Here is a 72,089-nt window from a genome sequence, read left to right on the forward strand (position 1 = left end):
CTCCGGCGGAGGATGGATGATCGGAGGATGTATCCCGACTCTCCTCAGCTCAAGCTTCGCGATGGCACTGGTTTCGTGGCGATCGGGCTTCGTTTGCGAATCGACGGTCGAGATCGTCCGCAAATCTCTCCGGATGATCGGGTGTCAGATCGGAAAATTGGAAGCAGGGATCGCCATCGGCCGTCGTTGTAGTCCGATGGTGTGTTCGGATCGTCGATCGGACTCCGGCGGCTGGAGGCGAGTCGACCGAGCGATCGAACGTCTCGGTAAATTTCTTTGGCCCGTTAATTTTAGAAATCCTTGGTTTAATTTGTGTCTATGGTTTATATTGTGTACTTGATGATATTTGTGAGTCATAAATATTTGTCTGTCAGTTGGCCTGCCATAGTCGTGTTTTTGTGCTGTGTGGCGGAGTCGGGAAATAGTGAAGTTTGGGGACCCGACTCCCGTTGTTTTAATTGTTGGTTATTTGGAGTGTTTTTCTGGCAGGTCCTGGACCCGTTTTTACGGGGGGTAATGTTCGTGTTGTAGAGGAGGTTCTGTGAATTTCGGTAGTTCCCAAGTCGAGATTCTTAGGCAGTTAGTTCTAGAGTCTAGACCTGGGTCTATTGTAATTGTTTCATCGTTTTGATAAATTATTTTCCGTGATTAGATGATCATCATTGGCTCGCTCCTACCGAGGCACCTAAGGCCGAGCTAGGAGGTCGCCAAATCATGAGTTAAAGTCATATATCGTTTACGCACGTGTCATGCATAAAATTTGATTTGCTCTGTGAACATTTATTTGCAATTTTAATTTTTATTTAATTATTATTATTATCATTTGCATGATGCTCTTAATTACTATTTAAATATATTTTTCCCTTATTACCAATTTTAATATTGCATGATGACTCGGGATGGGATGGCGGTGAGAACATAGGAGTTGGATGAGTGTCCAATATAATATGAGAGAGATAGGAAAAGGGTAAAGAGGTAAAAATTTTGAGAAAGAAAGATTAGGACTACCGGTCGAGCATCGCTCTCTGGGCTTAGTGATTTGTGGTTGCCGGAGTAAGGTCCCCGGTCGAGCATTGCTCTCGGGGCGGCCAAGCTTATTTGGATATTTAAGTGACCGGAGGTAAGGTCCACGGTGAGCATTGCTCTCGGGGCGCCCGATCTTATTGGATTAAGAGAGCCGAATGGCTACTAGATTTCTTATTTGGATATTTAAGTGACCGGTGGAGGTAAGGTCCCCGGTCGAGCTTTGCTCTCGGGGCGCCAGTCTTATTGGATAAGAGAGCCAAAAGGCTAAGGCCGAGAGTTAAGTGGCCGATTTGGAGGTAAGGTCCCTGGTCGAGCTTTGCTCTCCGGGCCCCGATCTGTTGGAATGAGAGGTTTGAGATGTTAGAGTTGAGGTTAGTTGAGACATAAGTGTTGAAATAATCGAGATTTTAGAGTTGGGATTAGAGTTCTCTGAAGTACTCGTCCCGTTGCATGTGGAATAAATTTTGTTTAAGCATGGCATGACACGTATGGTTCGCGTGATTTACTAATTATTTTAAAATTAAATGAATGTGACATTGAGATATTTGAAACTGTTTTAGATATATGATTTTAACTCACTCGACCGGTCTCCATTTATGTTGTTTTCGGATTCGACTAGTTCTCTCGCGACTCTTATTCAAGAACTCCTTCATCATCGGGTGAAGTATTTGATTTGGTATGTAAAATGGTAAATCTTAGATTCTCCCATGAGTAGTAAATAGTAGATGTATCAGTTGTAAATTTTCCGAGCTTGGGTCTCGCCCTAGTTTTTCCGGTAGACCAAGTAATTTTGTAAAGTGTAACTATTAAGATAAATTGTGACTTTAATAATATTAATTTGAGATGAGATTTGTTTAAATCAGTGAGTGTCGGGGCTTACTACGGGTTTCGGTGGCCTTAAGCCTACCCATTCCTAGTCGGTCACGGGCCCAGGTGGGGTCGTGACAAAGTTGGTATCGAGCTTAGGTTTAGATTTCCTTCGACCTAAGTTAAGATTTTTCTTGGCATCGCGGAGTTAGGATCATGTCATCTTGTTGTTTTCATTGACTCAGGTGTTTCGGCCTTCACCGTTGAGAGTCGGTCTTTCCTTTCTTGTAAGCTTGTCTTTGGTGCTGTGCTGAGAATGAGCTTGTAGCGATGGGAAGATCCAGAGCGTGGTAGACTCGTGCTGTTTCTTCAAGTGATTAGTGCAGTCCGCCTTTAGAAGCTTTGATTGTTGTTTCGATGGTGGGCACCACAGTCAGTTTTAGTGTAGAGCGTGGTTGCAATCGTGTCATGGATTGTCTCGTCATCGCATCAGGCATCGTCTTATTGAGTAGCGCCGAAAGTAGTGCCTGGGAAGTCGAGTAGATGTCAGAGCTCTATGGTTGAATGTAATACATCAGCACACCAAAGAGTTGTAATTTGAGAACTAAAATGATGCAATCTAGCATGCTCAATTAAATCAATGGTACGATGAAAGGAGGGAAAATGCCTGCCAAACATAGAAAAAGTAGCTATCCAAACTACATTAGCAAACCTGCACCTCATAAATAATGATCAACAGACTCGCATTTCACCGTGCACAAACAACAATGAGAAACCAAAACATAACTCTTTTTACATAAAACATCATCAGTTGGCAGATGGCCTAGAAGAGCACGCCAGCACACAAAAGATCGCGATGGCGGAAGAAAACTCTTCCAAATGAAAGAATGCCAAGGAACCCGATTCTGAGAATCTCTGATATAATTATAATACCTCTTCACCGAGATACATCCATCAGTAGCAGCAGTCCATAGTCAAATGTCATCCTTATCATAACCACGCTCAACATTCTGAATCACCCTTCGAATCTCATTCGGCAAAGAAGGAGGGAAACACCAGCCATTGCAAGAGAGAAAGATCGAGTCATTAAGCTTACCCCTGCCTTTCATAGGCATATGAAGCTGAGATGCCACCGAAGGAACAACCCACTCATCTGTCCAAAGATTAACTTGGCTTTTGCTCCTAATCTCAGTTTTTCTGGCCAATAATGTTGACTAGTCCTGAGGCCTTGACAGCTGGTCCATAACTGTTGGTTATGTACTGTTGGACTTTGCTTTTGTTCTTCAACACTCCTCCTCAAGTTGGGTTCGAATAGGTTGATCGATCCCATCTTGCTAAAAAGATGCTGATGATGAGTTTTATTTAGGGCCTTTGTAAGAATGTCTGCTAGCTGTTCATGGCTTCTGATGAATAGAATTTCGATTTTGCCAAATTGGACTTTTTCCCTTATGAAGTGGCAGTTTACTTCAATGTGCTTGGTACGTTCGTGGAAAACTGGGTTTGAAGCAATGTGTCTTGCTGCTTGATTATTACAGTGCATTTTCATTAGTCCTTTACATTCAATTCCTATATCTGCGAGTACTTGTTTGATCCATATTAGCTCACTCGCCTCTGTATTCTACTTCTGCGCTGGATCTTGCAGTTACTGTTTGTTTCTTGCTCTTCCACGTTACTAGGTTGCCTCCTACAAAGGTACAAAATCCAGAAGTTGATTTTCTGTCATGGCTTCCAGCCCAATCTGCATCAGAAAAACCAACTATATCATTCGCATTATTATTTTTCATTAAAATACCTTGACTAGGGGTACCTTTGAGATACCTAAGAATCCTATCGATAGCATCCAAATGACTAGTGCGGGGGGCATTGCATAAACTGACTTATCATGCTTATTGCATAGGTGATATCTGGTCTGGTGACAGTGAGGTAAATTAGTTTTCCTACTAAGCACTGATAGTGCCCTATATTATCTAAAGGATCGCCATCTTCTAGGTTAAGTTTGTTTTTAGTCTCTATTAGTGTATCTATAGGTTTAGCCCCTATTTTTCTCGTTTCCTTTAAAAGGTCAAAAACATACTTTCTTTGGGATAGAAATAGACCTTTATGAGATTTGACTATTTCTATTCCAAAGAAGTAAGATAGCGAACCGAGATCTTTAATATCAAATTCTTTTTTTAGTTTTTGTTTGACTTCTGCAATTTCTTTATTATTATTACCTGTTATGATGATGTCATCAACATATACAAGGATAATGATAGTGCATGTGTGATTGCTTTTGACAAACATAGAGGAATCAGAAGCACATTTAACAAAATTAATTTTTAAGAGAAAGTAGCTTGGCATACCATGCTCTTGGGGACTGTTTTAATCCATAGATGACCCTTTTTAGCTTACATACCAGGGATTGATCAGTTGTAGGTTTGTAACCTGGAGGCAGGGTCATGTAGACTTCTTCTTCGAGGGTCCCCTGAAGAAATGCATTCTTAACATCCATTTGAAATAAGCTCCATCCTGAGTTAACAGCAATAGATAATAAAATGTGAATGGTGCTCATTTTTGCTATTGGAGCAAAGGTTTCCTAATAATTCATCCCATATGTTTGAGTGAACCCTTTTGCTACCAGTCTAGCCTTATATCGCTCAATCGTTCCATCATGCTTATATTTAATTTTGTACACCCATTTACACCCAACATGTTTTTTATTTTGCGGAAGAGATACTAATTCCCTGGTGGCATTTGTCTCAAGAGCCTAAAGCTCTTCCTTCATAGCCTTGCACCAGTTAGTGTTAGTGTTAGCTTCATAGAAGGAATAGGGCTCAGTGTGAGTGGCGAGATTGCTTAGATAGGTCTTATATGAATTAGATACAGTGTGATAACTAATAAAATGTTGGATGGGATACGACACCTGGTGGGACACATAGTCCCTCAGTTTAATAGGAGGTCGAGTAAGCCAGGATGATCTTCGCGTGGCAATTGCTTCAACCTGTGACTCATCGTCTCCCCCTGAAGAAGTTGCCTCGAAAATGATATTAGCTCCCCCTGAAGGGGTAGTTTTTGGAAGCGCCTCAGGAAGTGGCTCCATGTTCGATGCTGAACTGTCAAAAAAGGAAAGGTTATCTGGAAATAACAAAGTAGAGGACCCATGAGTGGGTTGAGAGTCATTCGTGAAATAAGGGGTACATTCATCAAATGACACATTCCTAGAAAGATAGGTCTTGTGTGTGGAAAGGTCATATAACATTTATACCCCTTTTTTTCAGAGGAGTACCCTAGGAATACTGTTTTCACAGAACTCTGGTAAAGTTTATAAGAACGTCTAACATGGACATAGGCCGTGCATCCAAAGATTCGAATGTGTCCTAATTCTATTTTCCTACCCTTGAGAATTTCTAGAGGACTAAGATTTTTCAACCTGGGGCTAGGTAGGCGATTGATGAGGTAAGCAGCAGTCAGGAGGGCATCCGACCAAAACATATGAGAGACATTATTTTGAAAAAGAATTGATCTGGTGATTTCAAGAAGATGCCGGTTTTTCCGTTCAGAAACCCCATTTTGTTCGGGAGTTTAAATGAGTGTAGTTTGATGTAAAATTCTCGTGGAGGAGAAAAATTTGGAAAAATTTTTATTTATGTATTCAATGGCATTATCTGAGCGAAAAATTTTAATTTTGGCATTATACTGATTTTGAATAAAATAGAAAAAAATTTGGAAGCAAGAAAGAACTTCATTTTTGCTTTTTAACAAGTAGACCCAAGTGGTGCGAGAGTAGTCACCAATAAACATGAGAAAATAGCAAAAGTCATTGTAAGAAAGAATGGGGCAGGTCCCCAAATGTCGGAATGAATTAAATCAAACATATTTTCTGATGTGGTAGAAGAAACAGGAAAAGGCAATCTAGTATGTTGAGCAAGTTTGGAAATTTCACAATAATGAGTGTTCATATTGAGACAAAAAAGCTGGTTTAGGACTCTATCGGACGGATGCCAAACCACCGTTGGAGCAAAATGTCTTGCCGGATAGGATTGGTTGATACTAGACACTGGGTTGTAGAGTTAATGAGGTAATAGAGGCCATTCTCAAGGCGGCCTTCACCAATAGTCTTCCCTGTGACTCGATCCAGAAACAAGACTGCAGATGGTGAGAAAATAACATTGCAATTTAAAATGCTAGTAATCTTACCAACAGATAAAAGATTGGATTGAAAATCTGGTAAGTGAAGAACATTGTGAATATCAGTGTGTAATAATTTTAATGAGCCAAAACCAGAGATTTTAGCTTGATGCCCATTGGCAACGGTCACATGACTGGAAGGAGCGGTCACAAAATTATGTAATTTGGTGACGTCCCACGTCCCCGGAATCAATTATCCAATTGGATGAGTTATTGAAAGGATTTACAAGAGGTTATGATTCCAAACCTGACCTACGAGTTGGCTGAGGCTGAATAATGGACTGAAGTTGAGATATAAGTTGGGAGATTTGTGATTTCTCTGTTGGATTCGGGTCAGTTCAATTAATAAAGTCAAACTGGGTCGGGTTGCTTGAGCCGGGTCACTCCACATGGGCCGGGTCGGGTCGGTGATGTCCGGTCGGGTCAGTTTGGTGATGTCGGGTCGGGTCGAATTAGACACATCCGACCCGTTACTCATATTCCTACCCAATTCACACCTCGTATTATAACCACTAGGGTTATATGCGTTAGACACGCCCAAGCCACCGAATCTCTTTCTTTCGTCCCTCTCTCACCTCCCATTGATTCTCCCTCATTCGGCTCTGTTGAGAGTCGGCCGAAGGTGAGGGTGGAGATGCCAGCATCGCTCGGGAGAGTGCCCTTGCTTCTTGCAGTGGTCGCACCTCTCGACGCTGGCAGGTGCTCCCCTTACTCGGGCCGACTCTCGCGAGTGCAAGAGATGCGAGGCGAAGGCTCTATTATCGGTGGTATTGTGGTTGCTCATTGTTCCCATGGTCACACGTCTGATCTCCTCTTGTTGGACGAGAGCTATGACCGCGTCGAGCCTAGGGAGGTCACTGGACAATAAAATCTGTGACCTAAGCGCCTCGTAGCTCGAATCGATCCCTCCCAAGTAAGTAAAGACTAAATCCTGCTCCGCTCTCTGCCTCGCTTCTTCTGGGTCCATTGTGGGTGGGAGGTAGCTCTGAAGCTCCTCCCACCGAGTCAACACTTTGGTCTTGTGACTCGCGCTGGACCGAATTCCCTGTTTTATCTGTGCTAGCTCTTGTTTTAGATTGAAAATATGAGCATAGTTCTGCTCCTGTCCATATAACTGTTTCATTTTTTCCCATATCGCCTGTGATGATGCCAGTAACATGCATAATCTGGCAATCTGAGGTTCAATCGTGTTGGTAAGGAGAGACATGACCATATGGTCAATTGTCTGCCATTCTTCGATTATCTCAAGTTCCTCCTTTGATGGTTGATTAGGGTGGTTTATTTGTAGTTTGCTTCGGGTTACTGTGATGAACCCTATTTTTTCCTTCCACTGAGGCCGATATAGACTGCCCTCGACCATTCAAAGTAGTTCTGGTTGCCTTTTAACATAATGTTGGTGAGTTTGGTAAGATCATTGTAAGACATGATGAAAAAGAAATTGATTGTTTGGTTATGTAGATGATGACAGGATTAATCCTACTCTGATACCATGGGAAATATATGAAATTGTTGTTGATTTAATCTGTGATGAATTACAGAATAAGAATTCTAAGATTACAAGTGTGTGTATGACCATAATATATATATATATATGAGTTTTAACGGTCTTATTGCTATGCTATTAGTCCTTGAGCTCTATGTCAACGTTCTTCTTCCTATTCTGAGGTTAGTAGAAGTGACTTTTCTTCCTTAAGAAAGAAAGGTTGCTCATAATTTCAGTTTTTCTAGCCAATGATGTTGACTAGTCCTGAGGCCTTGACTGCTGGTCCATAACTGTTGGTTATGTACTATTGGACTTTGCTTTTGTTCTTCAACACAAACAAATGAACTAAATGGGATAGTGCCAGGAATGCTCAAACTACATAAAAAGCGGATACTCATCAAATAAATAGGAAAAGCATGCTTCTTAATAGATTTCTAAGAGAGCTTACTTAGCATAGCTAAATTAAGATCCCTAAGGTTCTTCAAACCCCCCCCCCCCCCCTCCGAAAGGAAAACAACAAATTTTCCAAGGAACAAAAATTAGCCTTTTATAAAAAATAGAACCAATCCAAAGGAAATTTTGCATGCCCCTGTGCAACAACGAAATTAAACTCCTCGATCATCTATACACAATAAAAGAATGGAGAAAAGAGCTTAATATCACTGATTTAGTTAATGTAAGATGACCCGCCATAGAGAGCGAAGTCCTCTTCCATTTAGCAAACTTGCTAATGATCTTATTAGCAATTGGTTGAAGCTACTCCTTCTTCGAAGCACCTATGAACAACGGGACCCCAAGATAAATAAATGGTACTGAGCCTCTCCTCATATTAGCTATCTCCCTCATGCGTAAGGTTCCTGTTAGAAACCAATTTCAATGAAATTTTTTTATTTAGACCAGCTGACACATTGCCCAGATAAAGAACCATAAAGGTCAAAAATCTCATTAACAACCTTCAGATTTTCCATTGATGTTGTCCCGAAGAGCAGCACATCATCGGCATAAAGTAAATGAGAAGCAAAAGATACACCCCTAGAGTAAGACATGGGCATAAAAGAACCCATATCAACTTTTAAAGAAATCAATCTGCTCAGAAAGTCTTCAGCTATGCAAAATATAAGAGGCAATATAGGATCACCTTGCTTGACTTCCCTAGAACAGGAAAAATACTTGTTAGGCTCACCATTAAACATAATGGAGATCCTAGAAGAAGAAAAAATATTAAGAACCCAATCCCGGAAGCATGAAGAAAATCCAAAAGCCATCCAAAATAAAATTCCAATCTAATGTATCAAAAGCTTTCTGGATATCCACTTTCACGACCATGTTAACTCCAAAACATTTCTTGTCCAAGACGTTCACTCCTTCAAAGGCAGTTGCAATGCAATCTGCAATGCTATGACCCTTCAAAAAACCAAATTGGTTGCGAGAAAGAATACGAGATGCAATAACAGAGAGTCTATCCGCAGAGTTATAATTTGTTCTATATAAATAGACTTTAGATAATGTACATACTATTTTTTTATTAATAGAAAATAAATTAATAAGAAACTATAACAATGTTAGAAAAAGTAATTATAATAAGAGAAATTTAAAATTTTGATAATTTATTAATAAATTCTAAATATTTATTGATGAGATTATTATGAAATTTGTTGTGAATTTATCCAGGTCAATGTGAATCAACTATTGTTATATATACTGTGATTTTTAGGTGAATTTGAATTGACTATTTTAGAGAAAGACGAGGCTCGTTTCTTTAACTTCAACATATAAAAATAAAAATTATTAATTTTAGTATAATTCAACTATATGTTGGAGTTAAGGATATAAAAATTAGTTGACTTAGTTTTTTAGACATTTATGGAAAAAGCTCTTTTTTTTAATCTGTATGGAGTAGTTTTTCCATTTAATCAATCTTGTAGTGAAAATGGGTTACTTGAATGAAACCTATTAAGCTATATCAATGGGCCCTGCCGTATTTCATTTATTCTTCATTGACAATCTAATTTTATTTGCTAAAGCTTCCAATGATTTCCATTATAAGTTGTCTTGTTGAGTTTTCCCATCTTTTGCGCTAAAAAGATCAATGTTTCTACATCTCCTCTATTTGTTTCGAATAATAATAGCTCTGCCCTTGCTAATGACTTGTTAAATATTCAAATATCCTTTTATTAAAGAATCTTGGTCTCTACTTTGGAACTTTTGCAATTCATGAAGAATGTCTAAAGATTCTTATAAGCACTTTGTCTCTACTTTATTAATGTTTTTTATTAAAGTACATTTTCAGTTTGCAAGGAAAAACCAAAGAAAAGAAAAAAGCTCAGTTTAGTGTCTCGCTCCCCATAAGAAAAAGCTCCAACCTTATAAGGTGTTCCAGCTAACATATCAATAATCTGTAGCATCTCCCGAACTTGGAGGAATGCCTCACACCTTATGGGATGGAATTTGGAAGCTAAAAGTAGAGACTGCCAGTCCTCATGGAATTGGAGGATTTGCTCACCCAATTAGATACATGTGAACTCAAACTTTGCATTTAGCAGGTTTTATTATTTTTTAGCTATATAAACACTTCTTAGGATCTTCAAACCCTTGTCTCTTTTACGTAAACACATTCTTGACACTATCAATAGAGAAAAAGAGCTTAAAAGAGATTAAAACCTCAAGGTTGAAAATTATAACAAGAATTAAAGTTTGTGCATAGAGAAAGCTTTTAAGAGGAGATGCTTTTTAAATTTCCTTCCTTTTATTAAGACTATATTGATACATATATTTATATTTGTATTTATAATTATTATTCTTGTGTTTGTATTTATTATGAATGTATGTTAGTTTCTCTCTCTAAGATTGGACCAATCTTTAAATTTCTTATTTTGTGATTGGAATTTATTGTATGATTGTTTTATCTTTTGATTTAGCACTTGAGTTCTTTATGACTAGTGAATGTCAGGGTTTTATATTTGCATGTATAAGATATTAAGTGAAAGAATGAAAGTTGAAGTTTAATATTAGTTTATTCAATTACTAAACTTATAAAAAGTAAGAGTCGGAGATGATTTCTGTTGTTTGAGATTTTGATAAAATTAACCATAAAACTCAATGAGTTTTAGTTATTATTCATATCAAGAGAGTAGATTTGAAATTAACTTAAGAACGTCTAGTATATAACTCGAAAGAGTATATTAAATATTTAAAGATAATCAATTTTCAATTAGCTAAGCATTTGAATTATCAATTTCATTACTTAACAAAAGGATGTTTACTAGGTAAAATACAACATTGTGCTTTCTAGAATGTCTTTGTTTATATTTTTTTAGTTCAATATTGTCATTAATACTTTACTAAACATCAATCCTTATGATAATAGTAAGCATAAAATTTCTTTTGGCACTTAATATCCTTTCTCAAGGAGGAATCAATACTTTACTCATTCTATATGATTTATTAGCGATTGATACACTTTGTAAGTTGTTCACAACACTACTCTAGCGCAATCAGTGCTTTCCACAATTCCTTATTACTCAACTAAGACTACCAGTTCCAATAACTTCAAATATTGGGATTGATTAACCAGTTTATTTGGGAAGGCAATATGGTGCAAGAAAGATGACTCTTATGAACTAGGATATTGCGACTACTCTTAAAAACAAAGGAAGGTTAGTGTTGGGCCTACAATCATTTTCAGGCCCAATAAGAATAAAGTAAAAGCCCAAGCCCGTAAGCCATAATACATTAAATAATTTAATTAATTGATTAATCTAATTAATTAGTTAATTAAGTATTAAAAGTAAAATGGTTAAAGAAATTAGCACATGTAGAAAGTTATTACAGTGGTTATCTCCAAGTCACCACTATTTTGTACTTCAACTCCTTAAATAAAAGAGATAATGGAGCTCTACTGGCACAAAACCAGGAAGCATATCTCTAAGTAAAATGAAACATGGAAATCTTTATAAAAGCAAAGATAAATTGAAGGAGGAGAGGGGATCACAATATCAACAATCAAAGCCCAACATCAACAATCAACTACAATATTGCAATATTCAAGACTACTTAAATACAAATTTTCTATAAATATTTTTTAGTTTTAACAAACTATTGTTAAGTTCCAATTCCCTGTATTTATTTGTTCATATTAAATTCAAACACTATTTGTTTATGCAATTCTCCAACAAACTTAATACAAGTTTTTTTCTACAGCTTATTCATTTAATTTATTCATTGTTATTCTTATTTAATTCTCATGGTGTAGCTTGAGGATCTAAGCAAATGTCAAGGGAGCTTAGCAACCCATAAAAGTTTTATTAGAAAGTCAATTAAGGCACAAATTAATTATATCTAGTCCGTGTACCTACACACGTGGCACACTCGGTATTCATTTTTCTTCAAATATATTTTTGGCACGCCTAATGGGACTAGTTTTTATGGCACCCAAAACTAGAAGTATTACTAGAAAAGACATTATAGGGTGTCAAGACGCCAGAGCCCTGCTGATAAAGTAGGATAAAAAGGTTTTGTTCTCCAGATTGTGGAACAAAATGAAAAAAGCAGGTGCATCAAGATATGCAGCCACATAAGGTGCTAATACATCCAACAGGAAATATTAACAAATTGAAAAAAGCATGGTGCCTCAAGATATTCAGCCACATAAGATTCTAGTACATCTAATAGGAAATATTGTTGTTGGATGCAAAATGATTTTTTATCTTTAGTTCAAGTTTTCGATACTAATAACCCTATGATTGATACTTTCAGAATGCAAGTGGAAGCTGCTCGCAAGTATATATATGAGCATGGCTTTTTAAGGCCGACCCCAAGTGGTATGCAATGGAGTCACCATGTCGGAGGTTGTCTCGTCCGTACTAGTCTTATTTCAAAATTGACTGTTCGGGAGGAGGTCTTAAGGGATCACGACAACCGCGGTGACCATAAATTATCGTAGAAGACTGGAAAGTGCTACCCGAAAAAGATAACTAGGACAATTTGAGAGGGGCGAAGGATGGCTGCTCGGACTCCTCACGAAGAGCCTAACATTCCCCTTCCCCGAATTAAAGATTTAGATTCAGAAAGTTAGGTACGTGTTGGGAAGGGGTTAGACACCTCAACACGCCCAAACACAAAGTCCGGCCTCCACTAGACTCTAAGATTTTTTATTTTCTAAATAGAAGGCACATTAGTGCCACTAGTCCTAAGGGTGACCGAGTCAGAAGTAGTTTTTTATTAGACATATGGGTGCCCGATTCGTTTTATCTTAAGTTATTAAGTGAATGACAAGTGGATGACGGGAATCACATTGGTGAGTTGGTTCATTTTAATTATCATGTGAGGTGATCAATCAACCTAAGTCTAGTTTACCTTTAACATGTGATATGAGATCAAGCATACAAAAATGAAATTAAATCAATCCAGAGAAAGAGAAAGAAGGAATTAAGGGGGCTACAAAATGGAATAACAAATAAAGGGGATTAACTAACACCCTGCATAGTTTAAACACATAAGCATGCAAACACATAAACAATTATTATACCTAAATTTAACCTAAACTAAGGATGATCCTCATTAGAGATTTAATCAAGCATAATTGTACCAACCTGTACTATGAAAGAATAAATTTAGTTTATCAATCATAAAAATCAATTAAGGTAATGAAAAATGCAATTAAGCATATTAATATGTAAGTTATTCAAAACATACCAAATTTAGAAACTTGGCATGAAAGACCTAAAGCTAACCTAATATAAAAGCAAAAATAGAAAGAAACTCATTTAATCAACCCTAATCATATTGCTAATAACCTCCTAAACCTACTTAGCATGCAAATCACATATTTAAAGGCTTAAGTTACCAACATATCTACTTTAACTTCCAAAAATGCCATCTTTAAACATGTTAACTTAAAGCTTAACATATATCAACCAAACAGAAAACTAACAAGCCTAATAAACCCTAATCATTTCATTGATCATGTATTTAAAGCCTAACTAAGCATACTTAACCATGAAAGCATGTATTAACCCTAAAAAAATATAAAGCATGTCAAATAATATCAATCAAATCCTAAAACCTATTAGACAGAAGCTAATCATGCTCATTAATCAATAAATATAACATAAAAGCATATTAAAAGCTTTAAATCTACCAGATTATGTCAAAAATAACAATGCCAATGAGATGGGTCTCCAAGCTGTGGAATCCCCTGCAAAAATAGAGAAGTAGCCTCAAAGGACCTAGACTTCGTGTTTATGAGAGCCTCTAATGCCTAAGTCAAAAATGACAGAGCAATTTAAACATGGAGAGAAGACTAATTGTAGCTAAAAGTGTCTAAAAACATACCTTGCCTAATGATGAGCATGTTGTATATATAATAAGGAAATAATTCTTTTTTTGTGCTTGAGATTTTTCATTATTGCCATAACACTAAATTATAATTACCAAGTGTAACTCTTGTACTTTAATATTTCTTTAAACTTCTTTTGAGTAACTGCTAGTTACTTGAAGAGCCTAACTTAATATCTGAATCTTGAAGGATTCTACTCAATCCTATCCCTATCCCTTATTTTAAAAGATATAGGATCCATTAAAATGAGGCATCATCATTCGCCCCTCGAAAGCTTTGGAACAAGCTATTTTATATGTGTCAAGCAAAGAGCTTTTCTATACGAGCCGTCAGTTATTCCTTATCTTTGAGATTCCAAACACATGCCACTTCTTCTTGACTGTTACTTTTATTTTCGAATCGTGGCATTAACTTCCCTCTTTGGAGGAATCGTGCCCCACACCTCTTTCTGGTACTCTACATCAGCACCCTTCTTAATTAGGGTAATCCCATTTCCCTTTTATATCCTTTTTAGTCTTTTATCCTTGATTATATATACCCGAGTATCCCTATTAGGCATTATTATTTTATCTCTACCTTCTTCTTCTTTTTTACTAAGCTCCACTTTTCTTTGCTACTTTTATATGCCCTTCTTTAAAGATTTATCACCTCAGGTAACTTTCTTCTTCCTTTTCCCTTTTTATATTTCATGGCTAGTAATAGAAGAATCACAAAGAGTGGTGCTAGGCTCCCTTCTACTCCTTCAAGGAAATCTTCAGAAGACTTTGCCCCTAGGGTTACTTAAGGGGATATTAACAATTTTATAGTGGATTATGATATTCCCTCTGATTACAGACTGTCCCTATGAAATTCCACTTTTAGGGCCAAGCATCCCCCTTATTAACACTATAGTGGTTTTTAAGGAACAATTTGATGTTGGCCTGTGTTTTCCCCTTTCTGCCCTTATACTCGGCTTCCTAAAATTTTATCAAATTCCTCTCGGCCAATTACACCCTAATGCAATTTGCAACTTATGATGTCTAATTGAACTCTTCAAAATAAAAGGTCGTATCCCTTCTCTGAATGACTTCTATAGTCTTTTTTTTTATCTTAAGGCATGATATTGGCTTGTTTATTTATACCAGTAGTCTAGCAAATTGTACTCTGGTGTACCATTTCCATTGTAAAAATTAGAGTTCTTTTTCTTTGTTCATCATGATTATACCTTTTTAGACCTTTCTTCATCTTAGGCCACTATTATAAGAAAAGCCCATAGAGGTCATATAGATAGAGATTGCGCCCTTTTGCTCGAAGAACTTTTGACAGAATGCTAATCCAAATGCCTTTTGATTAAGGATTATATTAGAAAGTTATTAAAGAACTTCTTTTATCCCCCTTCCTATACTCTTCAAGTAATATTTAGTCCTGCTTCTTATGTTTCTATGGAGGATATATAGATTCAAATAATAAAGATGAGGGTCCGAGTTTAGCCACTGGCCATCCTAGGATGCCTCAAGGTATTCATTCTTTTGATTGCCTAATCTGCTTCTTAGATGTATATATTTTCTAATTTCTTTTTATTTCTTTCATTGTTTTATAGATATGGACCCCAGCTTGTTCTTGAAGGGTTTATGTGTGAAAAAAGAGCTTCCCCTTCTTATCGCAATCCTTAATAATTCCCCCTTCCATTGCTAGTGACAAATCTCATGCCTTTAAGGCTCCTACCCCAAAAGGTAAAAGGCAGGAAATTGTACCTTCTTCCCACCATGTGGACATTCGCTTTAGAAAGGATAAGGTCCGAGAGGATTCTTCTATTTCTAAAAAGTCTAAATCTAACTTCTCAAATCCCACAGGATGGCTCCCAGAGAATTTTGTAGTTACTGCTATTATAAATTCAGATGTGTGCGATTTGGTGGCAAAATGTGCTAAGCTTCTATATGACCTTAATGAATGGGAAAAGTATAAAATGAATGAGATCATTTCTCAGATCTCTTACCATAATCTGGCTGCCATGCAGGGATCTTTTAAGTTGGAAGAGATTAGAAAAAGATTTAAAGTACCCTATGCCGAGGCTCATTCCAACACATCCAGCTTCTAGATTGCTTTCAAGGAAGCCCAAAGATTACTTGATAGGACGAAGGAAGCCTTTACCAAAGAAAGGCAACATTTGTCCTTAGAGATGGAAAGATTAAACTCAGATTCTACAAAATGGAAAAAAATATAGTGAAGAGGTTGTATCTTCCAAGATAGCCATGGAGGAAAAGTTCTATTAGGAGGCTAAAGAGCTTCAGGAATTATGCTTTGCCATAATCTCTCGTTATCGACAAGCAGTAATTGAGGTTGTGCAATCTTAAAACCCAGATGCTAATCTCTCAACTATTAGCAATATTAGTCTTGAAGATTTATTTGCTCTTGTACTTGCAAAGCATAACGCCAAAGATCATAACCGGGGTTAGTAAGAGGCAGTCGAGTCCGACGAAGAGCAAACCTCTAAGGTTTCAAAAGATACATGTCCCTCTTGCTGATAATGGCAAGGATTTGCCATAGTTTCTTTATAACTTTTGAACAATTTTTATTTTTGCACAACTAGTTTTACTTATTTTGGGGCATGGTCTCCTCACTGTTTGATGCATGGTATCCCCTAGGATGTTTTTAACTTGTTTTTCCTTTTGTTGTCTTATATGGATATTTCCTTATCTTTACATATGCGCCTCATCATATCGAATGCTTTATCCTTTAGGATATCCTAAAATTATTCAATCCGCTCAGGATTAAGTCTTTATATACTTTTATATCTTTCAAATACGTATAATATCATCAGTCGTTAATATTTCCTTACTATGGGGAGTTTGCTAACTCCAAATCTTTTTAGGACTTTAATCAAGGATTTTAATACCTTAAAGAACTCACCTCATCCATATGAGATTCTTTTACCAAATTTTTATGGATTCGTTTAAAGTTTTTAATTTGCCTCTTCATGGTGATGTCTCTAAGGACTCATTTTAAAGTTTTAATATTTCAAAGTTTTTTTAGTGTGTGCCTAAATATGATGAGGTCTTTAGTTCCAAATCTCTAAGGATTTATTTTCTAAACTTCAATATCTTAAAGTTTTTTTTTTTTTTTTTGAATGTTTGTCTCATCATATTGAGGTCTTTAATTCTGAATCTCGAATCTTTAACTTCGAATCTCCAAGGATTTATTTTTCGAACTTCAATATCTTGAAGTCTTTTTGAATGTTTGCCTCATTATATTGAGGTCTTTAAGTCTGAATCTTCAAGGATTCATTTCTTGAACTTCAATATCTTGAAGTTTTTTTGAATGTTTGCCTCATCATATTGAGGTCTTTAACTTCGAATCTCCAAGGATTCATTTGTTTTAAACTTTAATATCTTGAAGTTGCTTGAATGTTCACCTCATCATAATAAGGCTTTTAACTCTGAATCTCCAAGGGTTCATTTTCTGAACTTCAATATCTTGAAGTTTTTTTTTTTGAATACTTGCCTCATCATTTAACTCTGAATCTACAAGAATTCATTTTTTAAACTTCAATATTTTGAAGTTTTTTAAATGTTTGCCTCATTAAAATGAGGTCTTTAACTCTAAATCTCCAAGGACTCATTTCCTGAACTTTAATATCTTGAAAATTTTTTGAATGTTTGCCTCATCATATTGAGGTCTTTAACTTTGAGTCTCTAAGGACCCATTTTTTGAACTTTAATATCTCAAAATTGCTTGAATGTTTACCTCATCATATTGAGGTTTTTAACTCTGAATCTCTAAGAATTTATTTTTTGAAACTCTTGAAGTTTTTAATGTTTGCCTCATCAAAATAAGGTCTTTAACTCCATAATTTTATAAATTATTTTATTGCCTCTCACTTTCTGAGGTATTTACTCTAAATCTATGAATTATTTGATGCCTCTCGCTTTTGGAGCTCTTTTGCCACTTCAAGTTTATGAAGTGTTTGATGCCTCTCCCTTCCAGAGGTCTTTTGCCAAGTGTTTCATGCCTCTCGCTTTCGAAGGGTTTTTTTTCCTCTAAATATTTAACCACATAAAAATAATATGTTAAAAGAAGGATAATATTTTATTGCTTTGTCCGAATACAACAATGTTTCTATTCTAAATACCTCATTAAGAAATCTAAGTATGTAAAATCTCAAGGGATAAAACCATACCTAGGAAAAATAGTATATTCAGGAACTAGGATCTGACCTTTACTGATAACCTTAAATGATTGATGTTCCAGTATCATGGGACATAGATTCCTTTTTAGGTTTCAAGTTGAAAGGCTCCACATCCTGTTGCTTTTAGGATTCTAGGGGCCTTCCCAATTTGCCCCTAGTTTTCTTACCCTTGAGTCTCCTTTCCCTATGTTGCTTTTCTAAGAACCAAATCTCCAACCTGAAAAGAGCGAGGTCTTATTTTTTAATCATGATACTTGGCTATTCTTTGCTTATAGGCAGCCTCCCGTATAGATACTTGATCTCTAATTTCTTTAGCTAAATTAACATTTGTCCTGATTCAATTGTCATTATCAGCATAATCCACATATTTGATCCTTATTATAGGTATCCTAATTTCGACGAGGAATTCTGCCTCCATCCCATAGGCTAGCTTAAACGGAGTTGCTCCGATAGCTCTTCTTGGGGATGTTCTATATGCCTAAATAACATTTGGGAGTTCCTTTGCCTATCGTTCCTTTAATTATTCCAGCCTCTTCTTCAATCCCTCCAAGATAGTTTTGTTAGTGACTTCTACGAACCTGTTAGTTTGTGGATGTGCCACAGGAGTGAATTTGAGTTAAATCCCCATATTCTTACATAGACTTTTGAATCTTTCATAATCAAATTGTTTTCCATTATCCATAACAAGGATATGAAGGATCCCAAAGCGATAGATCATCGCTTTTTTAAAGAAATCATCAATTTTTTTCTTAGTAATTATTGCCATCGACTCCACTTCCACCCATTTAATGAAACGATATATCGCAACAATTGTAAATTTTCTTTGCCTAAATGCTAAAGGGAAGGATCCTCGGATATCCATCTCCCAAACTGCGAATGGCCAAGGACTCCTTATGGGAAATTGGCTAAAAGCTGGCTTATAAATGGAATCACCATGTTTTTAGCATTTTAAACATTTTTTACAAAATCTATGCATCAACTTTTATGGTTGGCTAATAAAATCCTTGTAACAAAGCTTTCCTTATGATCGTCCTTGCTCCCTCGTGGGCACCGCAAATTCCTTCATGTATTTCTCGTAAAACATACCTCCCTTCTTCTAAAGAAATACACCTAGACCAAAAGTGAGTCAAGGATCTTTGATAAAATATTCCTTCATACTAAGAATAGTTAGCACTTTTCTTGGATCCTAACGGCTTGAATCTTATCCTCAGGGAGCTCTCCTTTTTTTAACTGTTGAATGATTGGTTTCATTTAGTTGTCACCTTCTTTTATAGGATTGACTTGCATTTGCTCTATAACTGGTTCATTTCGAATCTCTTTTAACATCAAGGAATGAAATAATTCTCCATTTTTCATTGCTGATTTGCTACTTAATCAACTTTAATCTATCCTCTCACGGAATATGACTTATCTATTAGGACCCATCTCTTTCTAAAATACTTTAGAATAAATAGAGTGCCTTCTTCTAATAATTTTGCATGTTTTCATCCTTTGTATGGAAATTTCCTCATATCTAATTAACGATTAAGGCCAAATTACTGAAGATTCAGATATTCGAGGACGAACCTCATGGGCTAATTCCAAGCTAATTATTATGGCTTTATACTCTACAACATTATCAGTAGCTCTAAAGATAAGTTTAGCAGCATAAACAATGTTTACCTTTTGATAGTTCCTTCAGGATGATTCTTATGCTTGCTCCTTTCTCATTCGAAGCACCATCCAAAAACATATCCCAGCTTTTTGGCTCTATTCTTTCCTCGCCCATGTTGGTTACTTGTACGATAAAGTCAGCCAATATTTGAGCTTTAAGTGCCTTCTTTGATTAATATTGAATATCATGCTCTACAACAATTTAAACAGCCTCAATGGTCACAAACTCACAAGTAGCAAGGGCAGAATAATCAATATACAGTATCACCTGGTAAAGTCCAAACTGTCCACTCTATAAGCAAGGCAAATCCTTAAACCTCGGAGGAGTTATGGATAGGGCATTGGTGAAGCAGAGTGAACCTCCAATGACCAATAAATGGCTATTAGTGAAAGCATATAAAATCTTGGTCCAAAGATCAAGCAAAGAGTCCAAATCTGCAATGATGTAGTAAAAACGCCAAAGATTGACAATAGGGGCTTTAGACTCTAGATGTCTAGTTTTTGAATGGATAACTTTATCAAAGAATAAAAATAAGTGAAGATCTCAACAGCTCCTAAAGAATTAGTGATAATCATCAGCTCTAAGCTTGGAAAACCAATAGGAGACCATCATGGCTCAGATCAAAGTGAAGGAAAGTAGGCAAACCACCGAAGTTGAATAACCCATAAGTGACAGCCAGCTTTAAACAAGGCAAGTCAGTGACAGCCTGCCGGAATGAGTGATAAGTATAAGCTAGAAGCATGGTACCCAATGCAAATATCCTCCTATACACCATAACCCGAGCCAAGGGAAGGATCTCCGTCGAGGGTTTACCCGATACAAGACAAATAATGTACTACTAATGAGAACCCATAGGAAATTAATGATGTAATGATAAGATGAATGTGAAGTAGAGGAGACCTCGTGAACTGGTAAGAGGAGACCTATAGCATCTAGTAGGATGGTCATCTCTTCACCCAAAATAGGCAAGCCAATGAGAAGAAAAGTGTCTTTGAGGGTTGGAGAAGCTGGTCCAAATGGGAATATTAAAGAATGAATAGAAGGAGCCCAAAACCTCAAGACAACACAAAACATGTCCTGCTGCATAAAGAGTCGGTGTCTACTAGACCTGTTCATGGGCCTGGATACCCGCCCGGCCCGCCCAGGCCCGCACTCCTCGGGCCGGGCTTGGACAACAATTGTTGTGTACAAGCCCGGCCCAGCCCGAACCCGAAAAAAGCCCGTAGTACTCAGGCCGAGCTTGGGATTTATATTTAAAAAAAAAGCCCAGCCCGAGGTCTAATTTAATTAAGAAAAAGAAATGTCATACCTATGACTCGAACCTGTGACCTTCAGCATATAATTGAGTGTTATAAACCACTTAACTACCTATTATTCCCGTTTATAATTTTCATGTTATTAATAATATCAAACTCTAAACAACCTTGTTGTACATTGCGAGCAAGGTCGGGCCCGAACCCGCCCAGGACCTCTTTATCTGGTTTAACAATGGTGGTCGGTGCATTTCAAAAGATTTCGGGCTCGGGCTTGGGTTTAGAGATATTAAAAAATCCTCGGGCCTGGGCAGGCTCGGGCTTGTCCAAAATCAAGTTAGGCTCGGTCAAGCACCGCCCGAGCCTGCCCAGGCCCGGCCCATGAATAGGTCTAGTGTCTATTCATCTGAATAAGATAAAAAATCTCAGTCTGCTTCCACATCCGCTCAAAATGAAGCTAGAGTCTGTCTACACATGTTCACTTGTTTGGAGAAGGCTTGGGCCAAGCCTTGATCTTTTCGCAGACTCAGTTGGTTGAACTACAGAGCCCCAACAAAAGCTCGCTAATGTCATCAAGAGGATATGGAGTGACTAAGAGCCAGGGCTGATCATAACAAGCTCTAACATTAAAATAAGGTCTACCCTGGATAGCCTCAGGGGTAAATACATAAGAAACTCTCTAAAAATGAGCTGTATTTTATTAACAAAATAAAATGAAGGCACAAAATGAGAAATAAAGAATAAGAAGTGCAAGAAAATACCTGAAAGACAAAAAGGATGGCAGAGAATGAGCCAAATAAGGACATAATGTGGACCTAGTAGGGACAATATCCTAAAGAAGCACTTAAGGAAGCTAAAGAAGATGGTAAATAAAAAGGCACATAACGTGTAGAAAGAAATGAGTAAAAAGAAAATCACCTCTCGAAAAGGTGAAATGCTCTCTAGATAATGAACATAAAGAAGAGGTGGTCTAGAGAAAGATGGAAAAAAGCCAAGTGTAAGAAGTCACTGGAATGAAAAGAATGTAAGCAGATAGACAATAAAAATCAAAACTTAATTCATAAACAAAAAAGAAATACCTCTGTAGTAGTAGTATTAGAAGAAACTCTAGCTTCAGAAGAGAAATGATGAGAAAAGGTCAAGATCAATAACTCAAAACAAATATACAGGTGCACATGCTTTAATTACTTGAATTGTTACAAATTTTAAAGATAAAAGCCGAATTATATGTGGTTATATGGTAACTAAATATATTAGGATTTAAATATTTTATTAGCCCTAGAAATATATAGTTCCTCAAGGAACAATTCTATGAAAAAACCAATTAACTATTTAAGGAGGAGCCTCAAGACAAAGTATCATTATGAGGTCTATTTATGCTTATCGTGTTTCTAAAATGTGAGAAAAATGAAATTTAATACGTATGTTAAAATAGAGCCTTAAGTTAAGAATTTTCTTGAATAACCTGTAATATTTTAGTATAAGATCCCAAAGTAAAATTATTTCTTGACGCTTTATCTTGTACTATTGGATTCTTAAATTTTGAAAGATTAAGGCTTATTATATATTTTTAAGTGAGAGCTCCAAGTTAGAAATGTTATTGGAGATCTAGTGAATATTTTAAAATATTTTATTTCAGGAGCCCTAAGTAAAATGGGTACTCGAGGATCGAGTTTCCAAAATTGGAAATATTTTTAGGGATCCAGTAAATATTTTAAAATATTTTATTTTAAAAACCCCAAGTAAAATGGGTACTTAAAATTTTAATTTTTCAAATTGGAAATATTTTTGAGAATTCAGTGAATATTTTAAAATACTTTATTTCAGGAGCCCTAAGTAAAATAAGTACTTGGGGATCCAGTTCCTCAAATTGGAAATGTTCTTAGAGATCCAGTAAGTATTTTAAAATATTTTTATTTTAAGAGCTTCATGTAAAATGGATATTTTGAAATCTAATACCCTAAGTTGAAAATATTCTTAGGGATCCAGTGAATAATTTAGAATATTTTATTTCAAAAGCTCTAAGTAAAATGAGTACTTAGAAATCTAGTTTTCCAAGTTGAAAATGTTCTTGAGAATCTAATAAATTTTTTTTCAGATCCTAACATTAGCTCTTCCTTGGGCTCTTAAATTTTAAATTATCAATTCCTAAAGATGGGTTATTACTTTGGGCTCCAAATAAATTTATAGCTCCTAAAATAAAAAATCATTCTTTTGCACATAGTTTCTTGATGCCTCAAAAGTAAATAATTTTTATACAAATCATATTACATTTTAGAATTTTTCTAGCAATTTAAACTTAGTTATTCACACATACCTAGCAAAAATACATAGAATATATAATTTTTTTTCTATAGTTTATTCATATACACTTATTCATTGCTATTTTCTTTTAATTCTTGTGGTGTCATTTGAGGATTTAAGCAAATAGTTAAAGGAGCTTAGAAATTCATAAAAGTATAATTAAAAAATTATTTTAAGGCACAATTAATCATATCTTGTTCATGTACCTACACACATGGCCCGCCAGACAATCATTTTTCTTCAAATACTTAGGCATTCATAATTTACAATATGTTGATTTGGATTCTTTTATATAAGTTAGCCTAGAATGTGCTTACTAAAATGGAAAGTTTTTGGGCAAAAATAATTCGGGGAAGTATTTTAGATCAAAAAATTATTTTAAAGCTTACTTCAAAAGGCTTAAACAGTTAATGATTTGGTAGGATTTGGCAAAAATCTACAACAATTATTGAGCTAGGCTACTAATCGTGTGTGTATAATGGGCATGGTATGTTACTTTAGCTTTGATTTATAGGTTTTGCAATTTTTTCTCAAGAATGTGGCTTTGAGGAAGCTTCATTTGGTTAAGTAATTCAAGAAAGGTGGCTTACTATTAGACGTAAATGGTTGCTGGAATTGGCAATTGCTTGCCGATTTATTACCTGTTGACTTGTAATTTATTTTATCTTCTTTTATCTTAAGTGATAAGCTTGAGAAAATGGATCGAATTTTTTGGTCCTTTATCGCTCATGGGAATATTTATGTGAAGACAGCATATGAGGCTCAAGTGCCTAATAATGACTTGGATTCTAAGGAGTTATGGCAAGCTATTTAGAGAGTGTCAATTTTTCAACTTGTGTAATTTTATTGTTAATTAGTCGCCCAATATAGAGTCATTTGTAATGTAGAAAGAGTTAAACAAGAGGTCCATTTTGATGCTCTTTACCCTTGATGTAATGAGAATGTTTTGCATATTTGTTGGACTTTGACGGTTTTAAACCTATGTCTCATCTCTTTCTCTCTAAAACCTTCATAATTATTTATGCGTTTTTCTCTCTGAACTTAAACTCTTTAAACACTCATTTTAATTTTTTGGCAGAATTCTTAAATCTATGTTTTCCTCCTAAAAACACCAATTCATCCCCTTCTTGTGTGCTTTTAGTATTTCAATATCCTTAAAGATTGCACCTTTGGCAGATAAGTGTGCAATAAGCTCTTAACTTCATCTTTCTTCATTCAGTAATTACAGATTAATGGTACGGAGTGGCCATAGTATAATTTCTTTTCTCCCTTGATCCTTATGTTTCATTATAAATGTTTATTCTTCATTATGATCAAGTGCACTTTGGAAATTACAATATTTGAGGATTTTCTAATCTGAGAAGCTAAATGGGGATCAAAAAGTTGATTGGTTGAGATCTTACCACTCTCAAGCTTCGTTGGTTGTTAAGCAGCAAAACCATATGCTTTCTTCTACTTATGCGAAGACCATGAGATTGATTAGTTGGAAGCCTCAAGATGTTGATTGGGTTAAATTAAATACGAATGAGTCTACTTGGGGTAATGACTTTATAGATTAATAATTAATATTGGGATTTGTCTAACTATTTAAGTTGAGCTATGAGAGTGTTTTTCATGGAATATTGATGGCTTTGGGGACTGGTTTTTCATCAAATTAGGCTTGAGGCAGACTTTGGCTTGTGGTAGAGTAGTTACATATCCAAGGATATTCATCTTAACACCAATCGAAATTTGATATTTGCTAATAAGGAGTTATTGGCTAAATATTGAAGATTGCACCTCTTCCATATATATCTGGAAGGGAACAAGGTTGTTGATTGGCTTGCAAATCATGGCTTATTTTATGAGACAAGTGTTCATCGTATTAAAGCAGTTTCATTTAAGTTTTGTGACTTAGTTCTGAATGATTCTATATACATAACTTGGCCTAAAGCTATCAGTGCTTGAAACTTGTTCTTATGGTTTTGTTATATTTGTTTTTGAGGTCAACCTCCTCCTTTGAATTAAAAAAAAAAATTGTTATAGTATAATTTTATTATTTTATTAAAACTTCTAACTAAAGTATTTTCACAATATATACTTATTTTTTGAATGAAAAACATTCTCTTTATACCTTGTTTGAAAAAGACAGAAATGTAGGACAAGAAATGAAGGAAAGAAAATCAAGGGTAAGGATTTTCTATTATTTGGAAAAGTGATAGAAAGAAAAGGAAAAGAGAACTGAATAGTGAAATTTTCCTCCAGACCCACATTTTTGTAATCATCTCATTTTAAAGAGGAAATGAGAGGAGAGTTAATATTTTTATTTTGCAAATCACCAAATTACCTATTAATAACCTTTGTTACTTATTGTTTTCCTTTTCCTTCTCAACTTTCTTTATCACTTTCATTTTACACTTTTAGGAAAAATTTTAGATTCCAAAGTTTTTTTTTTTTTTCTTTTGCTTATCATCAACTCTAGTTTTTTAAGAAGTTTTTTTTTTTTTCTATTGTTCATGAACTAGCTTTATGCCTTGTTTGTCATTGTTGGTGATTATCTATCTAATTGGAAAAAAAAAATTGAAATGAAAAGTTATGTACTGATTCTAGACTTAATTATTTTGTAATTGTCATGTAGTAAATAACTAATATTATTATGACATGAATTAGCATAGCTTAAAGCACAACTTTTATTTAGAAAGCGATCTCCAACAATAAATTTAATGGCCCCATTAAAAGAAAATTTATTATATATTAAAATGGTTAATAATCTTACTGTGTGTTTAATATATCTTTATTTATAAGTCTAAAATTACTTTCATTACTTATTCTTATATGTGTGAAATAGATTATATATTATTCTTTTTAGATTCTTACTAGCTTAATATAAAGAGTAAAATAGTAATTTGAGTTTAAAATATTTTTATTTTCTTTATTTTTACAATTTTCTAATTAAGAGAAAGATGTTCTTCCTAACTTTTCTCTTTTCCCACTTTCATATCTTCAAACAAGAGTGGAAAAAATAATTCATTCTTTCTTTTTAGTTTTTTCCTTAATTTCTTTTCTTATCCTATTGGTTTCAAAGAAGTATTAATTCAAATAATTTAATTTTTATATTCACAAATTTACTCTAACAGTATATATATATATAAACTTGAGTAAGGTCTCTGAGTATTTTTCATTTTTATTTATAATAAAGGCCAAATGCATAATTATACTCCATGAATTGGTATCAATTAGTCAATTTAATACTTTAATTTCGATTTGACCTAACAAACATCTAAATTTTATTTATTTTAATATTTAAACACCTCTAACTTTCAATTTAAACTAACATATTTGGTAATATTTAACCACTTTCGTGCAATACATGTGGACACATTGAATGAAGACATATATCAAAAAATATTAAAATATTACAAATAAACAAATTTAAGTGTCCATTAAATTTTATCAAATATTAAAATATTAAACTAACAAAACCACCAAAATATTTGGTGGGAAGTACAAATATATAGTTGACCTATAACAAAAGGATAAGTATGTGATTACAATTTATTAGTAAAAATAGATATTTTACCAAAATCTCCAATTTGCAAGGGTCTATTACCTTTACTTGGAAAAAGTGAATCTTTGCTCCTCATGTCTTAAACTATATTTAGGCTCAATTAAGCATAAAATTAGTAAAAATTTGAAATCTAAGTCTCTTGTTTCGTTAACAATTTGCCACTTTTGTAAACTAGTGATGTGGCGGAAAAAATGGGATCACAAGCTAAAAGAAATTAATTTATGTTTTCTTATCTAAAATGTCTTAATTTTAAAGTATTTAAAATAGATGTTTTTCATTCTTTGATGCTCTTAAAATTTACTTGCAATTTCATCCAAATAATTCAAGTAATACTGTTTTTGACAAGATTTGGTTACCTTTTAAGTGATTGTTTATTATATAAAAACTAATGATAGATTTTAATATCTCTTTGTCTACAAAGACTTTATCAACTTCAACTTATGGATATCTTAGATTTTTTTATGATTGTTGATTCTTCAAATGCACATTCTTCTTGTACTTTTTTTTCTCCTACAATAGCTCTAATTATCAAATTTGCATAATTTATGTAATACAAAACATCTTGATTTGTTGAGAGATATTCTGAAATTGATTCTTCAGTCAATGAACATTGTACATTTTTTTCCATTGAACTTGATGTAAAATAGTTGATTTGTGGTTGAATCTCTGCAGTAGTTATACACAAAAGGTATTTGTGAAGTCATTCTCTATTTTCTTCAGCTGTAGGTAGAATAGAAGGCTTGTATTGTCTTCTATTTATAGTGATGGATAACCTTGTTTCACTTGATATTTAATTTCTAGTTTAATTTGCTCCATATTGATTTTGATCTATTCTGATATTATTTGCATAAAGTTTTCACAACGTTGTTGTCCTTTGGTAATAGAATTTCCTTAACATCAAAGTTTATGTATTTGATATTTTTTCTCAATATCCATTGTGATGAAGAAAAATAGGTATTGTTGTCATGTCTGTACATGAGAAAAAAATATAAAATATTATTTCATATTCAATAACAATCGCAGTATAATATACTTTAAATATACTAGTTATATACTCATTATATACCTTTTACTGTTTACTTTTAAATCTGTTTTATATACTTATTATAAATATATACATATTTTATATATGTATATACTCATTATATACTCTTTATTGTAACTTTTAGAACTTGTTTTATATTTAGTTTTAAACTTCTTTTTATAATCTATTATTGATTTATTCTCTATTCTTATTATTTTTATCAAAATAATAGATATAAGTGTTTTATAAGATATATATCAATAACATATGAGTTTGAATCTATTTTTTAAAAATTTTAAAAAATATACTGATAATATACCTTTGTATACTCGCTATACACATTTTTCTAGATTTTATATAGAAAAGTTTGGATTACTTACTTATCTTTAGGTTTGAGAACTTAAATTCTTTAATCATCTTATTCTACGTGTAAATAGTTTAAAAAATTATACAATTTATTTGTTTTCGAGGATTTTAGTTTTTTTCTTTTTCAAAATAATAAGAAATAAAAAAGATAGATAAATAAGATCGGATTACTTGTTTTCATATTCGATTTTGATGAATGTATGTAAAAAAAGCTTTTATTCTCTCATTTATATTGTTATTGCAAATTGTTATTGAAATTTCTGGTTGATTTCTTGAGATTTGATATGGCGATTTTATTTGAATTAATTGCTGCGATTTTTTGGTATTTTTTGTATGTTGTTTTTGAGAAAAACATGATAGCTTTTTCATGGCTTGTATATAAGTAAGTTTCTTTACTTTTGAGCGTATATTTGTAAGATTTTAGGCATTGCTGGTATAAAAGTTAGATAGCTCTTATATTTAGACATTTATGTAAAATTCCCATAATTTATTATATTCTTTTATAAATTATGAATTATTATTCTAAAAGGTTTGATTATGAATAAATTCATGATTATTTTTTTATCATTAAAATATTTATTTTACTATTTTATCAAAAATATTTGTCATTATTATTATTATTATTATTATTATTATTATTATTATTATTATTAAAAAGACTTTTTATATGTGTTTTTTGTTTGATGTTTGAGTTAATACCATAAAATAATTTAATTTATATTATCCATTTAAAAATTATAAATTCTATATAAAAAAGAATAGATAAATACAACATAATAGGAGGCTACTACTTATATATATGAGTTGGCCTTAATATCATCCCATATTGATATATATAATCTGTGTTTCTCTTTTCTTTGAATTTTATGCATTGTTTTTCTATTGTATGCTTTCTATTCTTTCATCTTTTATACTCTTTTAGTTTCATGATTTTGGGTGAACAGCTTATGTAAATTAAATTTAGTCATTTACTAATTGAGTATAATTTGATTTTTTAAAGTATATTATAAATTAGAAAAAGAGAAAAAAAAACCGAGCAAAAATAATTATGGTATACATTAACTTTGATATAGCAAAAATTGATTGAAATAAAATAACAATTAAAAATAATAATTGAGAAAAGAGTGTAATCATTTGATCATTAAAATATGAAAAGAAGTCTAAGTTCCAACTGCATTTAACTAGAGTATAATAAAGTTAGTCTTTTATAATATAAAAGTATTAATTTGTTTATTTATGTCTTTGATTTTTATTTATTCATGTTAGATGTTTTTATATTTTTAAAATGTAGGAAATGTAACAATTTAATTTAAATTTGATGAGTTACATATATTTCTTTTATATTGGTATTAAAATATTTTGCCTCAATAACAAATCTTCTTTTTTAAATAGGAATTTTTAATTTATATTTTCATTTATACAAATTTGAGTTAAATTTATCTTCAAAAAAAATTCCTCTTTGGCATTATTTTTATGCAATTTGATAAAAAATGAATTACTCACAACATATGCCATAAATATCAATTAATGAATTAAATTAAAACACTATTTTAATAATGAACAATATACATAATTTCTAATATGTGGACAACTCATGCAAGTTCTACTAATACTAAGAATTTACTTCATAAATAGAGATACAAGTAAAAAGATTATAAAAATCAAGTAGAAGCATTAATATTGTCGATTGCTATTTTTTAAAATGGATGAAAGAAAATTATTCAAGAAGAGTTAAGGAATTATTAATATAGGTATTGACAAAAAAAAATTGGTTAGAGGAAGTATTAAAGGTGAAAGAGGAAAGATGAAATTTATGGAGTAGAAAATAGAGTTTTATGTTGTTGACAATTGAGCTCTAGTTTTTGAAATTGATATTGTCAATAAAAGGAAGGCTTTGCTAGAGCTTGAAAGGAACAATATATGTATAGACAACCATAAATTAAAAAAAGAGGTTGTGAAATTAAGAAAATAATGTGTATGGTTAAGGTGTATGAGTGTCGGTTTAATGTTTGTTATGATCAGTTGGTTAGTTTTAAAGCTATTAAACATTAGGCTGGATAGTTGTATCTGACATAAAGAGAATGTATCTAGCATAGAGAAAATATGAACTAGAGTCGTTTTGCTTATTTAATAGAAAATAATTTACTTCTTTAATATAAAGCTAACTCATTTTGCTTGTTTCATTCCAATGCTTGCTAACAAAAACCATAAATTAAAAGTTCATACATAGTATTCATAACATCAATATGTTGAACTGTAAAAAAGAAACAACCGTCAATGAGACAAATCCAACTAAAATAACAATGCCAACTAAAATAACAATGCCAACTAAAATAATCCTGCCAAAAAACTAATGGATATTGTTGCGAAATAACCCTAGTACTAAAGTTCATACAAAAGCAAAAGTGTTCAATAATGACATTCAACTACTGCAAACTTGGATCGCCTGTAATATTGGATCTTTGGCTGCTGATGAAGTTATCTCTTGCTATTTGATCATCAATGTTGAACAACTACCTTGCCACCCTTTGAGCTGATAGTGGTCTTGAACCATGTATTGGTTTTGATTATGCATTGTCTACTTCAGGTATATTGATTGATGCAGGTGCTTGAGTGGCACTAGTGGAACTAACAGCTGCTACTGCAACAACACCTCCACTTATATAATTTACTTTATTGTTGCTTGGCATTTGAATACATTACAAATCAACAACCATCAACATAATGTCAAAACATTTAAGACAGACCGAAACACCAAAGATTACAAACTTATCATAAACCATACATTTTCGGATTCTGAAAAGATCTTAACTCCATAACCTAGTTGTGTCTATATGAACATAATAAAGTAGCTTGCTTGCTTGTAAAGCTCAAAGAGATAAATCCAGTAACTCAATAAATGGGAAGCTAAATTTACCATATGTCTCTCCTTAAATTTATTTGCAACCTCAGGATCCACTTCTTTGTTAGGCTTTCTTAACCTTGGCTAAGCAGTCTTATAAGCTGGCCTATTCTTGTTCTTTTATGGTTGGTCAGAACCTTTTTTTCTCGGCCTACCTCACTTATCCTATGAATAAGAATATGTTAAGAGTCCTCTTAGCAAAAAATTGAATTATTATGAAAGACATATCAAAGTAAAGAATTGTACACTAACCTTCAGTTTTAGAACAATACTATTGGAGGATGGTTGCTTATCTTTATCTAGATAAGTTCTTTTATTGTATCCAAATTATAAATAAATTTGACACTTTATTTTACACCGGCTTTTGAAAGCTTATTTGGAACCTTTTATCATGTTAAGAGCCTTCCATTTTGCTCTATAACAAGTCATCAAAGTTGATTATAGTCATATGTGAGCTTCACTTCTTCTTCCATAGGTTTTACTGCGTAAAAAAGATTCCTCCTAATGGTTAGTAAGTATTCTTTTACTAGCCACTTAGAAGTCAATTATCTATTATAACCTTCCCTCACACATGTATGCTCAGGATATAATGTCTTTATTATAAAAGTTTCCTCATCTTGTAACTTGGACTCATAAATTCTCCAATTACACCTATCCACATATCTAGCATCTAATTTCCCAGACCCACTCTTATGACAACGAATGTTGTGCCCATTTAAAATAACTATCTTGGGAAATCCCCTTTACACTCAATATCATCTTTAAATCTCAGTCCAAGTTCCGACATTAGATTCCTTGATCACAGTTGGGGTGGTATACCTTTAGCCTCTCCCTCCTCTACACAATTGGATATGAAGTCATATTTATCACTTGATATAGGAGTAAGAATTGAGTCATCTGAGGATTGATACTCAGAATTATATCCACTTTCTTCTCTAGTAGTATTAGATACAACTGTTGTTGTTGGTGGATCATGTTTTGCAGTCCTCTTAGCTCTCTTTTATGATTCCTCCTTCTTTTAAGACTTCACAGTTGCTGACATTTTCCAGTTTAGGAGTCTGCTAATTGCCTCACAACAATTAGTCCTTATCTTTTCATGTAGTCTAGCTCATCTTAAGTTTCTTCTGACTTCCAAATGCTCCTCGTCATCTGAGTTAAAGTCTTAATTTTCTAACCTATCATTAGTGTCACTTTTATCCACTGGAATATATTCATCAAGTTGGATAGTGGCATTGTATTTGGCACCCTCCATAACACCTCCAACCACTGAAGCTTCAACCATATTATCATCCCGAATTATTTCCTCATTCCTAACATGAGCATCTCCAGCTTCATTACCTGTTGACAAATTTTCTCCTTCATGCTCAACAATCAACTCAGCCTCCACATATGCAGATATTAGCCTATTTCTAACATAGCCTAGCATGTACATAACTCCCTTATCGTCATGAAATAAATAATACACTTTGTTAACATAATGCAGGCTACCTTGAGAACTCTAGTGTACCCAAGACTCTTCACATCACTTTCAATTTTCAAATATCCCACCCTACCAAGATTATAATTATCAAAATGAAAAATTTCACCACCAGTATATTTTATAATACCTAGTTCATTTGCAAAAAAAAAAAACCCTCCATGCTGGAGTTCCATAGTAAAAAAATCCATACTTCATGTGAAAAAGAATGACAAAAATATTACTTAAAAATGGCAATATATTACCCATAAATCTCGAAACCCCAATATAAGTCAATTTAAAATTACCCAACTAAAAAAGTGGTATGTTTATCAGTTAAAACACATTCCACCTCAAAAGAAATTATATTTTAGTTTTAAAAAGTAAAAAGCTGACAGCTAAAACTCATTATATGCTAAATTTTATTAAAAAGTTCAAAATTTGAAATTTTTAAGATAATTAGGTCTTGATTAAAATCCAGTAAATTATAAGAGCATCGAGTGTAATTATGCAACTTTCAAAATAGACAGAGGATTTTAAATCAAGTAAAAAACTACAAGAAATTACCTAACTAAAAAGGTCCAAGCTGTTCAAAACTGAAAAGGTCCAACAAACAACCAAAAAGAAAGAAAGTAGGAAATAAAGAAAGAAATGAACTCAGCTTTTTAACAGATCTCCTCTTCCCACTTTATCCCCAACTATAACAGAGAGAATCCAATTCCTTGTTCCTCTCCAATTCTTTTATATTCTAATATCAAGAATTCGATCTTCCCCAGTCAGCTAAAAAGAACAAAATCTTTACTGATCCATCCCTTTCTTTCCCTTTTTTCTTTGCCGTTCATGGGCTCTCAATTTTTTTCCCTTTCCAGGTAAAAGCAAAATAAAACTATTTCCGACACATTTCTTCTTTTAAGCTAAAAAGTTCCGATTTTTTAGTTTAATCAGAAAGAAAGATATGATTTTGTGGATTCGGTGCAGCTCTGTAATATGTGATCGGATCCACCTTATTGTTTCTCTTGATGGTCAAAGCTTTGCTACTGAAGTAATTCTTTAAGTGTCTTAGCAGGAAGGTATGCATTTATGTATGTTATTTACTTCGTTTATTTTATTTGGTTTATTGCAGAAATGGACTTATTTAAAGTTGCTAAAATCATTATAGATAATACACGTTTTTTTTTGGGTTCTTTTCTTTGAAGTGTTTGGTTCTTTTTGTAATGCAATCTGTTGAAGAGAACAAGAAATTGAAGAGATTGAGATCATTCAATAACGACATGCCTATGACTGACAATACAACCCCACAAAATCTTGATGATTGTATTCTTTTCCCGGTTGAGGATATTGTACAATCACCATTGCCAGGATATGGTGCACCCACTTCAATAAGTTTCAGTCCTGATGATGCTTTAATCACTTTTTTGTTTAGTAGAAAGGTGTTTGCTTTTGATCTCAAGACTTTTAAGCAAGAATTGTTTTTTAGTCCTCCTGATGGTGGACTTGATGAGAGTAATATTTCGCCCGAAGAGAAGTTGAGGAGGGAAAGGTCAAGGGAACGCGGCTTAGGAGTGACCCAGTATGAATGGGTGAAGACAAGTTTTAAAAAGAAAGCAGTTATGGTGCCATTGCCTGCAGGGGTTTGTCTTCTCTCATTTCTTGACATTAGTGTAATTGTTTCTTAGTTCTTTCTAGCTTTGTGGTATTTGTCACTTGACATAATGTACATGTACATTATTTGGCTTAACAAGGTAAAGTGATAAAGTATGTTTTCATTGGTGGTACTTTTTGCTGGTGGTATTCCAAAGTTGCCTTGAATCTTATTTCGCACATTGCAATTGGTGGCATTATATTTGATAATTTTAGCTATAATTTAATCGTTAACAAATGTTTCTTAAGTTAATATTTGGGGTGTGAGGGTTCCATAAAATCTGTGGTATAATAAACCCTAGCTTTTCAACTATTTCATTTTAAATTCTTGATGATTCAGTGTTGCACCTTATTTTTACATCATTATGAACATGTGATCATTGCACCAATCTGTGGTTTGAGACTTTGCAATTGTTTGTACATGTCGCTGGTTGACTTATCCATTAACAAAATCTGTGGTTTCTTAATATTAAAAAAGCATCTTAATTGTATGTCTTTATAAATGTAATCACTTATTAATGCCTTTAATTTGAAATCACTAAGCTCTACTGATGTTTTTTTCCTGTTGTATTTGCAGATATATTTCCAGGAACTTTCTTCATCAAAACCAGAGCTCAAGCTTCCTAGTTCACCATTGTCACCGATTATTGATCCACATCTATCTCCTGATGGTACCATGCTTGCTTATGTAAAGGATAGCGAGTTGCATGTTCTAAATCTCTTATACAACGAATCAAAACAATTAACTTTTGGTTCCCAGGGAAATACAGTGGTAAGCTTCAATTTACTGCTATTGCTACAAAGGTGAATTTTTAAGATCATTGATGTTGTTTACTATATACGTTATTCTGCTCTCAGGTAAAGTTTGGATTATTTCGAGTGACTAACCTGTGTTTACAATATGCCTTTTTTTAATTGTTATTCTTTGTTGGCTGTATGATTCATTCTTCTAAACAATGTTTTTTTCTTCAACTTCTTTACTGGTTTAAAATGTGATATCAGGCACATTAGTTATAAGGACTATATCAAAAGTGCCTTAGGAGAATATATCCATCACAAACTATTAATTATGATGTGGTTTATAATGAAAAAGGAAATTACAGCTCATTTTCTCTCTTGTTCTCATTCTTATTCTACTTTTTCCTTTTTTACTTTTATAATACTTTAACATGTTGAGCTCCATTAGCAAAATATTACGATATGGCCGATTTATTTCAGGTTATCACGTATTTTTATGACACGCATAGAGCTTTAAATGATTATTATTTTCTTATTATGGTTTTGTTGTGTGTGTATGAATGCTTGTACGTATGTGTATATATTTTTCCTTATTGTGATCTTAATGCTTCTGCAGTTTAAGCTCAGATGAGATTGTTATATATAGTTTTTAGGGAAATAAAACCAATTTTACTGAATATAAAGTTGAATTAATTAATGCTAGGATATTAGTGGAGGTAATTTAGGAAATATAAATGATTTTTATCAAGTGCCCTAGGGACACTTTATGAACAGCACCTATCCATAAAGTGTTATTATAACTTACTCCATGAATTTCAAGGTGGCATTTGCTACATGGAATTTTTTTGCCCTGCAGCTCTTTATGGGACATGTTTTCAAATAAATCACTATCAATTAGTGATTTCCAACTTGCCTATTGATTATATGCCTGTATATCAAGTGTTTTCAGTTTTGAAATTAAGATGGATTTTAAAGTGGATTTTCTGGCATCAGCGTTGAGGCTCTACCACTGGCCTAGATTGCTTCTTCAATTCTCAGGCAATTCATATGAATTTGGGGCTAGAATAATATTTCACTTGTGAATAAAGTCTTGAAAATCTATTAAGGTTCCTTTACTTCGCAATTGACATGCTCTTTTTTTTTTTTTTCCTTTGCAGACTCATGGCCTTGCTGAATATATTGCTCAGGTGAGAGCTATGTCCAAATACTTACTTTTCCTTCTCCATGTCTACATTAGCTTAGATCCTATATGCTTGGCGATCAATTTTCTTTCCCAACCTCTCAAGTGTCAGCTTTATCTCAAGGAGCCTCTTGGAAGTTGCTTGGGAAATTTCACTGAGAGTGAGAGATAGATAGAGAGTTCGGTGAAATGGATGCATTCTTTGCTGGAAGGAAAGGGATTGATGAATCATTTGCTCCAATGTTTAGTGGGTAAAAACTCTCGGCTTTTGGTGAATGCAACTCTTAGGATTAATTGTGTACAGAAAATGGGGAAATGGAGCTTATAACTCTTGAAAGACTGGAAGGTTCTTATCATCATGTCACTTAGGATGCCATATCTAGAGAATGTTAAAAACTAAGGGCTCTTAGGATAAATATAGCTAGCCAATCTAAGGACTATATCTCCTTGCATCTAATTAAGCTTTGGCAGAATATAGTGAAGTAAAATGTGTATGCTATAGGGTAGTTCTTATCTACACTAGCTAGCTGCATACACCGCAACAAATAGGGAAATGATACGTATGTTGAGTGTTTTACACTTTGGCATTAGATGAGTTACACATACTCATTTGCTTAAAACTAATGCATGTGTTTCATTCATCTATCAGTTTAGTATAAATGGGGACTTATATCTAGACTATAAAAGAATTTTTATATGCCATATGTATATATATAAAACAAGGAATGTCCCTATTGATCATTTTTTGTAATTGCAAATTTTGTCAACAACTCTTTTTTGTGGAGTTCAATAGAGTGTACATTATAATCATGGGCGGCACCCCCTTTTGTTATATGTAATTTGATTCTATGGCTAGATGATGTTACAATTGCTATTTTTGGATTTCTTTTTCATGTGGGTGGAGGTAGGCTTTTCCTTAGGTCCTTAATCTTATTGATTGCAGGAGGAAATGGATAGGAAGAATGGATACTGGTGGTCACTTGACAGCAAATTCATTGCATTCACACAAGTTGATTCATCAGGAATACCTCTTTTTAGAATTATGCACCAAGGTAAAAGCTCTGTTGGTTTAGAGTCACAGGAAGACCATGCTTATCCCTTTGCAGGAGCTTCCAATGTCAAAGTTCGTCTTGGGGTAGTTTCTATTGCTGGTGGTTCTATCACTTGGATGGATCTTGTATGTGGAGGAACAGAAGAACTGGACAATGAGGACGAATATTTGACCAGAGTCAATTGGATGCGTGGAGATATTCTCACTGCTCAGGTTCTGAACAGGTCTCACACCAAATTAAGGATCATTAAGTTTGATATTAAGACAGGGCAAGGAAAAGTTATATTAGTTGAAGAACAAGATAAATGGGTTAATTTACATGATTGCTTCACTCCACTAGATAAAAGTGTCACTAAATACTCTGGTGGGTTTATCTGGGCTAGTGAGAAAACTGGATTCAGACATTTGTATCTCCATGATGCAAATGGCACATGCTTGGGTCCTATTACTGAAGGTGAATGGATGGTTGAGCAAATTGCTGGTGTAAATGAGGCTTCAGGGCTTGTATATTTTACTGCAACTCTAGAGGGACCGTTGGAATTTAACCTTTACTGCACTAAACTGTTCAGAGATGACAGCCAAAACTTTCTTGGCCCAGTGAGATTAACACATGGTAAGGGGAAACACGTGGTTGTACTTGATCACCACATGCGTAATTTTGTTGATATTCACGATTCCCTTGACTTTCCCCCTAGGGTTTTGTATACCTCCTTGCACGATGGAAGTGTAATTATGCCTCTTTATGAACAGCCATTCACCATTCCACGATTTAAAAGGCTTGAACTTGAGCCTCCAGAGATAGTCCAGGTACAGGCAAGTGATGGGACCATATTATATGGTGCTTTATATAAGCCTGACCCAACAAAATTTGGACCACCACCATACAAAACCTTGATCAGTGTATATGGTGGCCCATGTGTACAATATGTCTGTGATTCTTGGTTAAATACAGTTGACATGAGAGCTCAATTTCTACGGAGCAAAGGCATTCTAGTGTGGAAGGTTAGTTTTTACTTTTTGACTGCAGACATCCTGAAACTTTGACTTGGTTTTTATTTCTCTAGTTATACTAATTAGCATGTGTTGTTACTTCTCCATAATCACTTAGATTTTCCACATCTGCAGTGTGAATGCTTTATTAAATTCATTATTGTAGCATAAAAACTTTTGATTTCAAGTTTTGGAGATTGAGGGCTCCTATTTAATTAATCACCTCATTTAAGGATTTTTCAAATTATGTATTACTTTCTGTTTCATGATCTATACTTGACTATTATCACTTGGTGCATGTTTAGAGATTACCTTTACTGGGGATCTAAACTTCTGGGTTTTATCAACTGTTAGAAGCTAAGATTATGAATATGATCTAAAAGTACTTGTTCTTATTTGTATTTTATTGTGTAAGCATTTCTGGATATTTTCATATATTCTTCTGAGTGCGTGCAGGCTTAGATATCATTGATTAATTAATTATAAGTTCTGCTTTTGAAATATCCTGCGACAGAAAGAAAGATGTTCGGCAGCTGAAATTTCAAAACCATCAGGATACTAGTTTGTTGGTTGAGAAGCATGTTTGTGTTCATCTTACACTAGTCATGCATCATTGTGACTAACTTAAATTCATAATGGATTATGACAGGAAAAGAAACTTGCTTTGGTCCATGAACTAATATGTTATCTAAATATTGGTTCTTCAAAAAGAGGTTTTATCTAATTGTTCCGCTATTTACAGTTGGATAATAGGGGAAGTGCACGACGTGGCCTAAAGTTTGAAGGTTCTCTTAAATATAATGCTGGCCGTATTGATGCTGAGGATCAGCTTACTGGAACTGAATGGCTCATCAAACAGGGGCTGGCAAAAGTTGGCCATATTGGAGTGTATGGATGGAGCTATGGGGGATACATGTCAGCTATGATATTGGCCAGGTTTCCTGATGTCTTCCGCTGTGCTGTCTCTGGTGCTCCTGTTACTTCATGGGATGGGTACGACACATTTTATACTGAGAAGTACATGGGATTGCCTTCTCAGAATCCCTCTGGTTACGAGTACAGCTCTGTGATGCATCATGTGCACAAGTTAAAAGGGAGGTTATTATTGGTGCATGGCATGATTGATGAAAATGTGCATTTTAGACACACAGCACGGCTTGTCAACGCACTAGTAGCTGCTGGAAAACCATATGAACTACTAATTTTCCCAGATGAACGACACACGCTACGGTGGCACAGATCCCGGGTTTACATGGAAGAAAGAATCTGGGAGTTTGTTGAGCGGAGTTTGTGAAGTGTGAAGCATATAAGCACTGCTTGTATGTTCAAGGTGTTGTGGATGAGCATTGGTGCAATGGTCGGTCATTTTTTTGCGACCAGAAGTGCACGTCCAAGTCATTGATAGTCATTTGCGAATGGATGATCAGAGCATCGAGTCATTGTAAAACAACTTGTTATAGAGAAACATTTTGAATCCCTGGTTCAAAATTATTCTTAAAAAGTTTCTTCAGAGTATAAAAAGGATAGGGATCAGAAGCCAATTTCATTAGGTAAGTACACATAATAATGCCCAGTAATAAATTTTTACTGTAGGTTCTGTTTTATGTCAAGTTTCCTTCCAAATATGTTAATTGTCTATAAGCTGCAAGTGATAGGACACAAAATTTTCTCTACTGTATGCTAAAACATGCAGTCTTGGGTTTCTTTCTGTATCAAAAAAAGGGAACTGCATAAGCCAATTGTTTATTAATAATATGAGAGGGAGCAATAAGGCATATGGGCATGGTGTTTGCTGCCATCATCGCAGGCATGCCTCTTGGTCTCATATAATAAGGCTAAGAATAAGACTCGGAAATACCAAAAGATTGAACCAAAAATGTATTTCCAATTCGTATTGAAATTATTTTTTTATACGATTTTGAATGTCATTAGTTATCCAATTTTTGCATTCCTCGAACTGTTTTCACCCTTAATAATAACACACTTGCACCCTAATGATCAATCTCATTAGTTATCCAATTTCCGGATTCCTCGAACCGTTTTCACCCTTAATAATAACACACTTGCACCCTAATGATCATTTCTTTCTTTTAAATGTTAGTGCTTAATTCCACTTGTTCAGACCCATCACTTCTTTCACGCTCGTGAGTGCAACCAAGTCTAGTAAAAATACAAGTTAAAAAAAACCTTGAACATTTACTGGCCAAGTAAGTGAAAAGAAGGTTACAAAGCCAATAGGAAACTTCATCACTCCCTTTGAACCAATCCATTCCTATGTTTTTAGCTGCTTTATTACTATCTCTAATTTCAATATATATATGTGTATAAGAGTTCAGATTAAAAGTATTTGTAAAGAATTTGAGTTTGAGTATTTGAGTTTACAGTAATGTTGTTTTTGTTCATCTTCTCTTTATTAGGTCTACTTCTGCATTTTATTGGAATCTCAAATTTCACTTTTCTTGGAGATCTGCTCCCACTTGTAAATAACTATAGAGCCTTACTATTTCATTTACTTGAAGAGTTAAAGATACAAAGTAGAGATAACTATACATAACTTTTTTCACCGTTTCTTCTATGTGCTAATCCTTAATTATTAATTAACTAATTAATTAATTAATATGGATTTATGGTCTTGGACTTTTATTACTATTTGTTATAGTCCGAAAATATTTACAGGCCAAACAATTGTCCCCTTATATATATATATATATATATATATATATATATATATATATAAATTTTTATGCATTATATATATATATATATATATATATATATATATATATATATAATGCATAAAAATTTTTAGGCCCAAGCATTTTTAGATTCTCACTTTTCATCTTCACTCTCAAATCTCCTTCTTTTCAACTTTTTCCTAAAAATAATTTGCTATTTTCTTAGTTATACTAATAAAAACCCATTTAAAATTCTAGCCAACTCCAAAAAAGGTCAATTTTTCAAAATCACAAATTTTCCAAATTTACTCTCTAACGGCAAGCACATCACATTACCTTGCGCCAACATTGATAGCATTCCCTTCACATTGTCGTTTGATGTGTCGTTATCCTCATTCTCTGCCAATAGCAGTGCTTTGCTGCATTATCTTCTCCTTGAGCCTCAAAGACAACTACCCAAGTCATATCACCGATTCCTCTAAGTTTTCTCTCTTTCAGCTTTAAGTGATCTTTCTAAATGAGACCAATATTGGCTTGGTTATGTTAAAACCAAACTTTCAATCCTTTTTTTGGTATAATTTTCCATAAAGTCTACATCTTGGGACTAGAAAGTGTAATACCATAATTAATTAAATTTTAATCTTATTTTATCTTAGGAGCGTTTTAGTAAATAAGTAATTGCAGTATTAAAAATTAAGCATTTAATAAGTAATTTTATTAATCAATTAACATAAGTACAATTTAATTTATTATTTTCACAAATAATTATATTCCCTTCATATTGGCGATCTTAAAAACAACCTTGGGATTTTAATTAAACAAATTAAAACTCATTTTGAATTAGCCATAATGTGCACATTTATTCATAAAATGTACGATGGACCTAATTTGTATTAATTATTATCTATTTTTGTATCGTTATTATTTTAATGAGTTTAAAACTAATGCTAATTTATTGTGATTATAACTAAATGCATATATAATAATAATAATAATAATAATAAAAGGAAAACTTAATGTAGCAAAAGTTTTAACAGGAGGATTTAGGGGCATTTTCTTTAAAATTTGTTAATATTGCAATTAGGTCCATAGGAGGAGTATAACCCATTTTCCCTTCCTCCCTCTCCCATCCCCATCGATATCACCCTCTCCTTCCCTCACACCTCCCATTTCTGGCCACCTTTCACTACCAGAAGCTTGTTGTGAGCCGTCCTCGACGTCGCCACCTGGTCCCCACCATTAGTTCCGCCTAAATCCAACGAGGAGTGGTGTTTTGAGTGGAAGACTCTCCTCTTTGCTACCATCACCATATCACTGCCCTGCAGCCGCTACTTCTCTGATCCGATGCTGGAAACGACTTCCTCATCTTCCAAAACCTATGACCGAGCTCCCTCGCCTCTAATGCTGCCGTCTAGCACCGTCCAAGCCTCACCGGAGCTGAAGCTTTCCAGCCTCGATCTGGTGGCTTTCAATGAGTTTTAGGCTGTGATTTTGGTTTTTTCGAACTCCACGCTTCTCAAGCTACGTGTGGGTACCTTTGGATTTGATTTTTGACACCGTTGAGTATACCGACCTTCGGACCGTGGTATTATAGATGTGCATATCTGCAGGTTTTCATATTATTAAAAATATTTAATCTATTAATTATTAATTATTGATAATTAAGTAATTTAATTAATTAATAGCTTAATTATATAATATTATGGATTAGTTTTAGTGATTAATTATTATTCGGTATTGTGATGGATTTTTGGTTGTGAATAATTAATTTAAGTATCAGTAAATTATTTGTGAATTGATTGTGGATTGAGATAATTAAGCTGGTTAAATTATTATTACTTTAAAGTTGTGATGCGTTGGGGAATCAGGAAAATAACGTAGAGGTAGGTGACTTGACTCCTATTAAGAATTTAAATGATTATTATAATTTTTTTAGTAAGTTTTTTATACTAGGTAAACGTTTGAATTTTAGAAAATATTTGCTAAATTTTCGATAGAATTTTCAGTAAAAAATAGTCGAAATTTCTAGACAGTCTAATTCTAGGAGTCTAGACCTAATATTAATTATAAGATATTTTATTAATTAAATTATTTTTGTGAATAGATAATCTAAAAGTTCAGCTGGCTCCACCGAAGGCGTAAGAGCAGCTAGAGAATTCGGCAGAACTGTGAATTAAAATCATATAATCAACTATGTACATATCATGTCATTATTTAAATGCTATGTTATTTTATGAATAATATTAGTGTTACTATCACCTTTAGTACCATTACTTTTATTATCCTTATTTTCATTATTATTATCACAATCATTATTATTAATATTACTATTTTTATTTTATTTATTATTATTATTATTATTATTGTTGTTGTGAATACTACATTGAAATTTTATGTTCGTTTTAATTGATGCTATTTAATTTTAACACTTAATATTAAATTGAATGATATCATGATTGCTTTGCAATTCATGTTACTTTATTTATTGTTGTTGCTATAATTGTAATATAATTCGGCATGAGACGACAATAGAATGTGCTATCTGATAGGTTATATCAAGCCCGTGCAGTGTAAATCAGAGACTGATAATAAAGGTATATACATGGGATGTATCCTGGTTGAGCATAACTCTTTAGGCATGCAAAATTTAAATTGATGAAGGAAATGTTCCTGGTCGAGCATAGCTCCCTAAGCACTAGCTATGTTGGTAAATAAGTGACCAGACTGGATTTAAGAACCTTGGTCAAGCTTTGCTCTGACATTAGTCTTATTGGAATTAAGAGAGCATATTGGCTAATAAAATTGGAGTCTAGAGTTCTGCTGATGTTCTCATCCTGCGTTTATAAAAATTTGAATTTTAAAAATTAATAACATGACACGTGGAATACTTATTCTATCATGGTTTGCAATTATATTTTCAGATTATATATTTTTAACTCACTTTTGAAATTGACAGTCTCAAATTTAATTTTTCAGGTGACAGTTAGGCCTTCTGCAGTCTCTATTTTTTTGGTAGCCCGACTTCCTCCTTCCTTGGGCTTAATGTAATTATTCTACACTGTATTTCTTACTATTTGAACTTCTAATATACTCCGTAGTATTTATTCTAATGATGTGACATGTTAAGCTATTTGATGATGTAGTAACTGAATATGTTATTGAATTGATATAACTTTTGGAATTTATGGAGTAATTGTGTCTAATGATTATTAGTAAAGTAAAATATTGGTTTGTTGGATAAAACTTTATTTTATTTAAATTATTGATTAGTAAAGTTTGTTACGGGTCTCGGCAGCTTTACACCTATCCACTTTCTAGTGCCGGTCACGAGTCCACAAGGATTGTGACAGAAAGTATATCCTCCTGTAAAAAAACAATCCTTTCCAAATTTATCAAGAAAAAAGATTCAGAAAAAGTATTTTCGTTACCAATTTTTTTGATTTTGTGTATTCATTTATTGGGCAATTGTGCATAACTAAATTTAAATTGCTAGAGATTTTTAGGATGTAGCCTAATATGTATGAAAAATATATGCTTTTGAGGTACTCAAAAATTGCATGTAAAAGATTGATTTTAACTAAGAAAGCGAGAATAATTTTTTTTAGAGCCCAAAGTAAAAAATCTATTATTGGGATCTTAAAATTTGAAATTCGGATCTCCAAGGACAAATTATTTTGAGATCTCACATAAGATTTTATCGGTTCTTAGTAACATTTTCAACTTGAGACTATCGCATTAAAATATTATTAGATCCCTAAGAATATTTTCAACTAGGAGTTCTAGATCCTTAAGTATCTAATTTACTTGGAGCTCTTAAACTAAAATATTATAAAATATTATTTAGATTCCCAAGAACATTTCCAACTTGGAACTTTAGATCTCAAAGTATCCAATTTATTTGGGACTCTTGAACTGAAATATTTTAAAATATTATCTTGATCTCCAAGAATATTATCAATTTGGAGCTCTTAAATTAAATATTATTGGTTAATTTGAGGATCTCGATAGACAAAATCAAAGCGCAAAGAACTAGTTTTACTTGGGAATGCCATATTAATACATTACCAGTTAACTTAGAAATCCGATTGACAAAATTAGAAAACCAAGAACTAGTTTTATTTGGGATCTCATATTAAAACACTATTAGTTTCCCAAAGATATTTTTAACTTAGGAAACTACTTGGGTTCCCAACTTAAAATATTTAAAGTATTACCGGATCCTAAAGAATATTTCTAATTTGGAGAACTACTCGGGGCTCTCGACTTAAAATATTTTAAAGTAATACTGAATCCTCAAGAGCATTTCCAACTTGGAAAACTAATTGGAGCTCCCAACTTAAAATATTTTAAAATATCACTAGGTACTAAGAATATTTCTAGCTTGGAGAACTACTTAGGACTTTTGACTTAACATATTTTAAAGTATTACTGGATCTCCAAGAACATTTCTTACTTGAAAAATCACTTGGGGCTCCATATTAAGTATTTTATTGGTCTTCCATAAATTTGTACCTTGAGGAATTATATATTTCTATAACTAATAAAATATTTTTAGATCCTAACATGCTTAGTTCTCACATACCTACACAATTATACTTTTATCTTTAAAATTTCTAGCAATTCAGATAATTAAACGTGTGTACCTGTTTAGTTTTAAAATTATGAATCAAAGCCCAGTTCACTATCGTGGTTCTTCTTAGACCACTAGCGCTCATGGTTCTAAAGATAGAGCTCTTTTTTATTGCAGAAATAGTTTTCTTGCTTTCTTACTTCACTTTGATATGTATCCACTACTTCCTCATATTATCTTTAGTATAAGACATGTTTTCACTAGATGCCTCCTTTTACATATATCTTTTGCCATGTGCTTTGTCTCATCTTACATCATCTTTGTCATTTCTTATTCACTCATCACACATCACAAATAAGACACCAAAAATAAAAGTGGCCATGAGGCCTATTTTCATTTAATCTATGACTAGTAGCCTTAACCAATTTACACTAGAATAACAAAGATAAAAACAACTAAAATAAAAATTGACCATTTATTTTGGCCTTACATAGATTTTAAGAGTAGTAGAAAATATTATTCTAAGATCTTCTTGACTGTGCATCGGCCTTATGCCTCATTATCTACTTATTTTCTATTATTTTCCATATAGTGAAATTTTTTTAAGGTGTGTTGTACCTTTTGTGTAGAAATTTTATTTTTACACAAAAAGAAAAACTAAACAAGATAAGTAATGTACAATAATTTTGCATAAAGGTATACATTTTCCAACAACATACAATTATTGGCAATAGAATTAAGAAAAACAACTAAAAATAATTTAATGCCAATTGTGATTTCAACAAGTGAAACCTATAAATTTTAGTTACCTCCTTGTACATGTTGACGTATGCTCCTTTATACAAGAGAAATTTTTTTTTTTTCTGGTTTATCAAATACTACCCTCCTTTGATAACTATGTTGTCTTTCATCTTATATTCTAATAAATGGTTGGAGCTTTGGATTCTTCTTATGCAAATCCGTAGGCAATTGGGGAGTTGAATTCCTACATATACAAAGAATGTATAATTGATCATTTAAGTGCAAATAAAATCATGACTTCGCATTCATACATGTTAAAAACCAACTCAGGAACTTAAGAATTAACACAGCAATATTCCTTCATTGACTCTTTATATAGAATAATAATAAAAAGCTAAGTAAAAAATTTAAAATTTTGTAAAAAGTTAATTAAAAGTTACTAAATACATGGCGTATTAATAAAAATAAAAGAATTATTCTAATTCCCCTTCCCACACTTATTTTTGGCATTTCCATTAATGTCGTAGGCATATATGAACAATTAAACAAGGGAAAGAAAGATAGAATACTTTCTTGATATTTTTGGAGTGTAAAATTTACCATAATCGTTTAATCAATCACCATCCAATTCCACCTTAAATAGCACTTAAATAACCATCATTGTTTAAAAAAGCAAATTAGCTAAAATAAAAATTCAAATACTAAAATTAAACAATAATCATAAATTCATGATTATAAAATAAAAGTACAAAATAAATCCTAAATAGCTAGAAAACGTAAAGATCCTAAGGTAACTAAAAGCAAAATAAAATTCCTAAGGTAACTACGTAGCTAAGTCCTAAAGCATAATATAGATATCTAAAATCAATGATGAGGTGGGGATGGTGGTGAGAGAGTATTAAATTCAACCATTTCGAAGTAGCAATCTAACTTGTAAGCTTGTCGGCATTGGCTCCTTTCCACATTAATCAATCGGGTGTCAAATGTGTCGAGTCTTTGGCTAAGGTTTCTATTCATAGTTTCCAATTAATTCAACATTTAGTGTCAATCTTGATAACTCCATTCTTGACATTTTCTTTTTTCATTGTCTAATTCTTTCTTTCGTTCTTCTTTAATTGGCTCTTCTCTAGCCATACTATGACTTCCTCCTCTGCTTGATCCAGTCTCAAAAGAAATAGGACCACCACGGTAATTAATCTTATTAGCTCTAACCAAAGTATTGTTATCCAAATTTCTTGTGGAGGGTACCTCCTCAAATAGAGAGAATTCCATATCAAAACTACAAAGATGCATAGCCAAATCTGTAACAATGTGCCTTAAACCGATATAATTCTTAGGTCTAATTGGAGTCTTTAATAGACTTTGCATAATAAATTATGCCGAAGAGATTGACTTATGGGTGTCTAAATGCCATAAAAAATTAAGCTCTTGTTTAGTCACTTTATCAGTCTCTTTTTTACTAAATATGTTATCTCATGAATTTTGCAATAAGCAAATAGCAATTATCATTAAAGAGATTATTTGGCATATTGTTAACATCATATTTTTCTTGACCCGTTAGTTTTTTCCAAAACTTCTCAATATCAAACTGAAGAAGTTGTTCACAAATTTTTCCTTTCTTTAACCCAAATGCTTGCACAATTATATCGCATGTGATTGTGTAATTGTGCCCAAACAACCTAACTTTAATCTATTTATCATTAGAAAGATTATATTGTATAGTAAAGAAATCTAAATTTAATTCACTATATAAAGGTAAGACTTTGAGAACAAAGTCCTTCTAACCTAATCTATCCAAGAGAATCATAATCCTTTCAAAAATACTCAATTTAATTAAAGTAAGGACATATAAAACTTAATAATAGTTGCTCTCTAATGACAAGACTAATAAATCTATTACCCTCCTTATGGGTATAGATGTCAAATGGAACTCCATATGTTGCCATTAAATTTATTTCTTCTTCTTGAGAGCTTGAAACCACTTCCTTTCCCTTTTCTTTCATTATTCTTGTTCTAGAGGCTATTTTTAAGTTGTGTGGTAGATGTAGTAAATATTTTGAGTTCGAAACTCTTGAAAGATGGTAGAAAATTTGAGTTTTTTATAAAGAGAGAAAGAGAAAGGAAGAGAGAAAAAGTTTGAAGTGTTGTTAATAGAAGAAAGTAATGTGTGAGAGAGAAAAAATGTATTTATAAGGAAGGGTATTAGGGTTTTTAGAAGTGTGTTTTAATTTGGTTTAATGACTTGTAATACCCGGAATTTTTCTTTAATAAAGATAATATTAATAATGATTAATAAATGAGTTTTTATTTAAATTAATTTTAACTTTATTTTTTATTTGGTTTAATTGAAATGATTTAAATGCAATTTTGAATTTTAATGCTAGACAAATAAATAAGTTATTTTCTATATCCTATTAGTTTGAATTTTTAAGAAATTAATTAAGTAAACTCTTTGAGAAATAAATTATATTTTTGGTTATTCAAATTTTTCTCCAAATGCATATATATATATATATATATATATAAAATTATATATTGAAAAATTATGGAAGAATTTGTAAAGGATGTTTTTATAAAAGAATTTTTGGGAAAATTGGTGTTTTAATTAGCTAGTGGTATTAAATTTTAAGTTGAAAAATAGTTAGCAAATTGATTAATTAAATTAATTGTGTGTTAGGACTAAATTAAAAATTTACTTTGGGATGAGGATTAAAAGTATAATTTTATTATTATGGGGTTTTAATGAAAATTTGTATGTTTGGTATTTTTATAATTAAAAATATCGATAAGGCTTTTTGGTAATTTTTACTTTTGAAAGCAAGGGTATATATGTACTTGTATATTTCAATAATTCTAATTTGGCCCAAATTAAATAGCTAGGGGCTTAATTGAAAAGATAAAGAAAAGTTTAGGGGTTAATTGGAAATTTTTCAGGGTAAAATTGTTGTAATTAAAACAATTTGAGGGCCAAAAGGTAAGAAAGATAATTTCAGGGACCTATTTTCGATGTAGAGAAGAAAGAAAAGAAAAGAAGAAAGAGGAAGAAGAAGAAGAAAGGAGAAGGAAGAAGAAGGGTGAAGCTCGCTGCCATCCATGGCAGCCGGAGGAAGAGTCCGTCCGGGCGTTCTGAGCCGGTGGCGGAAGAGCCGGCGTAGCTGCGGTGACAATGTAAAAAAAAAAGAGGGGGAGGGAAAGTTGAGGCGGTATGTCCAAATGGCACGAGGGTGGCGATTGGTTGTCGGAGAGTGAGCTTCCTTTTAGCGGCAGCGGTGACGCTTCTGGTGGCCGGAATTAGGAGATCCGGTGGAGATAGAAAGAAGGGGCAGCCGGCGTTTTCTGGCTTTTCTGACTTTTCCGGCGAGATCCGGCGAGGGATGGATGATCGGAGGACATATTCGGACTCCTCTCAACTCAAGCTTCACAATGGCACTGGTTTCGTGGCGATCGAACTCCGGTTGCAAATCGATGACTGAGACCATCCATAAATCCCTTTGGATGATCAGGAGTCGGATCGAAAAATCGGAAGTGGGGATTGTCATCAGCCTGTCGTTCCGAGTCCGATGGAGTGTTCAGATTGTCAATCAGACTCCGGTGGCTGGAGGCGAGTCGACCGAGCGATCAAGCATCTCAGTAATTTTTCTCTGGCCCGTAGGTTTTGGAATTCTCTGGTTTATTATATGCTTATTGATTTGTGTTGAGTATTAAATAATATTTGTGTGTTAAAATAATTGGTTGTCGGACTGCCTGCTATAGCCTTGATTTGTGCTGTGTGGGGGAGTCGGGGAAAATAGTAAAGTCTTGAGGATCCGACTCCCATTGTATTAAATTGTTGATTATTTGAAGTGTTTTTCTGGCAGGTCCTGGACCTGTTTTACGGGGGGTAAATGTCCGTATTGCAAGGGAGGTTCTGTCGAATTTTCGGTAGAATTTACCTGAGTCGAGATTCTTAGACAGTCAGTCCTAGGAATCTAGACCTAGGGTTAATTGTCAATTATTTCAGTGTTATTGATAAATTATTTTTCATAATTAGATAATCCGTATGTTCGGCTCGCTCCACCCGAGGCATCGGAGTAGAGATAGGAGGTCGTCAAAGCTGTGAGTTAAAGTCATATATCTGTTTTGCACGTGTCATGCATAAATTTTTGAATAGCTATTGTGATTATTTGATTGCAAGGTTAAATTATTCATTTAATTATTATTCATAGGTATCATGTTCTTTTTTTTTATTACTATTCATATATATCTTTCCCTTTATCATTGAATTTATTATTGTTTGATGACTCGGGATGGGACGACAGTAGAATATATTAGTTTGATGAGTGTACTGGCATAGATCCGAGAGTGATGAAAAAAGTATAAATTGGTAAATTTTAAAAAAAGGAAAGTTTAGGACTTCCCCTGATCAAGCATCGCTCTCTAGACTTAGTAGAGTGTGGTTGCCGGAGTAAAGGTCCTTGGTCGAGCATTGCTCTCTGGGCGCCGGCTTATTTGGAAACCTAAGTGACCAGACTGGAGGTAAGGTCCATAATCGAGCTTCGCTCTCTGGGCGCCAGTCTTATTGGAATAAGAGAGCCAAAAGGCCAAGGCTGATAATGAACATTAAGGGACCATACTGGAGTTAAGGACCCTGGTCGAGCTTGCCTCTCTGGGCGCCAATTCTGTTGAAATGAGATTAGTCGAGATGTCAGTGTTGAGATTGATCGAGATATTAGTGTTGGGATTAGGGTTCTACTGAAGTACTGCGTCCCGTAATTTGTGAAAACTATTTTATTTAAGCATGACCTAATGTTTATTTCAAATTAAATAAATGTGTTATTGAAGTGTTTGCAATTATTTTTGGGTATATGATTTTAACTCACTCTCGAGACTGACAGTCTCAATTTTTTTCTGTTTTTCAAATCTGTGATTGTTAGTCTTCCCGCGACTCTTATCTAGTAACCCGATTCCTTTATTATCGGGTGATGTAATTTGATTTGGCATGTTAAATTGTAAAATCTTAGATTCTCTGTAGTAAAAGTGATAGACTTTTTAGTTGTAATTTTATGTAGTTTCGGGTCTTGCCTAATTCTTCTGGCAGACCGAATTAAATATGTAAAATTTAACGGTTAAAATAAATTATGGTATCAATAATATTAGATGAGATCTAATTGAGTTAGTGAATGCCAGACTTATTAAGGGATTCGATAGCCTTACGCCTACCCATTCCCTAGTGCCGTCACGGGCCCACAGATTGGGTCGTGACATGACTATTCTTTTATTTATTTAACTTAATTTTATTAAATCAGTTTCTCTTAAAGAAATTTAAAAAAAATAAAAAGTTACAAAAATCGTGACCTTGCAGTGACTCTCGCGACTTAGTGGCTCGTGTGTGAGTGTCGCTACTACCATCTACATCATTCGCCACTCGTTGTTAGAGTGTTCCTTGACCACACGGTTAGCTCGCGACCTTATAGCTAATGAGCTTCATTTCATCGTTGCGCATTTGTGGTGCTTGCAGCTTGCTTCCGTGACTCGCTACTAGGTTGACATTAAGCGGCCCACGATCTAGCGACTTGCACTAGTTGCTGGCTGCTACTGCTACAGGCCCGTGACCTTTTTGTTTTCTCCTGCGGGCCCATGCGAGATTTTGCTACCACAACGTTTTTTTTATTAACTTGTATATATTATAGGAGTTCTTAATTGATAACAATTATGTAATCAAGTGCATTATAGAAGTTTTAAGAAATTAAAAATAACAATATAATTAAACAACTAAAATTTAAATAACTTGGCCATTTGAACTAAAATTTAAAATTTATTAATAAATTGAATAAGAAATAAGAATTTTAACTAATAAAAATAATAAATCTAAGGCTAACTAAAATTACTAATCAAAACTTAACTAATTCCTAATTAATGACAAGCAAACTAAAGAATTAACCAAGTACTAATCAATTTATTATATTTTTTTGGGCATCCACGACCACTTTTGAATGTAATTGGTCCAAGTATGATGTATTCATACTTCCTTGGATGCCCATGACCCGTTCTTGAATAGATATTTATCTCACCCTTACTTTCATACTCACTTTCATTATTTTCATTCGAAATTTCTTCCTCCTCCGTTGAGACTTTATCATGAGATACCTCCCTTGATGTTTTCTTTCAGAATACTCAATTTTCATAATTTGCTCAAGAGAGATTTTTTCATAGGTCTATAGTAAGTTGTATGATAAGCATAAAAAATAGTGAGCTATTTAAAGTTATATTATGTCCTAAGCCTCCTTTTTTTAGCGCTAACATTTGAAAAATCCAAGTGGAAGGAACGGTGTAGGAGACTTTCTTCTAATTTTTTTACATGCCTTGAAGCTCTTCTTGAATTAGATGGTATTGATAGTAGTGTGAATGGTGTGGGTGATCTACTTCTAATCCTTGTAGATCTCTTAAAGGCTTTTCTTGATGGCTTGGATTATAGTTAGAATGATGTGGTGATGGTGAAGGTGGGGGAGAGCTTACCTCCTCTTTTACACTTTTTTGATTAAGAGCTTTAAAAAGAAGAGAAATTTTAGCTCTTAATGAAGGGGGGAGGTGTGCCTATATATAGAGGTCTCCTCAATCCTAGTTTGATTATGAGATGGTTATTTTTATTGATTAGAACTATTAATTCTCTTTTAATTGCTTGTCCTAATCCTGCAAAGAAACTAATATCCTAACTTTAAATAAATCTTTACAATTATAAGTCACATAATTAATAATTATTAAGCATATAATAAAATAAATAAATACTCATATAATACACAAAATTCAACTAACCATTAAAGCATAATGTTAAGCAATAAAATTCAGTATTACCACATGAATATCCCTTTTTGCACTTGAGGATTTTTTAGATGTTAGGATGCTTGAATCACTTGCAAGTTTTCTAAAAATAAAAATAAAACACTTTTTGATTAAATCAAAGACATAAGATAAATAATAAAAGTACTAAAAGTTTAAATATACAAATGCTAAATTTATTATTTATAGCTAGATATTGCTAAGTTGAGCTCAAATTGTTAGTGCATCGATGCATTCCACTTTATGTCCATAAGTCATTCTTTCATAATACGGTTTTAAATGATGGTCATTCGCTTTGAATTGCTCTCGCATTTTATATTTGTGTAATTTCACCATACCATAGGGAAATACAGTTATTATTTCGAAAGGTTCATTCCACAATGACTTAAGTTTTTTCTGAAAAAAGTTTGAAACACTGAGTTAAATAATAAAACTTTCATTCTAGAGACAAAATACTTACGAAGCATATTCTTGTCATGTTGTCTCTTGGTTCTTTCTTTATACATTGATATCAGATATGCAAAAGGTACAAATATTATCTGTTGTTTCTATTTAATATGTTAACAGTTTTGTTTGTCTTTAATTTGTTTTGATGAACTTTGTATAGGGTATAATAGAAGCTGTCATGCAAATATTATCTAAGGCAAGGCACAGGTGGTGTGCAAGGAATATATATGGCAATTGGAGTAAGAAGTGGAGAGGAGAGAAATTAAAGAAGAGGTTTTGGATATATGTATGGATTATATATGATGAAGAGTTCAAAAATAATTAAACAAATTGGAAATAGTAAGGATCCTTATATAAAATTAACCTCGAGGAAGCTGTTGAAGCAGATAAAGACGCCATCAATTTTTCCCCTTTCTACTTGTTTCGATTTGAGACTTGCAAACAATTAGGGTTCTTAGTTTTCATTCAACAAAAGAAAGGAGCCAAGTTAAAAAAAATAAAATAAATTGGTAATGAACGAAGAAAGAGAATATTTTATTCTTATTACTTTTTCTACTTGTCCACGTAAGCATCACTTAATAGAAAAAAAAAGTCATCATCTATCCCATTTAAAGAGGTGCTTATATAATTATTTAACATATTTTTTAAAAATATATGAATTAATTTTTTTTCGAAGAGTTATTTATACCCGAGCTAAATATAAGAGACCAATATATACTTTGCTTGAATAATTATTTAAAATAATTCAATCTAAAATAAAATTTAGGTCAATTTAAAAAAATGAAAAGATTATAATTTTAAAATATTAAAAAATAACTAGTGTAATATAAAAAGAAAAAATTGAGGAGGTAAATAGTATTACTCCGTTAAAAGACTTCAAGTAATTGTTTTGGTACAAAATTTGAAAAAGGAAAATGACCTTTAAAAAATTAAATTCACATTATTACATATGAATACTACTTTCAGAGAATTATTTACTTTTGATCAGAGAAAAAGAAGTGCTGAGTAGAGAGCAAAGCAGAAAAAGTAACAAAAAAAAAAAAAAAAAAAAAAACAAATTGAAAGAGGAAAAATGGATTTCGCAGAACAAGAAGTTGATTTGTTTGGGGACGATGAAGAATACGAAGAGGATAATCAAGAAAACAATAATAATACTAATAATGGTGGCCGTAGATCATCACCATCATCATCGTCGTCGTCATCGTCTTCATCATCGTCAGGTTCATCATCTTCGTCAGCCGCATCATCTTCATCAAATAGTAGTGATGATGGTGGAGATAGTAGCAGTGCCGAGGGTGAAGGTGGCAGCGCCAGCAGTGGTGGAGAAGAAGAGGAAGAAGAAGTAAATAATAATAAGAAGAATAATAATAGCAATAATTATAATGAAGTGGGTTATAATGAGTTTGACGACAGAGACCTTTTTGGTTCTGATAATGAAGATTATGTTAAAACTCCTGCCACCAGCCGTTTCTCTATTCCTGGTAATTATTTTTGGGCTGTTATAAATTGGAACCGATTTCTTTTTATTTTGATTTTATTGCATTTTGTTTGTTTTCTTTACTTTTTACGTTCGTTCAGTGGGTTTTACCTAGCTACTGATGTTTTATTGATGTTTGAATCTAGGATTTTAGCCCTTTTGGTATTGTTGAGGATTATCTTCTGAGTTCTAATTATTTCTTGTATTTGGAGTGATGTTTATTTTTATTTTTTGTTAATTTAATATTTTTTTATGCTCGATAAATAAAATTGTTTGCTGGTGAATCAATTTCTTGTTTTATTACTTTGTCAATAAACTTTTGGTTGCAGTAGTTAATTTGTTTAATTAAATATAATTCATTCTTAATACTTGTTTGAGCTTTAAGTTGCACAAAGTTGTGCAGTTAAGATATCATCAGTAAACAAGTGATGCAATAGCGGAAATTGATTTTATAGTAATCCTTGGAGTCTGTGGGTCTGGGAAGAATTTATCTAAGCTATTGCGTTTAGGTGATATAAATTCCTTCTCACGGATACTGTTTTTCTGTTTCATGGCTTTGTTATTATAGTACAAGATTATGTATTCATAATTGGGCGAGACCATGAGAACTTAATGAGAGTTGAAAGAAATTAGTCCTCTGCTTTATTTATTAAAATATGGGATAGCTAGCAGCATGATTATTGAGGAAAAGTGATTCTTGATGCTCTTGATCATTGTAGACGGTTTGATGCCACTGGCACAACATGCACACAGACACATATATATATATTGAAAGTTGCATGTTTGAATTGTGATTAGTTCTTATAATTGGCAGCTTATTTGGGAAGATAAGTCTTTTGCACTTTGAACTCGTAAATGGAAAGACTGATTCTGATCTCACACTTGCTTTTCCATCCCTCATGCACACATTAAATGTTATAACATTTTTCGCTCAAAATTTATTGGCAGTGTTGCCAGTCATACGGAATGTCCACAACCCAGGCAGAGGAAACTTTGGGCGTGGCCGTTGGCAAAATGATAGAGGAGCTGGCCTCCTTCCCCGACCTGGATTTCCTCCACGACAGGGCTATGGCTATGGTTCAAAATTTTCAAATGGTCACCGTGATGAACGATTTGTTTCTGAACTGAAGTTCTTAAAAAGTGAAGAAACTTTGTCAAGAAAAGCAGTTGCATTTCAGGCGGTAGGTTTATGTGTTCTATTGAATCTATTATGTTTATGCTTTTCCTTGGGTGATATATTGATTTGTGTTTGATGTGGTTTACCAAAAGTGTGCCACAATTGTCAGATCGTCCAGATTTAATAACTCTTTATATGGTGTTAAGCCTTAGATTACCCAAATCTTAAGGAAATTTGGATGGTTTAAGGTGCAGTTATTACAGAATTGAGCTAGTTGATTTTTCTTGGTTTGATTTGAAAACTTGTTAGTGCTAGGTTTAGTAGTTGTACATGATCATCATGTCTATACCATATTTATGGTTGTGGTAGTGGTGAACCATTGTACTGTGAAAATTGTCTATTTATCATACTGAGTTTATTGATTTGATCCTATAGCCATGTGAACTTGGTTGCTATAGTCGCGCAGAAGGTGGAGAAGTCTACTTTGATGATCGCACCTTGGTAAGTCTTCTGGAATCTCTTTTTTCCAACAGATACTATACTTCTTTCATTAGTTTCTATCTCATGTAATAGTTTGTGCTTATTGTTAACTTATTAATGTAACATTTTTCCACATTGTTAGAGGCTTTTTAAGCGTTATATTTCAGAAGATATTGGAGCTGATCTGAATGAAGGCTTTGATACGTTCACTGAGAAAAAAGGTAAGCCTTCTAACTGAAAATTTTGACCATGTTTCCATAATCCATAATGAACTGTTTGTGTATTGCAACTAGGGTGAGCATTTGGACCGAACCAAATCATATCTACTGAATAAACCAAACCAACTCTGAAAATGAATCGAACCAAATCTAAAACTAAACCGAATTAACCGACTTGTATGTGAATATGAAGCAAAGGGAACCGAATCGAACCAAATAAGAGGTTAAATCACAATAACCAAACCAAACCTAAAATCACTTTGAATATTAAATTTTATAATAAAAAAGGAATATATTTTACTAAATAATTGAAAAACCGAAATGATTTTAATTTTTATAAAACCGATTGAACTGAATAAACTGAATTTAAAAAAAAAAAGATTTAACTGAACCGAATGGAATTGGTATGGTTTGGTTTTTGGGTTTTTCGGAATTTTGCTCACCCCTAATTGCAACCCAAAAGAATAGCTTGTACAGTGTATTTGCGTGTGTATGAGATATGGTAGAGAGCTGATGTATAAGATAACCCTTTATATTTTTTTTATTTAAATCCTTTGTATTAGATTTGGGTTCTGAGGGTTTTGGAGACCTTCTTGGTTGCATTAGAGACAAAAATATTCCACTCCAGAATATGCATTTTGTGGTAAGAATATCTTTTATCTTTGGCTTGTATATGGTTGAATATTCTGATGAAGGTTATCAACTAAATTTAAACTTTTGTTCCCTATTTGCAGACTTTCCGTAATAACCTCAATAAGGTAATTTCTATTCATCATTACTTTTATTATATTTTTCTAATGAAAAATTTCTAGTAAAATCTTAATTATGAATCGATGTGAATTATAGTTGAGCTATGCAAAACATTCTCTAGTCTTTGAGGTGTCTTTGACCAGCTACTTTCAGGTGATACTGAAATGACAATTGGAATTTGTAATCTGTTCAGTGCAAGTGATTCCTGGTCTCAAATTGGTTATTCTATGCCAAGAAAAATCCTAAAGATTATGGATAAGCAAAACTGATTAAATTTATACAGAGGAGATGTATTAGCTATTCTTTAGTGGAGGGAGTAAATAGAGTTGTTACTATTGAAATACTTTATTGATATTCGAGTCACAGTGTTAACTAATCTTTTTGATTCTGTGGATCAGTTAACTGGGGTCAACATTTAACTTATTGGTAGGTGGGAAGAATATTAATATAAAACTTTTGTGTGCAAATGAGATTGCAAGTTATGAGAGACCTCGAGGTTTAATTACAATTTTATGTATTATATTTATGCCCTCAACTTTTGCTTATAAGTACAAATCAAGATAATCTTTTCTGAAAATTACTATCCCATTCTTCTAAATGTTTCTTTTCCCTTTTTCTCCTTGTGGTAGAACATTAATGGAAAAGAATAACGTTATTTTATTATTAGTCTAGGATGTCTTATTAAAAGCCAGAGCAATAAAGCACAAACAGACATTTAACTGAATACTCGCTATTCACACAGCTTTTAGAAAATAAAACACCTTATGGTGATAGACTGAACATATGTAACATCTGCCATCTAAAACATGCCATGAATCATAAAAGTTGAACATAATTCTTAAGGTAATGTTGAAGGCTCTGTTGTTTTCCCTAACAGAGATAAAATGAGATCAATTTTTATAATGAAATTAAAAGAAATTAAAAAAATAACTGCATGAGAAAGTATAGGTCAAGACAAATTATGAAAATAGATGCAAAGTTTTTGAAAATTGTTTTATTACTTTCTCATAAAGTCATAAATAAAACCTTATAAATACTGTCATGGACAATAATTATTTTGGACTTAATTGTTGTATTTATTGCAACCAATTTGAGAGGAATGTTATTTTCAAATTAGCTTTTCTTAATTTGTAATTGCCGCTAAGTATCACGGAGTTGTAGGTAATTTACCCTTTATTTTGTTTTTGGTAGACAATCTTTTAGCATTTTCAGCACTTGATTAACTTGTTCTATTTTCAGATTTTGGTAACTGCTTATATTCGACATGAGCCTTGGGAAATGGGGGTGCATAAGAGGAATGGGGTTGTCTATCTTGACGTACATAAATTACCTGAACGGCCAAAAAGTGAATTGGAGCGTCGAAGGTACTAGACTCAAACGTAAACTATTTTAGCATTGTTCTTATCTTGAAAGGAAATAGAAGTTTAGAAAGGTGCAACACAATGTGCTGGGAATTAAAACACCCCTTGTCTACCAGATACATCGATGCTGCTAGACTTTTATTAGAAGTCTAGAGTTTTTTCTTAGTTGCAGGAAGCTTACTTTTGGTTAAATTAGATGGTGATTTTGCTCTAATAGTAGATGGAAGAATGACTCTTTAACCACGTAGGGAATGCAAGCTCTGGGAAATGGTTAAAGTCTTTTGTTTATAGTTGGAGAAGTGGGCTACTTTTTCTGAATAGTCTATCTTATGAATTATTTTCTCAAGAAAGGTAGGAAATAAATGTTCTGGCGGAGACTGAGATGAAAATGGAATGTAAGGGAAGTGAATGGACGAAATTCCAAATGATAGCTTGTTCTGCTAGTCATTCTTATTGATTGAAGGTCTGCATTTCATACATTTGCAAAATGACATGGCCATTTAATTGAACTAATCCATGTGAAGTTTTTGTCTTCTGTTATCCTTTTGTATTTAGATGTTATTGGGGATACTGTTTTGAGAGCCTAGCCACTGAAGATCCCAAACGAGCTGATGGAGAAGGAATACATCATGTTGATGCCAATGTTGAATACTGTTCTGTGCTTAAAACCAAATTAGGTGCTCATCGCATTCTCATGGGTGCTGAAATGGATTGTTGTGATTCAACTGATGATGGGAAGCGGTTTTATGTGGAGTTAAAAACAAGTCGTGAGGTTTACATGCCTGTTTCACAGTTTTCTTCTTATTTTATCTTTATAACCAAATCTTTTCCTTGATAACCTGTAAATTCCCTTTGCTGTGCAGCTGGATTATCATACTGAGGAAAGATTTGAGAGAGAGAAATTGCTCAAGTTCTGGGTAGATAGCCATTACGATATACTTTTTTCATTTGCTCATCATTATTCACCCCATGCTTACTCTTAGAACTACAGGAGCTTCTGTATTCTTCGAAGGAGATTCACACACTGAATTGCATTGCATGATATTGTAGATGGTTTGTCGTTTTGTTTAAGTTGAAACAGTGCCTTTCCTAGTATATCCACAATTTTTTATTGATATGATAGTCCTTTCTTTAGAATACTTGCACTTTTTTTTCTTTTGGAACTAGAGAGATTGCTTCTCTCTCTCCTTTTCCTTATATATACACATAATTTGAGTATTTTAGCAGTAGGTATGGTGATAAGCCTCCGTTTCGATATAGGATGGGGATTTGGGTTGTAAATCATATTTAGGTCTAATGCTCAGTGAGTAATTTATCGTAAATGTAAATTATGGGTTCAATGGGATTACATTTATCGGCTTGAGTTCCTCTTTAAATTTGCATGTCCGTTTTGACTCCTATATTTTTCATTGATGGACATTATTAGAACTAGTATGGTCATCTCATCACAGACCTTATTTTTATTTTCCATGTAATATCCTTAAATGTTTTCATGGCTTTCATGAGAAGGAAAATCTCTTTTGCTGGTTGGTTCAGTATTATTATTTTAGTGATGCAATTTTGCATATGGACCTAGTTCTTGTCCATTTTGTCTGCCTGGATGGAATTTTATTTGAGTGACTAACTTGGATGTCTTATCTACTGTAGATTCAATCATTCTTGGCTGGGGTTCCTTATATTGTTATTGGATTTAGGTAATTAATTCCTGTTTCTATGACATTGTATCTTCTGCTTTATAACAGTTGATTCCACTTTGGTTGGGATTTGAACTTGACATAGCTATTTCTCTTGCTTCTAATGACTCGGAAAGAATTAAGGTTAGATGGAATGATGAAGTTATGATTTAGGTATTTTGGAGAAAATTCATAATTGATTTGAGCACATTGGCTTTAGGTATATACCATATATACCATAATGCAAAAAAGCATGCCTTGTCTGTGCCTAATGATGCTACAAGATTATTCTTTTTCAAAACTGTCATGTCTTCTCCTATTCAGGGATGATGCAGGTCGACTTGTCCGCACAGAGAGACTTACAACTAAGGACATAACAAACAGAGTAAAAGCAAAGAACTATTGGCAGGTAATCATGGTGTCCTTTGAATTGTTTCCTAGTTTTTTATGGTGCATTTTGTTCCATGGTGGTTCTGTTAACTTGCATGCTCGCTCCCACACTTACACAAACTCCTCCCTTTCACTTTTCAAGAGTTCGGTTCGCATTTCCCAGCATTGTAAGGATATGTCTAGTCCTGCGCTTATAGTAATGAGCTCTAAACATTATTTTATTAGTCTGAACTATGTCATCGCCAATGTCTGCACATGGCACTTTATAGTATTTGGGACTTTGCATTAAGCGAAGTTCGCACAACTATTCGTGCATCTCCATTTATCATTGTTATTTTGAAATTTGCAGGGAGGTGTTTGCCTAGCCTTTGCTGATGAGGTATTATGCTGGCTCTATGGAACAGTCAAAGAAAGTGAGTTCGCAATCTTTTTATTTATGCTACTTTTAAACCTTCTGTTTCATTTAAATGCTGAAAACTACTATAGATCCTAACACATTATTGGACTATGTCTCTCAACCCTTTTAATGAGGTACTCATTTGTTATCACCTTATTTTCAGAACTAATATATTTTACTTCTATTTTATGGCGTCAGATGAAGACTACATTTTGCAGTTTGCTCCACCTTTCACACGTTTAGAGCTGCTTCAAGCACAATCTTGTCCAGATGCAATCACTAACCATGTCATGCAATTGTAAAGCATATCGGGACATCTTGTTTACCAGCGGTAAGCCTTTTAATGTAGAATTTTCCCATTGAGTATGATTGTAAGTGAAACAATGTCTTAGCAGTATAGTGAATAGGATTCTGTTGAATCATGAATGCCATAGGCCATTTTTTTCTCCCCCCTTAGTTCCTCTACCGCTAGTATTTTACCATGCTCAATTTAACTTGTTAACTGAGAGAAGATTCTGTCATGTATTTTGTTTCTTTTCATTTTCATCCTGGGATATGATTAATGCCTTCGAATTTAAATTAGAAGTCTTTATGCCTCTAGATTCTAAATTCGGGGAGGGTTATGCTTCTTCCAAGAAAGTATGGCGTCAGCCGAATTGAACATGAGCAGTGAATCAACAGAATAGGCTTCATGCCAACTCAGAAGAGAAGAGGATCGAACATGAAGTGTTGAGCTCGCACTTAGAAACAAGTTCTTGAAGACAATGTAACCATGTCATTGGCATGACCACCTCAGTTGTGTATTTGCTTAATTAAATCTTGTGCATATGGGGGCAATTGAACTGAGCCAATCCGAGTTGAGTTCTGGCTAGTTTGAGCTTACTTCTTTTATTATTAAACATAATGCATTAAATGTTTTATGTCTCGTGAACCTAAACCAGTTTAATGACTATTAAAAATTAATTTATTCATCTATTTATTAAAGTGTAAAATTTATTACAAAAATTATAATATATTTATTAAAACCTATAATTTTATTCTAGTTATATATTCAAGCAGGAATCTTTATATCTATTATAGGTGAAAATAAGTAACTTTTATATTTAAATATTAAGTTATTAATACTTAAGTTTACGAACTAATTTACAAGTCTATAAATAAGAAGCCTCACAAGTCTGACAAACTGAGCCTTTTCTATTTTGAGCTTATCTCGATTATTAGGGGAAAAATAATAAAAATGTCAATTTTTTTATGGTGTTATTTTTTTTATTCTTATTGTATTAAAATATTAAAAATATAATTTTTAAAATTTTTTTAAAATATACTGGTTGTTTTTTGATAAAATAATTAAAAAATAACTAAAAAATAATTTAAAAAATAACCACATCATATTTTTTAAAACAAAAGTAAAAAAAAAATATTTTTGAAATATTTATGCAGTAAAAATAATATTCTCTTAATTAATTTTAGAGTATGTCTGAAAGACTTATATTATTAATTTAATCTAAAAAGGCTTCATTGGATCAAATTCTAAGCAACTTTGAGCAATTTGGGTTGCCGGTTTCCAATAGACATTTAGACTATGTTTGGTTCACAGAATGAAATATGCTACAAATAGAATTGCTATTCTTAAGAAATAAAATAGGTTAGGAATAGAATAGTTATTCCTATTTCATGATTTGGTTTATGGTATAGAATAATTATTCTATTTCTATTTCATTGTTTAATTCGTTAATATAATATGTGAAATATAATAACTTAAATATCAATGATTTTAAAACTCTTGTAAATTAATTTAAGTATTCTTATTATTAAAATTAAATTATCATATAATTTCATAAATTTAACTTAAAAATAAATATAAAATATTATTAAAATAATTTAAAATATTGAACACATAAATTTAACCACTTATTAAACCATCTTATTTTTAAATTAAATAAAAAAGTAAGAATTTTAGTATTATCAACTTCTAACATCTAATATGATATAGAATTAATCTACTTCTATTAGAATGTCTAATATTGTTATAAAATTGAACAAGAATATTTTAAAAATTATATATAATTCATTACACTTGTCTAAAGTCTTAAAATAGAATATCATATTCAAATTAATATCTCAAAACTAAAGCTAAAACAATCATCACAGGCTAAAATATAATTATTAGTAGTTGATTCAATAATGTCTAATATTCTATGAAGATCAGTCATCTAAATTCATGAGAAATTCTTTCACCTATCAAAGTTTATATTCAGCTAGAAGACTGAAAAATACAACATTTGAATAATGATCTTTTAGAATTTTTCTCAAGACAGTGAATTTCTCACTCATTGTCAATCCTTTAATCTCATTCAATATTCCAAATAATTCTTCAACGTTCTGTTGGATTATTAACTCAACTTCTATACTTTTACTTATGTCTTTGCCAATTTTTTTCTTGTTTCTACCCAACATTACTTTTACCGGAAAATTGAAATGTTGTAGAAACTTAGACTCATTACATTTCAAAAAAAGTAATAGGACGAATACAGTACTTACACATCAGTAAAAACTTAAAAGCCACAAAACAATACATGCATTAGCAGCAAGCAATATTACTGGTTTACTTCACTTCTAGCAAAACTAATTCAAAACTATCAAAAAATGATAGTATTTATTTTTCTATTATTATTTTTTAAATGATGAAATTTAAAAAATGGCAGCCAGAGACATAGCCATGTATCATATAACACTATCAAATTTGACCAAAAATTACTAAAGTAGGCAAAAGAAATGTGGCCTAATTTGGCAATTATATATAAGGAAGGTCCATATAGAAAAGGGTTCATCACTGTTGAGCCACCTAAAGGTTGAGAAGAGACCGAAAGATTGACAATTAAAGGTAGCCACTGACTGTTGAGAAGAGTTGGCGATCAACAGTAGCCACCAACAATTGAAAGAAGTAAGGAGTTTTTCAATTTTGGAGCGGCAGGAGATTAATAACTTTAGGAGAATAAGGGTGGAAATATTCATTTCCACTCATAAATGAATAACTATTCTTTATTTTTTGATCTTCATAAAAATAATAAAATTATAATTTTGTCTTACTAAATTAAGAAATAACTATTCTTTAATTATTTTTATTTGATTTTGTTAATCTTATAAATTTTTAACATAAGCTGTAACATTTTTATAATATTTTTAGTCAATTAAAAAAATAAAAAATTTGTTGTGGAAATAATGTAAGAAAATCTTAGGGGTAGTTTAGCTGTGGATAATTATTTTTATTTTCAATTTTCAGTTTTCTTCTATATTTCCAAGTTTTTTTAATTTTTTATTTTTCATTTGAAAAATAAAAATAAAAATAAAAAATTAAGATAAGATCACTAAATGAAAGAGATGTGCTAACATAGGAAAATAATAGTGAAATCTACCTCTGTATTTTATTAACATAAAACATCAAAATAATATTTTCTACACTCAAGTATAAATATAGAGATTTGAAAAATATTTTTCCATCTCCCAGTTTTAACATGAAACTCTATTTTTCTGTTTTCTTGAAGAATTCTCTAGAAAATAGCTTCAGTTTTCCATAACTAAACAGATCATTAACTTCTCAATATAGTTTTTTTACTATTAAAAATGTGTCTGTTTTAAAATCAATAAAATGTAAAATTCTGCTAAACCAAGTCCCACAATTTGGGATGAGATTTTTACTTCATAGCTATAACTATTTTTATATGATAATTAGAGATGAAAATAATAACTTCTCAATTTTGAAATGATTTTGGTCAATTTTTAAAATTAAATATAAATTGCATTAAAAAAGTTTAAATTTAAATTTGGAGCTATATTTGCCACATATTAAGGAACTATAATCATCAAATAACCCCCATAACAATGAAATGAAAACAATGTGATTAATCAACCTAAAATATTAGAATCAAACTCAAATAGTAACATGTTAAGTATAGCATTATCAGCTAAGTAAGCAACCTTTTTGCTAGTTTGTTATTTTCATTGACCCTTTGATAATTATTACATGTTAATGGTCACTTCATTCTAGAAAAATTTTAGATAATGATTGATCTATTAAAGGAGAGAAAAAGCTACAATTATATTCATTCAGAATATTACAATGAATACGAATTCTCATTTTTGTTCTTCTATTTGTGCCTCTAATTCTCCTTTTTGCTTCTTCCTTTTCTTTTTATCTTCAATATTATGATATTTAAAATCTTTCGTTACTACTTGATTAGAGGTACTCAAGCATTTAATGAGCCTGGTACTTGACAATTTGGTAACAAAGCAATATGATCTAGACCCTACCATTATTGAACAGTTGATGCCTATGAAGAAATCAACAGTTGCTGAAGTTGCTAAGACTGTTGAGGTTGCTAAAGGTCAGGTTATTGAGATAGCTAAGGTAAAGGAAACTATGACTGATGTTGATTTGCTGCAGAACCTAGAGGAACATGTTTGAGTGTTGGACTAGAGAGGTCGAGAGTTTATGAGAGAGATATATATAGTCATTTGGAGATGCACAGAACAATAGCTTCAAGAGCAATCTACTGCTCAACGAGTTATACAAACCTCTCAAAACTCTCTACAGTAGCCAATAGGTTAACTATTGAAGATAATGAAGACTCTAACCTATCAAAAGGAGAGCTCTACCTCTGTTCCTGCAACCCCTCACGCGCCAATGCCTGCACCGACTACCACTTCCAAGGAAAATTCATTTAGGAGGTAAAGTAGTGGGATCTGAAGGTAAGAAATATTTCCTAATCCTAGATTAAATCATGTGACTAGTGATTTTTCAAGTAATTTTGCCCCTGCTTATAGTAAGACTACTGGAAGTAATAGAATAACTATGATGCCAAAGACGGGGCAGACTCAGTTTATGGGTGCACAAGCCAAATCCTGAATCAGGAAGTGTTAGAAATACTTCCAACTTTATGGCAAGGATCAAAAGATTGATTTAGCTTCTCTCTGCTTAAGAGAGAAAGCTGATGTGTGGTACCATGGCTGGGAAAACCAGAATGGGGATAGAACTTGGGATGAGTTTGCAGAAGCATTCTATAGAAGGTTTGGGAAATTGAGTATTACAGATGTAGTTGAAGAATTTAATAAGATCAAACAGAGTGAAAGTATTGAAGAATACCAACAGAAATTTAAGGAATTGAAATCATTGATGCTAAAACATCATCCTTGGTTGGATGAAAGCTACTTTTTTCTAGCTTCATCAGTGGTCTAAGTAAGGAACTAAGGCCAATTTTGAAGATTTTTAAACCTGCAATCCTTAACGAAGCCAACGAACAATCCAAGCTCCAAGAGTAATCAATTTAGGCCATGTTCAAAAAGTAGAACTAAACACTAAAAACACCTTCACAGAATCCTAACCTACTTAGAACCACATACAAACAACCCTAAATTTGATACTAAAATCCCCCTTGTAAACACTGGTAAGCAACTTAAGACAAACACCAATCAAGCCATCTCCATTCCCACCCAAACACAACCTAGTACTGAAGTTACAAATTCAAACACCAAAAGAAATCCTGGCTAGTATTACAGATATGGTGATAAGTACTAAGTGGGCCATCAATGCAAACCAAAGCAGTTGAATGTATTAACTACAATAGGAGAAGCTGATGAAGAAAAAGAAGTGGAGAAGTTTAATGGAGAGGAGGATGCATAGAGATATTTATGCATGTTATTGAGGATAGAGAGGCTGCCAATTCACTGAAAATTAAGGGTGCAATAAAGGGAAAGTCAATTGATATATTGATTCACAATGGCAGCAACCATAATTTTGTGGATGCTAAAAATGGTGATAGAAGTGGGGGCACCAATAGTAAAGGCAAAGATACTATAGTAACTGTAGCCAATGGATAAAATATGGTCAATAGGAGCAAGTGTGAAGGGTTCAATTGGTTAATACAATGCGTTGAATTTACTTATGATTTTAGAGTCTTAAAGCTTGGAGGACATGACATGCTCTTAGGAGCTGATTGGATGAACACCTATAGTACTATGACTTTTGATTTCATATAAATGAAATTTTCATTTGACAAGATAGTAAACAGGTGCAGTTGATGGGAGTGAGAGGGACTGCAACTTTGCAATCCACGAGGAACTACAACATTTCTTAAGGAAGTTTGGGACTCAAGATTGTGCAGGTATTCTTTATCACATGCAACTCCATTCCTAACCAATCATACCACTATATTACCCTCAATAAAAAATTAGATACACTACCCTTGGCTATGACCACCCTAATTGAAAATTACAGTCAATTTTTCCAAGACCCTCATACATTTTGATCTATAAGAACCAAGACCATAACATACCTCTTAAAGAAGGAACTTAGCCCTTTAATAGTATACCCTACATAAATCCATACTACCAAAAAGCTGAAATTAAGAGAGAGGTCAAGGAAGTACTAAGCAATTCCATTATTCAACCTAGTTGTAGTCCTTTTGCATCACTCTTCTAGTCAAGAAGAAGGATAGAACATGGAGGTTCCGTGTCGACTATAGGCAGCTCAACTCCATCACAATCAAGAATAAGTTTCCAATACTAATCATTGTTGATTTGCTAGATGAGTTGAAAAGAGCAGTCTTCTTCACTAAGCTAGATTTGAGGGTATAGTTATCACCATATCAGAATAAAGCCTGGTGACACATATGAAACTACCCTTAGGTGAATTTCAAGTGAAGCCCTTTGCGCTTACAAATGCACCAAAAACTTTCAATCCTTAATAAACTCTTTCGAGCTTTACCTAAGAAAGTTCATATTAGTATTTTCATGACATATTGGTCTACAGTCCTGGCTTAGAAACACATGTCAAGCACTTAAAGGTAACATTTCAGATTCTACAACTAAAATACTTTTTCTTGGTAGGTGCGATTCGTTAGATATAGATCCAGTTTTTCAGATTTTTTTTAATTCGTTAAAAGAACCAACTCCTTATGAAGCTTTCCAAATGTTCTTTTTGCTTAATAATAGATCGAATATCTGGGCGCACAATAAGTGTAGAGGTGTGAGCACTGACTAATCAGAAGTTGAAGCCATGATCAACTAGCCTACACTAGTTAACTTGAAGGCATTGAGAGGCTTTCTAGGACTTACTGGTTATTACATAAAGTTTATCACGGGTTATGGGGTGATTGTAAGGCCACTAACTAAATTATTATAGAAGGATTCTTTTAAGTGAGAAGAAGATGCAGAAGTAGCCTTTAATGCTCTTAAAGAAGTAATGTGCAAGGCTCTAGTATTAGCATTGCCTGATTTTTCAAAACCATTCATACTTGAAACTGATGCCAATAATAAAGGTATTGATATTGTGTTGATGCAAGTTTATAGGCCAATAGCTTTTATCAGTAAGGTAGTGAGCCTCAAGCACCAAGATGCCTTAGTTTATGAGGAGTTAATGACCATTCTCTTTGCAATTTCCAATTGGAGACACTACTTGGAAAGTAATCATTTTATCCCTAAAATAGACCCTGAGAGTACAAGATATCTGCTACAACAAAAGATACACACATATATCCAAGCAAAAGGAATGTCAAAGTTGTTAGGACTAAAGCATAGTATCTTTTATGGGAAAGGAATAAAAAAATAAAGTGGTAGAAAGCTGGAATCTTATAGGCAATTCATATCTCTTCTTTTGGTGGACATTCTAGTATAAAGGCTTTCTACAATAGACTTAAGGATCATTCTTTTCTAGAATGGATAAAGAAAGATGTCTACAATTAGATTCATAAATAATAAGTATGCTGGAGATGTAAAGCTGAAAATGTGAACTATCCAGGACTACTACAACTCCTACAAGTGCCTAATCAAGCATGTGAATCCATTTCAATGGATCTCATTGATCAATTACCTAAATTAGAAGGTAATGATACAATACTGGCAGTGGTTGATAAAATATCCTTACTTTATACCATTGTCAGTTCCTTGCACTACTTTTAAAGTGGCTCAGTTATTTTTGAATCACATTTACAAGTTGCATGGATTTCCTAGTAGTATCATTTCAAACAGGGATAAGGTTTTCACCAGTAACTTCTGACAAGAGTTATTTTATTTAGTTAGGGTCAAACCGAATATGAGCTCAGCCTATCAGCCTCAGTTAGATGGACAGATTGAAAAAGTGAATTAATGTTTGAAGAATTACTTAAGGAGCATGCGTTTTCAAAAGCAAGGAATTGGTACAAGCGGTTATCTTTAGTTGAGTTTTGATATCTTATGAACTATCATACAAGCTTAAAATGACTCCATTTCAAGCTTTGTATGGGCTCATCCCTCCTTTAATTACTTCCCTTCCTATAAATAGAATAATTACAGCTATAGTAGAAGCATTCCTGGAATAGAGAAGGCAAATGGTTCAAGAACTCAGGGACAACTTGGCTAAAGCTCAAAATTGAAAAAAACAATTTGTTGATTCTCACAAAAGTGGAAGTAGTTTTGTTGTAGGTAATCTAGTATATTTGAAGCTCTAACCTTATAGATAAAGTTCAATTACGATTAGAAGAAACATCAAACTTTCAATAAAATTTTTGGTCCTTACAAAGTAGTAGCTAAGGTTGGTCTAGTGGCTTATAAGATCGAATTGGTCCTCATGTCACCACTGCTATTGAACTACTTGTTGTTCATAAAAAATGAAGAATTTGAAGTTCAACCTATGGCTATATTGCAACAAAGAGAGATTGTGAAAGAGAAGGAAATGATGCAGTAAGTCCTAGCGCACTAGCTTAACATGACCCTTGAAGAAGCCACTTGGAAAGATCTCAGTTTCTTGAAGGCTCAATTTTCATATTTCTTTATCGAGGAAGAAAGCTCTTGGAGAAGAGGGAATTTCCTAGTACCAGTATTGTCAGCTAGAAAATACCAAGTCATTAACCTTATTAACAAATAATGAGACAATAATAAGCTCGAGTGTCGATGGGTTCGAGGAGTAGATTTTGTGATCGATATTTTAAAAATATTCTAAAAGTTGTTTGTTATTTACAGCTTGTTGTTATTTACATTTTTTTATCTTCTTTTTAATTTGTTATTTCATTTGTCCTTTTGTTAATTATTAGCTATCACTTGGTCATATCATTCTAAAAAGATTCTAGCTAATGATAAATCTATTAAAGAAAAGAAAAGACAACATTTATAGTTATTGAGAATATCACAATCAATACAAAATCTCATGTTTCTGTTATTCTATTTGTGCCTATTTCCACTTTTTCTTTCAGAATACTCAATTTTCATAATTTGCTCAAGAGAGGTTTTTTCATAGGTCTATAGTAAGTTGTATGATAAGCATAAAAAATAGTGAGCTATTTAAAGTTATATTATGTCCTAAGCCTCCTTTTTTAGCGCTAACATTTGGAAAATCCAAGTGGAAGGAACAATGTAGGAGACTTCCTTCTAATTTTCTTTACATGTCTTGAAGCTCTTATTGAATTAGATGGTATTGATAGTAGTGTGAATGGTGTGGGTGATCTACTTCTAATCCTTTTAGATCTCTTAAAGGCTTTTTTTGATGGCTTGGATTATAGTTAGAATGATGTGGTGATGGTGAAGGTGGGGGAGAGCTTACCTCCTCTTTTACACTTTTTTGATTAAGAGCTTTGAGAAGAAGAGAAATTTTAGCTCTTAATGAAAGGGGGAGGTGTGCCTATATATAGAGGTCTCCTCAATCCTAGTTTGATTATGAGATGGTTATTTTTATTGATTAGAACTATTAATTCTCTTTTAATTGCTTGTCCTAATCTTACAAAGAAACTAATATCCTAACTTTAAATAAATCTTTACAATTATAAGCCACATAATTAATAATTATTAAGCATATAATAAAATAAATAAACACTCATATAATACACAAATTCAACTAACCATTAAAGCATAATGTTAAGCAATAAAATTTAGTATTACCACATGAAGAACCCTTTTTGCACTTGAGGATTTTTTAGATGTTAGGATGATTGAATCACTTGCAAGTTTCCTAAAAATAAAAATAAAAATAAAAATACTTTTTGATTAAATTAAAAATATAAGATAAATAATAAAAGTACTAAAAGTTTAAATATACAAATGCTAAATTTATTATTTATAGCTAGACATTGCTAAGTTGAGCTCAAATTGTTAGTGTATCGATGCATTCCACTTCATGTCCATAAGTCATTCTTTCATAATACAGTTTTAAATGATGGTCATTCGCTTTGAATTGCTCTCGCGTTTTATATTTGTGTAATTTCACCATACCATAGGGAAATACAGTTATTATTTCAAAAGGTTCATTCCACATTGACTTAAGTCTTTTCTAAAAAAAGTTTGAAACAGGAGTTAAATAATAAAATTTTCATTCTAGAGACAAAATACTTACGAAGCATATTCTTGTCATGTTGTCTCTTGGTTCTTTCTTTATACATTGATATCAGATATGCAAAAGGTACAAATATTGTCTGCTGTTTCTATTTAATATGTTAACAGTTTTGTTTGTCTTTAATTTGTTTTGATGAACTTTGTATAGGGTATAATAGAAGCTGTCATACAAATATTATCTAAGGCAAAGCACATGTGGTGTGTAAGGAATATATATGGCAATTGGAGTAAGAAGTGGAAAGGAGGGGAATTAAAGAAGAGGATTTGGACATATGCATGGATTATATTTGATGAAGAGTTCAAAAATAATTAAACAAATTGGAAATAGTAAAGATCCATCTACTTGGGTTGTTGTGTTATGTGTTTTAATTTTTTTTTATATACTTGCAATTTCTGTATATTCAAGTCACTAAACAAGCTACTGAGGAATTGATGAAGTACAATCCATCTTATTGGTGTAGAGCATATTTCAACTCTAGGTGCAAGTCATAAATAGTGGATAATAATATCACAGAAAGCTTCAACTTATA

At 32.9% G+C, this 72,089-nt stretch overlaps 2 protein-coding genes and 1 long non-coding RNA gene across 7 annotated transcripts; all 3 read left to right on the plus strand.

The window, feature by feature from the left end:
* The first annotated feature begins 33,103 nt into the window (after window positions 1-33,103).
* Window positions 33,104-39,695, plus strand: LOC8261136 (dipeptidyl aminopeptidase 4). Of its 4 annotated transcripts, none has more exons than XM_015717731.3 (7): window positions 33,104-33,360; window positions 33,470-33,561; window positions 33,688-34,122; window positions 34,710-34,904; window positions 36,028-36,057; window positions 36,994-38,103; window positions 38,834-39,695. In XM_015717731.3, exons 3-7 carry the CDS (start codon window positions 33,706-33,708, stop codon window positions 39,383-39,385), a joined length of 2,304 nt encoding a protein of 767 aa, XP_015573217.2. In that variant the 5' UTR covers window positions 33,104-33,360; window positions 33,470-33,561; window positions 33,688-33,705; the 3' UTR covers window positions 39,386-39,695. The 4 variants fall into 4 exon arrangements, with proteins under 4 accessions (XP_015573217.2, XP_025012685.2, XP_015573216.2 ...); XM_025156917.2 differs by having other exon boundaries at window positions 33,722-34,122; XM_015717730.3 differs by having other exon boundaries at window positions 33,104-33,561.
* A 2,113-nt stretch (window positions 39,696-41,808) lies between these two features.
* Window positions 41,809-43,951, plus strand: LOC112534488. Of its 2 annotated transcripts, none has more exons than XR_003078778.2 (2): window positions 41,809-42,376; window positions 43,743-43,951. It is a non-coding gene; the product is annotated as an uncharacterized LOC112534488 (long non-coding RNA). The 2 variants fall into 2 exon arrangements; XR_003078777.2 differs by having other exon boundaries at window positions 41,809-42,351.
* A 10,294-nt stretch (window positions 43,952-54,245) lies between these two features.
* Window positions 54,246-62,178, plus strand: LOC8261138 (NAD-capped RNA hydrolase DXO1). The gene is made up of 14 exons (XM_002516640.4): window positions 54,246-54,821; window positions 55,766-55,998; window positions 56,370-56,435; window positions 56,557-56,635; window positions 57,196-57,275; window positions 57,367-57,390; window positions 58,622-58,746; window positions 59,299-59,515; window positions 59,607-59,660; window positions 60,391-60,437; window positions 60,741-60,825; window positions 61,156-61,219; window positions 61,402-61,534; window positions 61,805-62,178. The coding sequence occupies exons 1-13, from the start codon at window positions 54,413-54,415 to the stop codon at window positions 61,503-61,505; spliced, it is 1,587 nt and encodes a 528-aa protein (XP_002516686.2). The 5' UTR covers window positions 54,246-54,412; the 3' UTR covers window positions 61,506-61,534; window positions 61,805-62,178.
* The last annotated feature ends 9,911 nt before the right edge of the window (window positions 62,179-72,089 follow it).

Source organism: Ricinus communis, chromosome 1, assembly GCF_019578655.1.
Source record: "Ricinus communis isolate WT05 ecotype wild-type chromosome 1, ASM1957865v1, whole genome shotgun sequence".
Classification (NCBI taxonomy): Eukaryota; Viridiplantae; Streptophyta; class Magnoliopsida; order Malpighiales; family Euphorbiaceae; genus Ricinus; species Ricinus communis.

Coding starts and splice junctions, on each gene's coding strand:
- LOC8261138 (XM_002516640.4), top strand. CDS start 54,413: ATGGATTTCGCAGAACAAGAAGTTGATTTGTTTGGGGACGATGAAGAA. Junction 55,999..56,369: donor AAGCAGTTGCATTTCAGGCG/GTAGGTTTATGT, acceptor TTGATCCTATAG/CCATGTGAACTTGGTTGCTA. Junction 57,276..57,366: donor TCCAGAATATGCATTTTGTG/GTAAGAATATCT, acceptor CCCTATTTGCAG/ACTTTCCGTAATAACCTCAA.
- LOC8261136 (XM_015717730.3), top strand. CDS start 33,706: ATGCAATCTGTTGAAGAGAACAAGAAATTGAAGAGATTGAGATCATTC. Junction 34,905..36,027: donor GTTCCCAGGGAAATACAGTG/GTAAGCTTCAAT, acceptor TTTCCTTTGCAG/ACTCATGGCCTTGCTGAATA. Junction 38,104..38,833: donor AAGGCATTCTAGTGTGGAAG/GTTAGTTTTTAC, acceptor CGCTATTTACAG/TTGGATAATAGGGGAAGTGC.